At 50.9% G+C, this 59,805-nt stretch overlaps 1 protein-coding gene and 1 non-coding gene across 2 annotated transcripts; both read right to left on the bottom strand.

Moving 5' to 3' along the window:
• Positions 1-21,091: 21,091 nt before the first annotated feature.
• On the bottom strand, positions 21,092-59,259 carry Bcl7a (BAF chromatin remodeling complex subunit BCL7A). Its single transcript, XM_028885851.2, has 7 exons — positions 59,134-59,259; positions 58,608-58,703; positions 51,772-51,853; positions 47,452-47,548; positions 39,369-39,536; positions 26,960-27,084; positions 21,092-23,032 (listed from the first exon to the last, which is right to left on the bottom strand). Exons 2-7 carry the CDS (start codon positions 58,697-58,699, stop codon positions 23,006-23,008), a joined length of 591 nt encoding a protein of 196 aa, XP_028741684.1. The 5' UTR covers positions 58,700-58,703; positions 59,134-59,259; the 3' UTR covers positions 21,092-23,005.
• Positions 43,587-43,757, bottom strand: LOC114704573. The gene has a single exon (XR_003736290.1). It is a non-coding gene; the product is annotated as a U1 spliceosomal RNA (small nuclear RNA).
• Positions 59,260-59,805: the final 546 nt, after the last annotated feature.

Genomic DNA, 59,805 nt, shown 5'->3' with positions numbered 1-59,805 from the left:
ACCGGGAGGAGCATGGCTCACCGAGTCCTCCCCTCCATCCAAACTGGCTCTCCCGGGTTAAGGCAGGTCCCCTGGGCATCGCCGTCGAGTCCTGCTGTGGCCCAGCAGTCTGCCTCCAGGCCCAGCAACTTCAGCTATAAATCAAAATACTGTCGCTATTGTTTTGAAGTTTGGCCCAGAGACCAAATTCCTAAAGGGGAAGTTCTGGGCTTTCTTTACAGCCATTCCTATGCCTCAGAAAGTTGTATCAAACCTAAAAATAGCAATGAGCCAGTCATGGTAACGCATGCGCACGACAGCAGTCCCAGCTGGAGGGAAGCAGAGGCGGGAGGATCAGAAGTTCCCGAAATCCTAGGTTAGCTTGGACTACATGAGACCCTGTCTCAAAAAAAAAAAAAAAAAAAAAAAGTTTTGTTGTTTTTGTTTTGTTTTGTTTTAAATGAAGTCCAGTGAGATGGTTCAGCACATTAAGGCACTTGCTGCCAAGCCTGACCCTAGTTCCAGCTCGGGGACCCACATAATAGAAAAGGACTCCAGCAAACGGTCCTCTGACCTCCATACTGTGGCATCCGTGCCTCCCACAATAAATAAATATTTTTTTTTTTAAAAAAGGCTTTTTTAGACAGGGTCTCTATGTAGGTCCTTTTGTAGACCAGGCTGGCCTCGAACTCAAAGATCCTCCTGCCTCTGCCTCCTGAAAGATTTTTTTTTAAAAAAAAATAAAGAATAAGGCCAGTATCTTAGCACTCAGGAGGATCAATCCAAGTTCAAGAGCAACCTGGTCAATATAGGGCGTTCCATGCCAGCCAGGACTACATATAGAGAGATCTACCTTTTAAAAAAGTGGAAGCTGGGAGATTATAAGAGAGGAGAGGTCCAGGATGTCTTCTGTATATAACAGGGAAGCTACACCCATGAAATCCCCATGACCTAAACAAGACCTACAAAATGGTGACACCAATTGACATACCAACATGGACTGGGAAAATATCACAAGACCTCTCTTCTAAATGAAGAGTTAAGATAATTAATGGCCGCTGAGAGAGAGAGAGAACCAATCTTCTACAGAGAGAAGAAAGAAGGGTTATCCAAATAGTCACCACTAAATACACAGAGCAACACTAAATGGACTCAGCAGGCTATATTTATATATGCATATGTGTGCCTACATGTTTAAAAATAATAATTAAAGAAGAAGGGGTCATATTTCAGAGGGAGTGAGAAGCCAAGAGAGGAGTTGGAGCGGGGAGAGGGTGGGGTGTAAATGATGTAAATGCAGTTCTCATGTGTGATATTATATTTAAAAGTGTAAAAATCGGGCATCATGGTGCCTTTAGTCCCAGCACTTGGGGGGCAGAGACATGTGGATCCATGTGAGTTGAAGGCCAGCCAGGTCTCCAGAGTGAGTTCCAGGACAGCCAAGGCTACAGAGAGAAACCCTGTCTCTAAAAAAGAAAACAAAACAAAAATACCCATGTATCTCACAACCATGTATAATGGGATTCAATGCCCTCTTCTGGCCTGCAGGCATTCATGCAGAGAGAGCTCTCAGATAGATAGATAGATAGATAGATAGATAGATAGATAGATAGATAGATAGACAGACAGATAGACAGAGCTCTCAGATAGATGGATGGATGGATGGATGGATGCGTGCATGCATGCATGCATACATACATACATACATACACACATACAGTAAGAAGCAAACAACCAAAAACCTGAAGACCATAGCTGGGTTATGGCTGGCACAGGTAGCCTCCCCCGCCCCCAGCTACTAGGAACACTGAGGCAAGAGTTCAAGACTGGCCTAGGCACCGGGGACAATGGTGCGTGCCTTTAATTTCAGCACTTGAGAAGCAGAGGCAGACGGGTCTCTTGGAGTTCCAGGCCAGCCCTGTGTACATAGTGAGTTCTAGGTCAGCCAGAGCTACTCAATGAGACCCTGTCTCAATGAATAAATAAATGATTCGATATTTTCTATATTGCCCAGGTCTCTCAGGGTTTCTGGTCCTGTGATAAACACTACGACCAAAAGCAACTTGAAGAAGAAAGGGTTTCTTTCAGCTTACAGTTCCACAGCACAGTCCATCACCGAGGAACATCAGGGTAGGAACTCCAACAGGGCAGGAGTTTTTGCAGAGGCCATAGAGAAGTACTGTTTATGGGCTTGATCTCTCCTGGCTTGCTCAGCCTGCTCTCTTATAGCACCCAGGACCACCCTCCCGGGGTGGCCCCACCCACAGTGAGCTGGACCCTCCCACATCAATCAACAATCAAGAAAATGCACCCCAGGCTTGCACATGGCCAATCTACTGGAGTGTTTTCACAACTGAGGCTCTCTCTTCCACCATGACCTCGCTTGTGTCAAGTTGACATAAAACTAGCCCGCACACCAGGCTACTCGTGAACTCCTGGTCACAGATGAGCCTCCTGCCTCGGCCTTCTTAGCAGGTGGGGACGGGCTATGGCAGCCACGTTAGTTTGCCCGCTTTGTCTTTACATTTCTAAAAATAATTTCATACATCAGTCCACAGGCACCTGTACTCGTGTGCACATACCCACATGTAGACACACACATAATTAAAAATGAGGAGGTGGCCGGGCGGTGGTGGCGCACGCCTTTAATCCCAGCACTCGGGAGGCAGAGGCAGACTGATCTCTGAGTTCGAGGCCAGCCTGGGCTACAGAGTGAGATCCAGGACAGGCACCAAAACTACACAGAGAAACCCTGTCTTGAACAACAAACAAAAAAGAGAGAGAGAGAAAGAGAGAGAGAGAGAGAGAGGATAAAGCTTTAAAGAAGATGTTATCCTAAGGTTGTATGTATAAGTGATGCCACATCGTCACAGGCATTTACAAGCTGCTTTTGGTGAAAAATAAAAAAATAAAAATAAAATAAATAAGAAAGCGTCGACTCTTCATTTTGGTCCAACTAGAAGTATGATGAAAGCCTAGTGTCTCTGCCTCTATTCCATGTCTGCTCCACACTGCAGAGGCACGTTAATCACTAAGGGTTGTCTGCCGACCTCACCTACCTCACCCCTCTTCAAGGCTGAAGACACAAAAATAAGTCATTTTCCTAAAAGGCGGTCACCTTGGGTTCCAGAACAAAGCTTCCGGTGACAGCATCTCCCCCTGTACCCACCCAACCCACTCTAAAACATCCAAGTAGTCCAGGATGGGGAGGCTACACCCGGGAGCAGGTCTTCTTATTGGCCCCCACTGGTGACGGCCGTTGTAACATCCTCTTCAGGCCCCCTAACAGAACCTGACCCCGAGCGGGACTATTTAACTAGGCTGAGCTTTTGCCCGCTGCTCCAGTTATTCTATCTGAAGCTCATATAAGCGCTACAGAGATGGCTCAGCAGTTTAGAGTACTTGGCTTGCGGAGGGCCTGGGTTCGATTCCCAGCACCCACACAGCGGCTCATGGCCACCCCTGACTGCAGTTCCAGGGGATTTGGTGCCTCTTCTGACCCCGCAGGCACCAGGTACGCATTATGCTTCACATACATCCATGTAGGCAAAACATTCATGCACACGAAAATAAATAAATCTAAATTTTTCTTTTTCTTTTTCTTTTTTTTTTTTAAGGCAGGGTTTCTTTGTGTAGCTCTGGCTGTAACCTGGAACTCTGTAAACCAGGCTGGTCTCAAATTCAAAGGTCTGCCTGTCTCTGCCTCCCCAGGGCTGGGGTTAAAGGTGTGCGCCACTACTGCCCAGCCCCCCCCCAAAAAAAAAATTTTTTTTTTAAAGCTCATATTAAGTATTATGAAGACTGGCTTGGGGCCACTGAAGCGCTTCACACTGTGGTCACATGGAGTTAATTTCCTCTCTGCCTCTCACCATTATTCTTCTCTTTAGTTAGCATATTGGGACAGGTGGCAGAGCCCAGCCTGTGGGGGCTGCTAGAGGCCTGCTCTTGCTCTAAGTGCCAGGGATAGCATCCTTTATATCACAGAGTTCTAGAACAATGCCATGTCTAGAGGTGGGAACGTCTTGAACATGTTACAGTTAATTATATAATGGAACGCTGCATTTTTTATATATTTTTATTTTATAATTAACTTGATTTCACGTATCAGCCACAGATTTCCCTGTCCTCTCTCCTCCCACCCCCCCCCAATCCACCCCCCCATTCCCACCTCCTCCAGGGCAAGGTCTCCCCTGGGGAGTCAGTCCAGCCTGGTAGACTCAGCTGAGGCAGGTCCAGTCCCCTCCTCCCTACACCAAGGCTGAGCAAAGTCCCAGCATAGGCCCCAGGCTCCAAAAAGCCAGCCTCTGCACCAAGGACAGGTCCTGGCCCCACTGCCTAGGGGCCTCCCAAACAGTTCAAGCTAATCAACTGTCTCACTTATCCAGAGGGCCTGGTCCAGTTCCATGGGGGCTCCTCAGCCATTGGTTCACAGTTCATGCGTTTCCATTAGTTTGGCTATTTGTCCCTGTGCTTTTTCCAATCATGGTCTCAGTATTTCTCGCTCATATAATCCCTCCTCTCTCTTCGACGATTGGGCTTCCCTCCCGGAGTTCCACCTAGGGCTCGACTGTGGATCTCTGCATCTGCTTCCATCAGACACTGGATGAGAGTTCTATCATGACAGCCAGGGTGTTTGGCCATCTGATCACCAGAGCAGGTCAGTTCAGGCACACTCTCGACCACTGAAGCAAAGGATAACCAGACTGCAACTCACAACTCCAGGGAGGCTACCTAGTAAAGACCTGAGAAAGACACAGGGATCGCCCCACAACAGAGAAATGGATGAGATCTACATGAGCAAACTGGGGGTAGGGTGGGGTAATGGAGGGCAAGGGTCAGGGGAAAGAGAGCTTAGGGGAGTGGGAGGTACCAGCTGGATCAGGAGCAGAGTGGGAGAACAGGGAGGGAGATACCATGATGAATGAAGACCCCAGGGGAATAGGAAGAAGCAGAGTGCTAGAGAGGCCCCCGGAACACTGCATATTAAATGTTATAAAAAGTATAATTACGGATAAGGAATGCTAGTCTTAGCCTCTTCTGTAATCCCAGCACTCTGGAAATGGAGGTGGGAGGGTCAGTCATTCATGGGCAGCCTGAGCTAAATATTGAGTTCTGAACCTGCCTGGGCAACAAGATACCTTGACAAGAGAAGGAAGAGGTGGGGGTGGGGGGCCAGGAGAAAGAAAGAGAGGAGGAAATAAAAACAAAAGGTAAAGACACTTGCCTAACAAGCCGAACTGATTAACTGAGTTTGATCCCTGGACCCCACATAAAGTAGGAGGAAAGAACTGACCTCGAATGTTGCACTCTGACCTCCAAATGTTGCACTCTGACCTCTGAATGCACACTGGAGCATGTGTGCCCACTCTTACATGTGCGCCTGCGCGGAGCCCCGGGTGCTAATAATAAAGTTAAGTATCATTTTTTGTTCTGTTTGCTTGTTTGTAACATAGTCTCACCATGTAGCCCTGACTGGCCTGGAACTCACTATGTAGAGCAGGCTAGCTTTCAACCCACAGAGATCTGCCTGCCTCTGCCTCCCGAGTGCCTAAAAGAAAGAAAAGGAAATGCCAATCTGAAGGAGGTGATTCTTCAAACGCGTTTCCCTCTTCCCAGGTGTGTCAACATGACAACCGAGCTGTCACAAGTCTACCACTTGTCAATTTGATACATGACATGTCACTATTAAGCCCTCACTCTCTGTCTATCCGCCCCCCCCACCCCTCTCTGCTCTGCCCCTGCTTCTCTCCTGGCCAGGTCCAGTCTGCTGGCCATGTTCAGTCTACGACTTTCTCTCCCTGCTTTGGACTCTTCCAGATGCCTCTGGATGTTCGCTCCCTACAACCTTCCGCTCAGCCACACCATGGAGCCATCATGTCGTCACCTTATACGCCACTGTCTGGCAGTCATTCCTGGCATCTCCAGTCCTCTGAGGCAGGTCTCCACTAAAACAGGGGCTTTTCCCTCACCAGTGGTCCCTTCTGGCCTCTGCAGGCTCCAACCATGGTGCCAAGCCTCAGCTGCTCTCCAGGACCCCTTCAGCCTCAGCCTCCATGCTGCCCAAACCGTTATTATCATCTGGGAGACCCCACACATGACCAAGTTCAGCTGCCAGCTTGAGATGCAGCCTTGATCCCTCTGGAGCACACCTTCTGTGCTGTGAACCTGAAGAAATACTTCACAGATCTCATCTCCACGAGGCTGGTCTCTCAGTAACGACAAGCTGATTTTTCAGCCCCAACAAACCAGTATCCATTGTGCCAGTAAAACAAAACAAAAAAAAAAAAAATTCACTCTCACAGGTTCCTGATTAAAAACATCACATAAACAGTTCTGAGAGTGTCTTCGCTTCCCTCTGAAACTTCATAAGCCAGGCCTCTGTTATCCCCAATTCTCTCAACATCATCCAACCTCCCACAATGGCTCACTCACCTCTGAGCACTCAATGACTTTTTCAACCTAAAGCTCCAAAATCGTCCAGCTTCCTCTCACAAAATAGCCCAAGGCATAGAAGCCACATGGTTAGGTCCATCACAGCAGTGCGCCATGCTCTCTGTACCCATTTCTTTCTGGTTTCTCTTGCTGTGATAAAGTACTTAGGGAGGAAAGGGCGTAAAGGTTACTGTCCATCGAGGGACGCCAAGGCACAAACCAGAAGGCAGGAGCTGAAACAGAGCCAATGGAGGAACACTGCTTACTGGCTTGCTTCCCCTGGCTTTTTCCCCCACCCCAGACAGGGTTTCTCTGTGTAGCTTTGGCTATCCTGCAACTAGCTCCGTAGCCCAGGCTGGCCTAGAACTCGCAGCGATCTGCCTGCCGCTGCCTCCCAAGTGCTGGGTTTAAAGGGATGCGCCACTGCCGCCCGGCTCAGCAACCTTTCTGATACAGCCAAGGGCTGCCTGCCTAGGGATGTTACCTTCCTTCCATGTGGGCTGGACCCTCCTACACCAGGTAGCTGTCAAGAAAATGCCCTACAGACTTGCCCGCAGGCCAATCTGATAGGGACAATTCCTTAACTGAGATTCCTGCTTTGTAAGTGTGTGGAGATGACAAGCAAGATTGGATATCACAGGCAGCTTGCTTTCTTAACCCCGGAGCCATTTCCCCAGCCCCTCACTTTTTTTTTTTTTCTTCCAAGATGAGGTTTTGGCTGGAGAGATGGTTCTGCGGTTAAGAGCGTTGGCTGCTCTTCTAAAGGATCTGGGTTCAATTCCCAGCACCTACACAGTGGTTCACAACTGTCTGTCACTCCAGTTCCAGGAGATCTGATAACCTCTTCTGAACTTCACAGGTACCAGTCATATATGTGGTACACAGACATGCAGACAGAACATTCAAACACATAAAATAAATCTTTAAAAAAAAAAGGGGGGGGGAGTATTGTTGGTTGTTTCTGCTCTTTTGAGGGGCCCGCCACCCAGCTCCCAAAGAAATCACACACAGAGGCTTATTCTTAATTATAAATGTCTGGCCTTAGCTTGGTTTGTTGCTAGTCAGCTTTTCTTAAATTATCCCATCTAGCTTTTGCCTTTGGGCTTTTACTTTTTTCTATTTCTGTATACTTTTCATTATTTCTTACTCCGTGGCTTGCTGTGTAGCTGGGTGACTGGGCCCTGGAGTCCTTCTCCTTCTCTCCTCCCAGATTTCTCCTTTTATTTATCCTCTCTGCCTGCCAGCCCCACCTATCCTCTCTCCTGCCTTGTTATGGGCCGTTCAGATCTTTATTAGCCCATCAGGTGTTTTACACAGGCACAGTAACACAGCTTCATAGAGAAAAACAAATGCAACATAAACAGAAGTAACACACCTTAAAATAATACTCCCCATCAGGAGGTCTCATGTAACAGAGGCTGGTCCCGAACTTCTGATCCTCCTCTCTCCAACTCCTGAGTGCTGGGTTTACAGATACCACCTTGTATACCCTTTGCAGTAGCTTTCTAGATTTAATACTGTCGGGTCCAAAGGAAACACCAAATTCCCCCAAAAGACAGAAGGGACAAATGGCCATCTCTGGTGCTTATTAGCATACCAAAGCTCATGCTCGCCTCCGGGTCCCCTCAGTGCCACAAGGACTTGTTACACATTTCACAGTCCATGCCAGCATCCTAGTTCTCACCTCCTCCTCTACCCTAAACTCCCCAGCTCATGGGCTTCCCTCCCCTCAGCTGCTCATTCTCCTTATAACCCTGCTATGCTCTGTCTGTCTCCACCTCATCTCGTCCAGTCATCCTCCTCATCTCTCATTCTTTGTCTCCCTCCCTCCCTCTATGCCTCTCCCTCTCTCTATGTACCCCCTCCTCTCTCTCTGTTTCCCTCTCCCTCTGTTCCTCTTTCTCCCCCCTACCCCACCCCCCTGCCCACCACTCTCTCTGCTCTGCTCCTGCTTTTCTCAAGGCCAGGTCCATTCTCTGGGCCATGTTCAGTCTATTTGTTTCTCGCTCTTTCCAGATGCCTCTGGCTGTTCTCTCTCTTAGATCTACAATAAAAACCTTCCCTTTAACCATACCACGGAGTGGTCATGTTATCTGTCAATTTATATAAGAATGGTGCGGTACAACTTCATTTTCTTTTCTTTTTTTGTTTTTGTGACAGGGTCTCACTATTTAGCCTTGGCTGGCCCAGAACTCACTCTGTAGACCAGGCTGTCTTCAAACACACAGAAATCCACCTGCCTCTACCTCCTGAATGCTGGGATTAAAGGCGTGTGCCACCACACTTGGCCTCTTTTCTTTCATCGATCCTTCTTTTATTTTTGAGATGAGTCTTGCTATGTAGCCCAAGCTGGCCTGGGAACTCACTCTTTTTCTTTTTTCAATGTTTATTTTATTTTATGTGCATTTGTGTTTCACCTGCATATATGTCTGTGTGAGGGTGCCAGTTCCCCTGGAACTGGAGTTACAAACAGATGTAAACTGCCATGTGGCTGCTGGAGATTGAACCTGGGTAATCTGGAAGAGCAGCCAGTGCTCTTAACCACTGAGCCATCTCTCCAGTCCCTGGAACTCACTCCTCACCAGCCTGTCTTCAAACTAGCTTCAAACCCACAGAGATTCCCCAGGCCTATGCACTAATTTACATCACTTTGTAGTCAGACTTTTCTTTGGGCCATCAACCAGCTCCCAAATAAAGACATGGAGACTTGTTATTAATTACAAATGCTCAGCCTTTCTTACTAGCTCTTTTAACTTAACCTGTTTCTGTTCATCTATGTTTTGCCTCGGGGCTTTTTACCTTTCTTTCCTTCTGTATGTCCTACTTTCCTGCTTTCTCCTTCTGCTTCCTCCATATCTATCTGGCCCCTGGTGTCTCCTTTTCTTTCTTCCTCTTTTTTTTTGAGTCTAAATTCCTCCTCCTCCTTACTCTCCCTGTCCAGAAGTTCCGCCTATACCTCCTCCCTTGCTATTGGCTGTTCAGCTTTTTATTAGACCAATCAGGTGCTTTAGGCAGGCAAAGCAACACATCTTTACATACTTAAACAAAAGCAACACATCTTTACATAGTTAAACAAATATTCCACAACGTCGCTTGTAAAGTGATGTGGGGTGTGAATGGAAAGAGGGTGTGGGGATATGGTTCAGTGGTAGAGAGCACTTGCCTAACACACACAAAGTCCTAGGCTCAATCCCCAATACGAATATATAAATACATGCCAACATTTACTCAGCCTGGCATTTATCTGTAATCCTAATACTCAGGAGGTTAAGGATTACCATGTGTTTGTGGCCAGCCTGGGCAACATAGTTACTTCCAAGCCAACTTGGTCTACAGAGACCCTGCTCCTGGCATTGTGGGGGCACCTGCATGCCACCCTAACGCTTGGGAGGCAGAGACAGGAGGATTGGGAATGCAAGGCCATCCTTGGCAAAACGGTGTGTTCCAAGTTCCATGAGATAGTGTTTCAACAACAACAAATGGAAGGGAAGTTGATTTGGACTCATGGTTTGAAGGATTCGGTCCATCATGGCAGGAAGGTGTGGTGGTGGGCACATGAGGAGGGTCACACTGCCTCTGAAGTCAGGAAATAGCAATACCTAGTGTTCATCTTTTCTTTTTTTCTCTTGGCCAGTCTCGATCCTCCGTCTATGAGACGATGCCACCCACATTCAGAATGCTTTTCTCCCCCTCAAACTTCTCCAAACTTCCCTCTCACAGACAGCCAGAGGGGTGTGCTTCTAGAGGTTCCAAATACAGCTAGATGGACAATGAAGACTGACTGTCACACCCGCTTCCCGGTCCTTTGCTTTCTTCTCTCCCTGGTGTCTCCAAGTCCAAGGACCACACGAGAGGAGACTGGCCACCTCCTTCTGAGAATGTCACTTTGTGGCACTTGGGTCTGGCATTCCTCCACTTTGTAAAATTCACCTCTTTGGGCTGGAGAGATGGCTCAGCGGTTAAGAGCACTGGCTGCTCTTCCAAAGGTCCGGAGTTCAATTCCCAGCAACCACATGGTGGTTCACATCCATCTGTAATGAGATCTGGCGCCCTCTTCTGGCCTGCAGGGACACATGCAGGCAGAATACTGTATACATAACAAATAAATAAATCTTTTAAAAAAAAATTCACCTCTTCTTTTCTTTCTTTCTCTTAAGATGTTATTTACTTTTATGTAGGTGTGGGTGTGAGTGCCCTGGCATCTGCATGGAGATTAGGGGACAACTTGGAGTCAGGTCTCTCCTTCCAGCATGTGGGGTCTGGGGAGTGAACTCAGTTTGGTAGATCTGGTTGGCTACAACTGCATTTACTCACTGAACTATCTCGAGGAAACAGCCTGCCTCCTTCCTTCCTTCCTCCCTCCCTCCCTCCCTCCCTCCCTCCCTCCTCTCTCCCTCCCTCCCCTCCTTCGTCCTCTTTCTTTCTTTTTTTTTTTTTTTTTAAGATTTACTTACCTATTTATGTGTCTATGTGTGGGTATGTGCACACGGGTGGATATGTCCACAAAGGCTCTGAAACTGGAGTTGTAGAAGTTTGTGAACTGCCCTGTGGGTGCTGGAAATTGAATCCAGGTCCTCTGCAAGAGCAGCCAGTGCTCTTAATCATCGCTGAGCCATGGCTCCAGCCCTCCCCCACCTTTTATTCTGTTTTTGTTTTAAAATATGCTCTATTTAGCCCTGGCTTCCCTGGAGCTTGCTATGAAGACCATACTGGTCTCGAACTCACAGAGTTGCACCTGCTTCTACCTCTAAAGGGCTGGGATTAAAAGCATGGGCCATTATGCCCAGCCAGTATATGCTCTTAACCACTGAGCTGTCTCTCAGGCCCTTTCTGTGGGTTATTTTTGGTGAATTTTGTGATAAGGTATCGAGTACAGGATCATTATTTTTGTACACAGATTATTTCAGCATCACTTATTCGACGTTCCCAAACACCGCCAACAATATCAGCATTCTCCAGGTTCCTGGTCTCTAGAGGACCTTCTGATCCTGCTTTGTAATTGAGTCACCTGCTGGATGAACCCCCGCAACCTAGCAGCTGGGGCTTCTTACAGTTCTTTGCTGGCAGAGGATTTGTTTTTGGGTCTTTTACGTCTCTCTCTTCCTGAAATCTCCGTAGCAAACCATGAAAGGGCAGGGTTGGCCTTGTGGTCTGGCAGCATCCCTTCGAAAATAAACAAGCGAAGAAACTGAAAGGCAGCCGTTGCCTCTGGGGACCACTCGGAGAAAGAGTTCAGGGCCGGTGCATCCGCTGCGCGTGGCTGGGCAGCCCAGGCCCGAGGCAGGTCGGATACACTAAGCCAAACAGGATCCCCTTCAGTTATCACCTCTGGCCAGAGAGACACTGGCTGGCACCTTTGCAGACAAGCACCCATTCTTAGGGGGATCCAGAAGAATTCTGTGGCAGAGCACCCTCAATATTTGCCTAGCTTACCATGTCCTCATTTTCTGTGTCATCATACAAAACTGGGCGGGGGGGGGGGGTTCGGGGGTTGGGGAGGTGAGAACAAATGTCAGTCCAGTCTTACAGACCGGGAAATAGAAGTGGAGGTGGATGAGGAACTAGATAACCGTGGGGTTGGACTTGTTTATTTCCTTCCGGTTTTATCGAAAATGTGTATCCAGGGCTGGAGAGATGGCTCAGCAGTTAAGAGCACTCGTCTCTCTCACAGGGGACCTGGGTTCTGTTCCCAGCACCCACAAAGCGGCTAACAGGAGCCTGTAACTCCAGTCCCAGGACATCTCAGGCCTCTGCTGCCTCTGCAGGCACCAGGCACGCACACAGCACACATACACAGGAGCAGACAAAACACTCGGACACATAAAATAAAAATCTTTTGAAACAGGTTTTATGTACTGAGGCTGACCTCCAACTTGCTATGTAGCTGAAGATGACTTTGAACTCCTGATTAACCTGCCACCATCTCTCGTGTGCTGGGATTTCAGGTTTACGCTGCCAGCTGGATCTATCCGCCCCAACACCTTCTTTGTTTTTGATAGGCTCTTCCTTCCTTCCTTCCTTCCTTCCTTCCTTAAGATTTATTTATTTATTATGTATACAGTGTTCTGTCTGCATGTATGTCTGCAGGCCAAAAGAGGGCACTGGCTCTCATTGTAGATGTTTGTGAGCCACCCTGTTGCTGGAATTGACTTAGACCTCTAAGAGCATCAGTCTCTTACCTCTGAGCCATCTCTCCGGCCCCTTGTTTTTGTTTTCAAGATGGGGTTTCTCTGTGTAGCCCTGGCTGTCCTGGAACTCACTCTGTAGACCAGGCTGGCCTCAGACTCAGAGATCTGCTTGCCTTGGCCTCCTGAGTGCTGGGATTAAGGCGTGCACCACCACCACCAGCCAGCATGAACCGTTTTCTATCATACGTGTATGAGTGTTTCGTCTGCATGTATGTCTGTGCACCATGTGCGTGACTGGTGTCTGAAGTGAGTATTAAAGTCTTTGGAAGTAAAGTAGTAGATGGTTGTGAGCCACCACGTAGGTGCTAGGAATTGAACTCAGATCCTGTAAGAGTAAAAAGTGCTCTAAACCACCGAGCCATCTCTCCAGCCCCTGGTCTTGAATGCTTAACCATCCTTCTGTCTCCAGTGCCTGAGTGCTGGGATTACAACAACATGCCGCCATGCCCAGCTCTGTACCAACTTTAAACATACGATCCAATGAGAGGTTTGTTTCTGTTTACCTCTTTAAGAACCATAAGACTTTATTAGAGAGTATCTTCATTACAAACTTAAAATCTTGGGAAGCCCTGACCCCATCTAAACCATTCATAAATATGGACACCCTGGCAAGTGTTCCGTTTCAGAAGATCCCACTGAAAACGAGATGATGTCCATAGCCATCAGTCCCACTCCGCAGGGGCTGCCAACCCTTGACCAGCCAGCACAGCAGGGGGATTAGGTAACTGCACCTCTTAGAATTTAAAACTTAATTCTTACATTGAACCAAAAGAATAAGACTATTCCTAGATAACACTTCTGTGTGTGGGAGGGGTGTCCCACACACTCAAGTTCAATGACATTGAATACTTCTGTCCCACTGGCCTTTTAGATTCATGCCTATCTTTCTCTCTCTTTTTAACTCTTTCATGACCAAATTGATTAGAAAATTTCTTTGAAGTAGCACGATACTGAGACGTAGCCAGTAAAATCTAACTGCACCAGGTCATATACGATTGGATTTTCAATGCGCATAGTTAACAGGGGTTCATGAACCCTGACCACAGTGAGTTAGAGTAGAAAGGATTTCAAGTCCTGGCCCATGAAGGGGCCAGGGCAGGCATATCCTAGAAGAATTCACTGGCTGAGGCTGTAGGTTAGTCACTGTGGGTACTAATTTCACTGTGACCCGGAGCCAGGCTTCAGAACAGGTTATAAAGACATCAGCAAGACATTGAAATGACATTAAAAAAAAAAAAGTCCCTAAACACACCAGAGATCTTCACGTGGCTGCAAACCTCAGGCAAATGCTCACAGGAAGCAGGAAGTCCTTGTTTTTGTTTTTCTTGAGACAAGATCTCCTATAGGCCAGGCTGGACTCCAACTTTTGGTGTGGCCGAGGATGACCATGATGAATTCTTGATCCTCCTGCCTCAGCTTTTGCTCATTGCTGGGATTATAGGCACAGCCCACTACTCCAAACTCGTATATTATTATTCTTTCAACTACACAGTGTTTCTACAGGAAAATGTGGTTCTGCCGAAGGGTTAGCAGACTTCTGTAAGGGCCAGGGGGCATTTTCAGTGTTGGAAGTCAGAATCTCAGCTGCAATGGCTGAGCTCCACAATTGTATGGTGGAAGCAGGAAGGGGCAGTATGTAAGTGAATGAGTATGGCTGTGGTCTAATAAAACTTTATTTACAAAACAGGAGGGGAGGGCTGGATTGGGTAGCTCATATCTGTGGCAGACCAGCCGCCACTTTTATGACCCAGGGTACTCTTGAGAAGTGAAAAATACCGATAGAAAGAGATACCTAGACCACGAGAGGAAAGACAGAAACACAGGATAGTCTCGGGAGGGCCTGGCTCCACACCCACCAGCCCAGAACTTTATTCAAAAGTGCTTTTTGTAACAATGTTAAGGGGCGGGGCAAAAAGACCTCCCCCTGCTAGATACAACCAAATGTAGACCCTTCCAAACACCTTGTACTCAGGCCCGGGTCCAATCATCCTCTTTATACAGACCTGCTGGATAAAGCCACTAGGAAAGCTTAAATGGGCTCCAACACATACCTAGTAGATGACAGGCCAGGTTCCACTGTCTCCTCACTGAGCCCTATAGGAGCCCATTCAGTTATGTCCCTGGCCTCGGTTTCCCTTGCTGTATAGTGGAGCAGCTGATTCTCTCTCTCTCTCTCTCTTTTTTTTTTTTTTGGTTTTTCGAGACAGGGTTTCTCTGTGTAGCCTTGGCTATCCTGGAACTTGCTTTGTAGACCAGGCTGGCCTCGAACTCACAGAGATCCTCCTGCCTCTGCCTCCCGAGTGCTGGGATTAAAGGCGTGTGCCACCACCACCCGGCCTGATTCTCTACCCTACACTGTCACATCAAGGCTGCAAAGAGGTCAGATGAGCTCATCGCTGAGGGAGTCCTAAGGGAGAAGTGAGCAGGGTGAGGGCCTCTTGAGGTCCCGTGATGCAAAGCAGATTGTTATTTCCTCCAAGGTCTGGGGAGAGAAAGGCTTGTCTTCCAGCCAAATCACACCCCTGGGTACCAGTATTCCAGGGGGTGTCCCAGAGGGAGGCAGCACCCAAGGTCTGTCACCACCCACTCACCTTGCTTCCGGAGGCCCTTTTCAGTGAGCAAAATGAAGAACAGCAGGAGACAGCAGAAGAACGCGTCTGCAGTGGGCTGTTCTACAGAGGAGGATTTCCGAGGGCTTGCTTTCCTGAGCCCAGTGCTTAGGGCTGTGCTGTTATCTGACCGAAGTCCTCTCTTTGTACTCTTTCCTCAGCCCCTGAACCTCTTCTTGCTTCCTGGACGCTCCACTTATCCCACAGGGGCTGGCTCAGGGTGGGGCACACTGGTTGGGCAAGTCCACTGTCAGCCATCCTCCAAGGTGTCCTCTGACCTCCAGACGGGCTATGACACAGGAACTCCCCCGCCCCCCAAACAAATATAGTTGTTGTTGTTTTTTTGAGATTTTTTTTTTTTTTCCGAGACAGGGTTTCTCTTGTGTAGCTTTGCGCCTTTCCTGGAACTCATTTGGCAGCCCAGGCTGGCCTCGAACTCACAGAGATCCGTCTGCCTCTGCCTCCCGAGTGCTGGGATTAAAGGCGTGCGCCACCACCGCCAGTGTTTTTTTTTTTTTTTTTTTTTTTTTTTTTTTTTTTTTTAAACTAGCAGCAGGCACTATTATTCTCCCCATTTTACTAATGGGAGAACTTAAGAGACTTGCCTGGGGGAGATCGCACAGCGCCGGAGCGCTGAAGAGTCTCGAAGAGGCTGTATATATGGTCCAGACTAGGACCATACTATTCTGTTTATTTTCTTGTTCCCAGCTGTGAAACTTCCAAGTCCCTGTCCCACGGGAGCTCTAAAAGGGGGATGATTCACAGCAGGGGCAGACATCCCCTCCATGGTCTCGGCTTGCAGACTTAGCAACGAGGACTCGAAGGTCAAGACTGGAGTCATCCAACAGACACACTGAGCCCAGGGATGGAGGCCGAGTTCTCACCCGGGAACTGGCCTAACCCTTCCAGGGCATTTATTGGCTCACAGAACCAACAGGTTGGAGAGAGGCAACCGGGGCCCCTTCCCAAACGCCGCGCCCACGAAACTCAACCTCACCGTCTCCCAACAACTTGAGGTTGGCTTTAGTCACATTTAACAACCCGTGCCCTGGCTCCAGAAGCCATCTTCTCACCAGGGCTGACTCTCATTGGACCTCTTTAGGTCATGCATTCATCCCTCGACCAATAGCTGTAGTCTAGAGGAGGGATTATGTCAACTGGACAGCCCGGGCAAACCATTAGAAAGGCAGTGATGAAGGGCGCTCCCTGGTGGAGGCAGGGAGAAATGCAACTGGACAAAGGCGTTGTCGACTGTGGTGAGCCTTGGAAGTTAAACTTGGCTTTGTAGGATCTGCAACCTACCTTCAAATCTACCATGACACTGTTGGCTTACCATGGACTTCAGCTTTTTTTTTTTTTCTCTTAGTTTGCCTTCTTCGGCCCACTGACTCCTCCCTGTTACTATTTGGCTGACCTGGAAATAGCCCCTCTTAACAATGCTTGGCCGATTGTCCCAGTTCCTTTCTCCCCTGCCTCCACCTCTGGCGCAGCCTTTTTCAGTCCATGCTGTTCACTGGCAACACCGTCCCTAGTCAAGCAGAAGCCTTGGCTCAGAAACCACCAGCCACACTCCTTCCAGTCAATAGTGAGTGTCTCAGCTGCCCCCACCTGGGGTTCCTCCATTCTCCCAGAAGCTTCCCCATCCCTGCCTTCAGAACACACACACACACACACACACACACACACACACACACACACACACACCCTTGACCCAGGCTGGGCATCTTTCTTAGGACTCTGGCTCGCTTTTCTGCCGAGTGTGAGTCATAACTGCCCAGGGTCCTGCCCACAGATGGTGCCGGCCCCCAAAAATGCCGGTTCCCCGCATGACTTATCCTCGATGAGGAGAGACATCAGAGAAAGCAGCCCCACGAAGTCAGGAGACGGGCCAGAGCCATGGAGAAAGTGAGACAGAACAGAGGTGGGACCGGAGGGTAGAGACATGGGTGGGAGAGAGAGCAAGAGTCTCGGAGAGTGAAGTGAGCACGGGAAGAGATGTGGATCCAGGGAGAGCCAGCGGGCCAGGGACAGGGCTGTGCCAGCGAATTCAGCTTTTTCTTCCCCGTTAAGTAAACAAGTTCCCTGGGATCTGTGTTTTGCACAGCCCAACTTTCCCTAGCGGGAGTTGATTTAGCTGAGCGACCAGTTCTGGAAAAACCCGGGTACATGATGAAGAGGACCTGGAGCTCAGAAGGACAGGCAGCCAGCGACAAGGAGAAAACGTTTATCCTCCCGGACCTCCTGGACAAACTTCCTACGCTCACCACCTGGGACCAGAGCCAAGCTGCAGCGGGAAGAAGTTGAGATTGCGCAGGCAGGAAAACGTCCACGAGGGACTGCTGAGAAGCGGCCAGATGGTTCTGGTTTGGGCCTGACCACTAGTGACTAGATGCCCAGTTACAGTCAAGACGAGGCTACAATCCAATTGTGTCCACCCTATAATCCAATTGAGTCCCTCCGATAGGCCAGAGCCTCCTACAGTGGAGAAAGCGGCCGTAATCTCCATGATGGAACACAGATCTGGGGGGGGGGGGATTTCTTTCCTTTCTTTCCTTTCTTTTCTTTTTTTTTGAGCTGGGCATGGTGGTACATACCTATGTACATACCTTATAACCCTCACACTTCAGAGGCTGAGACAGGAGGATCATGACTTCTAAGCCAATTTAGGCTATGTATATCAAGACCCTGCTTTAAAACAAAACCAAGAAATTCAGGGTGTGGGGCACCCTTGTGATAAAATCAGGGAGAGCAGTGGAAGGCCAGTCCTGGTTGGAGAGTGAACCTTTGTCTTAAAAAACCTAAAGCAAAACAAAATGAACCCGCAAACAAAAACGCAAAAACCAAAGAGAGGGACCCCCCCAAAAAAAACCCAGCACATCTGTGATGCTGAAGATTCAGTCTTTTTGTTTTGTTTTTTGAGAGAGTCTTTAGCTCAGGCTGACTCAAACACAAGGTGTAGCTGAGGAGGACCATCAATTTCTGATCCTCCTGCCTCTGGAATTACAGGGATGCGCCACTCCTGTTCATGTGGTACTGAGAATCAAACCTAGGGCTTCAAGCACGTTAGGCAAGCACTCTACCAATCAAGCTATATTTCCGACCCTTTAATTTTATTTTTATTACACTTATTGTGTGCACGTGAGCAGACGTGCATGTGCCAGGGTGGATGTGTGAGAGTCAGAGGACAACTTGTGGTAGTCAGTTTCTTCCTTCCACCATGTGGGGGCCTGGGAATCAAACTCAGCCCACTAGGCTTGGTGATATGGGTCTTTACCCTCTAAGTCAGAGGTTCTCAATGTGTGGGTCATGACCTCCTTGGGGGCGATCGAATGACCCACTTCGACCAGACGATTTACATTATGACTCACAACAGTAGCAAAATGACAGTTATGAAGTAGCAATGAAAACAATTTTGTTTGGAAGACAGGGTTTTTCTGTGTAGCCCTGTCTGTTTGTCTGTCTTGGAACTCACTCTGTAGACCAGACTGGCCTCGAACTCACAGAGATCCACCTGCCTCTGCCTCCTGAGTGCTGGGATTAAAGGCGTGTGCCGCCGCCACCACCACCATCAACTCCCATATAACAACGAAGATCATTTTATGGCTGCGGGGAGTCACTCCAACATGAGGAACTGTATTAAAGGGTCACAGCGTTAGGAAGGTTGAGACCCACTGGACTAAGCCATTTTACCAGCCCTACCTGCTTCCACCAACCTTTTAAATATTGACTGATTTAGATATTTTTAGATTTCTGTGTATGTTTTGTCTGCAAATGTATACATGCATCACATGCATGACTGGGACCTGAAGAAGCCGGGAGAGTGTGGTGGATCCCCAGGAACTGGAGTCACGGACCGCTGTGAGCTGCTAGGTGGGTGTAAGGAACAGAGCCATGGTCCTGTACAAGGCTGCTAACTCTTGAGCTAGCTCTCCAGCCCCTTTAAAGGTGGAGTCCAAGCTGGCTCAACCTTTGAGCCTTCCTCCTCGTCCTCTTCAGCATTTGCCTCCCAGAATTGCTACCATGACAGAATCTGTTCTTTCTCCTTGGGTGTCATGGGTCCCAGGCTCCTCTGGAACTTTGCTCTGTAACTAGGACAACCTTGAGCCTCCCAATCCTGCTGCCCACCTTCCCAGTGCTGGGAATTTAGACATGTACCCCCAGGCTGTTTTCCATGGCGCTGAGGACTGGACCCAGGAGACGGGCTCTTGCTATGGAGCCCTGGCTAGCTTGTTATTTGCGAAGGAGTCCAGGCCTTGAACTCTCAGCAATCCTCCTGCCTCAGCCTGCCAAGTGCTGGGATTATAGGTCTGCACCACAATGCTGGGCTCCCAGGGATAGCTTTTGGGGTCCAGTTCTATCTACCTGGCTGCATAAACGGGACCAGGCACAACCTTGCTGTTCACTCTGGTACACAGTGATCGACAACGTCCACCCACCAAAAGGAGTGTCTAGTGGCTGGCCTGGCTCCACCTGGTGTTTTTTGTTTGTTTTTGTTTTTTGAGACAGGGTTTCTCTGTGTAGTTTTTGCGCCTGTCCTGGAACTCGCTCTGTAGACCAGGCTGGCCTCGAACTCACAGAGATCCGCCTGGCTCTGCCTCCCGAGTGCTGGGACTAAAGGCGTGGGCCACCCCACCGGCCCCACCTGGTGTTTAATAACGGCAGCCATCCTAACTCTGGCCAGCAGCAGAATCTCCTACAAGGAACTTTCCAGGCTTGTGCAGAAGAAGCCGGGGAGGGCATGCTCTTTATCCGCCTGATTTTTTTCTTTATTACAATGGGTGAAGCCACCAAACTCATGATCTGAATTTTTTTTTTTTTATTTTCTGAAATGAAACCATTGTACATTGTACAAACAATACCTACTGATGGAATAAATAAGTGAAAAATTATACTGCTGTACAACACACCAAAAAAAAATTGTAAGAGGAAAAAAAAAGGTAACAGTGAAAAAACAAAACAAAACAAAACAAAAGGTCTTTATATCTCTAACCAGGTCCTCGGCAATAATTAACATTCCAAACCATGACACCGTCTGACGATGGGCAGTCACCACCCTCTAAGGATCGGTCAATAGCCTTCCGGGTTGGGGGTGTTAAGTGCCAGCACTTTGTGGAATGTGTAGCCGCCATTTCCCCACCTTTTCGTTTCGGGGGAAGTTTGCCCTGGGAGCCCTTTAGGCCATGGGGCCTGATGTCCACGGAAGGCATTTGCTTGGGATCCCCAGTCCCTGGCTCGGCCAGATGAAAGGTCTTAGATTCTGCGGTGGGGATGAGGGCGAGGGGTTCAGGGACGGGGACCAGCGGCTCGGGGAGAGGACCGCGGCGGGGAAGGAAGCACATTGGATTTTGCAGTCTGCCCGCTCCTCCGCGTGGAAGGCTTTCCTGGCCAGCGTGGAGTGCAGGGCCGCTGGCTCTTTGCCTGGCGTGGCCGTTGGGGGGGGGGCATTCGGACGGTCCCCATCAACGGTCCATTCCTACCTTCAGGCACTTCAGAGAAAAACTAATGACAGCCTCGGTACCGTGGACCTCACGTTTGTCTTCATCCTCAACTGCAACGTCAACTCCTCTTGACTGTCCAGAGAGGCTGCGGTGGGCTGAAGAGATGCAGGTGGGCCTGGCCGCCCTGCTGGCTCCGTGGATGCATGTGTTGGGTTCTCCTTCAGCTGGTTATACTGGAACCTCTCGTTTCCCAGAAAAAGAAATCAATGTCCAAATTCATCTCTCACCAAAATGGAGTTTTGCTGCAAAGAAAAAATGTCGCCCTAACTCTAGAATCTGGAGGTAAAGCCGCCTTGACCTTGAGATATGTTGGAGGTTGTGTATCTGGTTGCTTTTCAGCAAAGACGCAGAACACAGTTCTTCATAGAACTGACCGCCTGAGGGGCAAAATTGCTAAGTACAAGAATTTTTTTTTTTTAAGACAGAAACATTTTAGCGTCGCTAACTTCAACATTAAGATTCTCAAAGTTTTTTTTTTTTCCTTCCCTTATTTCAGGAGATATTTTTTTGCATGAGGTATTTAAACTCCAGGAACATTTTGATTCTTCGTGAAGTATATAGGAACTACGACAGCTCCCTTGAGAACAGAAAAAGAAGTGAGAGCTCTCCCCTCAGAGACAAACTCTCAGAAAATGGAGCCTGGCAGACACTTTTCCTGGTGGTCGGGAGAAAGATCCACACGTCGAAAGGTTGGTACCTGAATATGCACCAATGAGCAAACAAAACAAAAACAAAAACAAAAAACACCCCGCGCCCCCCCCCCCAAACACACAACTCGTAGGGAGTCAGAGCTCCAGTGCAGTAAGTAAGAAAGCATAGGGAAGCTTTAAGGTCTGAGGATTCCGTGGAGGAAATTAAGAGCAAACCAGGCCTCAGAACTGAACGGCCGCCGCCGCCGCCTGGCAGTTCGTCCAAGGGGTGTCTCCACTGAGTGAGAGAAAGCTGTCTCGGTGCAATCGAGGGCAGGGGGAGGGGGAGCCGCCGTGGCCCCTTTCTGGGGGTGTGTGCAAATCTCCCCAGTTCCTCGGCGGTGGCGGCGGCGCCTTGCTTCTGGCCTTTGAGGCCCAATCGTTAAGGTCCGCTCCCCAGTGGAGGCCGACAGACAGCACGAGCTGGGAACGAGACTCCATCCACCTGTCGCCTCTGAGAGTCAGAACACCACACGCCAGGTGCATCTTGCCTGGGGCTTGGGGTGTCGGGGGGGGTGTGTGGGGGGGCACGGGGAACACAAAGGGCAGCAGGTTTCCGTGGATTTGAAATCCAAGCAATGTCCCGTGGGAGAGAGTTCAGCACCAGCTAGTCCTGCTGCTCCCAACCTTCCCAGCCCTGTACCATCCTAAGGAGACAAGTCATGGTGTCCACGGAGGGCCTGGAGAAGGCAGTGCCTGTGGTAGCTAGAGGGGGAGAGAGAGGGTGGAAGTGCCAGAAGAATCTAAAGGCTTTGCATGTCCATCTGGGCTACTGTGGCTTGCAAACCCCTAGTCTCCACGGCTCCAGGAGGTGAGGGCATGTCCTGAACCAAGGAGGCCAGCCCTTGGGAAACGGGGCTGACACGTAGAGCCCCAGGGGCCCTGGAAGTTGGGGCTGACTCCACGTAGGGCACAGGGTGTGCCCAGCCACTGCCCACCTGAACCGGGAGCCACTGAAAGGTGCCTGATCTCCCGCCCCTCTACCCTGCCTGCTCTGAAGCAGTCTCGGGTGCAGGGAGAGGGAGAGAGAGACAGTCAGTTAAGGGGGCGGGCAGCAGCCTTCACGAAAGGGACGGGCACTTTTTGCCAGGAGAAATGCAGAAACCAGGAAGCATGCCAGAGATAACCTCTAGGGTACAAGGCACAAAAAAAGAAAGCAGAATGAATTGGTGGAAGAGTGAAAAAAGCCCCTATGAAAAGCAAATTCCTGATTGGTACCACCCTCAAATAGCTTATATCATTAAATAGAGAAGTGGGGGTGGGGGTGGGGGGGATACAGCAGCAACACAAATGTAATCTTGGCTTCCGAGACAGTGTGCAGACACACTCCTGAGCTGTCGACCCGCCTCCCCAGGGACAGTCGCTCGAGGGTTTCCGCTTCACAGCAGAGTTTGTCAGTGTCTGAGAAGTTCCGCCGTTCTGGGGTTTTTCTTGGATTTGCACTTAGTAAACTTGAAACGTTAGTTCTGTTCGCCCCCGAGAGGAATCGCTTGGGCGACGTTCTAGGATTAAGCCTGCGGAGGTACCTGCCATGAAACATGGACCAAAGGGTTCCACTGGGCGTCTACATCTCTTCAGAGTTCTGTTGAGAGCATTCCAGCTTCATCTTTTTAGAGGGGCGGCACTCCTTCCAAATCCTTCGGGGGAAGAAGAGAGGCGGCTGAGGTCAGTCTAAGTTGGGACGCAGGAGGGAACTCAGAACTACGCAGTTCTGACTGAACCCACGAGCACAATGTGGGCGGAGGGGAGGTTCCAGACACATGGCGAACTTCAAATCCCAATGCCTTGGAGAGCGCGTGAAGCCCACCTCCTCAGTTACCGCTGTCCCTCTGACGCCCCCGACACATGCTGTTCCCCCTGTACTTTTAGCATCTGGCCTTTGACTCCATACAGCCGAGACCGAGTTTCCCTTGGGATTAGTCTCCCTGTCTGTGATTAATTGTGGACGTAAGTCCCCGAGCGTAAGGTTCAGTTCGGCAACCGTACCTCTACCTCTCAGATGGTTTCCTGAAAACCCCAGAGCTACTCTGCCGGGCAGACTGTTACTCCTCAGGCTACAGGCACCCGGCTTGGTGTACATGCTCAGCATTTCTTGAATGGCCACATGGGGATTATCCTGGGGAAAGTGGTCTCTTCTCATCACTGAATTCCCAAGAAGTCTTATGACTACCCAAAAGTTCATTCATTCACCAACAATCCCATCTGGTCTCTCGGAGCTCAATCATCGCCTGAGACCAAACTCCAGACAGTATCCACGCGAACTGCGCCTTTGAGGTGTCTTCCGGTTACCGCAGGCATGGGATCAAGCCTGTGCCTGGACGGCAGCTCCCTACAGCCCCCTTTCCATCCAGCCCACCCCTCCCCGCTTCATTAGCGGGATCTACCTCCTGTACCCGTTTGTCTGTCCATCTCTCTGAGCCGCCACCCACTTGCTTCTCTGGGGCCTCTTCACAGGGTCATCCAGTATCAGCTGAGCCTGCTCCTTAGACCGTAAACCTCTGTGGGAACAAAGGCTCCCAACATTTGCCCACTGACTTTTAAACCCAAGCTCGACCTCTTTCCGGGGCTGGGGAGGCTAGGTGACCGGTTCCAGTGGCCCCTTCCTCTCCCCTGGACATTCTTGTCCTGGACCACCAGGCTCTAGCTACTCAGTGTTCTTTATTTTCAAGACAGGGTTTCTCTGTGTAGTTTTGGTGCCTGTCCTAGAACTTGCTCTGTAGCCCAGGCTGGCCTCGAACTCAGAGATCCGCCTGGCTCTGCCTCCCGAGTGCTGGAATTAAAGGGGTGTGCCACCACCCCCTGGCCAGCCCCTACCCAGTGTTCTTTGCTCTTCTGTTCCTCGACTTGGTCCTGTCTTGAAGCCTGTCCTCTTCCTGGGCTCACGGGTCGCAAACCTCAGGCACAGGACTCTCCTTCTCAATCTAAAGAGGCTCCAAGTCACCCAACTCATGCTTCTTCACACCAACCTATGCCATCTCTCAAGACAGAGACTTAGTCTCCTCTGTCTGTCTATCAAACGTCTCTGCCTGAGCCGCCCTGGTCCCTGGAATAGGGCTCGGTCGGTCGGTCGGGGTAGCATGCGCTGTGCTGTTAACTGTGTTAACTGTGACGAAGAGGCGCCAGCTCACAACTAAAGAGAAGGCTGAGTGAGCTCTCTCTGAGGACTCTGGACAGGACTTGGCATGACGGGAGCCAGCTCGCTTCCTCACTGGTCTTTGGAATTTAATGTTTTACTACATTCATTCGTTTTTTTTAATTTTCTGTGTAGCCCTGGCTGGCCTCGAACTCAGAGATCCTCCTGCCTCTGTCTCCCAAGGGGCACGCCACCACCCCTCGGCAACATTCCTTCTTTATACATAGTGTGTGTATGCATGTGCGTGTAACACAACCTATGTGCAGAGGTCAGAGGGCAGCTTGAGGGGGCCATTTTTCTCTTTCCACTGTGTGTCCTATATGGTGATATTTTATTTGTACTGAAATGTAATTTAATTTTATGTTAATAAAGTTGCCCTGGGTCAGAGCTATTAGAGCCATAGCAAGAGCGTGATGGTTAGAGAGCTAGGTAGATTTCTGTGTTCAGAACAGCCAGTATGAGACATATGCTTTAAGACTGAGGCGTACTTACAGCAGTGATGAGCATCATTGGTGGTTACAACCAATGAGAAGCAGAACAGAAAACATTTAAACACAGACAAACAGAAGTAGCTCTCTCTCGGGAGTTAGGAGCACTGCAGAGTAAATTTATCTCTGACTCTGACCTCTCGGCTTTCTCTCTTTTACATTGCTCTGTTTTTTTATTTTAAAAAGACGATGGATACATCTACAGTCCTAGATTTCAAACTCAGGCCTTCAGGCCGGGTGCATGTGCCTTGATCATGCCATCTGCTGCCCTCCACGCCCGCCCCTTCTTCAGACAGCCCTAGTGGCTGGGAATCAATATCTAGACTAGACTGGCTTACGCTCACAGCCATCAGCCTGCTTCTGCCTCCGAGTGCTGGACTAGAGCGTGCGTTTGCTTTTTAAAGGGAGACACAGACGTAAGAGGAGGAAGCGGGCAAGTGTGCTCTCCCTGGGCTGCTGGTTCCCGTCCGAAGGAGCAGCTCTCAGTCATGCTGAGTATCTGGGAGGAGGTGTGTTAGCTTGGGCTGTTCCACATCAAGACAGAGCAGAGGCAAGTCTCGGGCTCTCAGGGGAACGAGGAGGAAGAACACAGGAGGAAGACATCTGAGACTCAGGCCAGCGAAAAGAGGTCCTCCCGACCCCAGAGGGAGCACAATATGAACTTTTTTTTTCTTTTTCCTTTTTTACGCAGGGACATGCTAGGCTCATGCTCCTCTTGAACCTACCATCTTTTTTTTTTTTTTTTTTTTTTGGAGCTGAGGACCAAACCCAGGGCCCTACCACTGAGCTAAATCCCCAACCCCGAACCTACTATCTTTTTAAGATTTTATTTTTAAAAGTTTATGTACTTTTATTTTATGCATGTGAATGTATGTATGTAAGTGCACCATGTACCTCTGTCAGGTCCTCCAGAACTGGAGTTAGAAGATGGTTGTGAGCTCCTACGTAGGTGGTGGGAATCGAACCTGGGTCCTCTGCAAGCAATAAGTGCTCTTAACCACTGAGCCATCTCTCCAGCCCAACACATCAACACACCACCGTGGCCCTGGCAGATGGCATCTGTGTGTCTACACTGAGCTCTGGCTGCGTATCTTACCCACATTTTCTCATCTAATCTCCACTGATAGCTTGACAGATTGAGTCTCAGCAAGGCAGACACCCAGGTGCTAAGTGCTACAACTGTGGATAGCACCCGAGGCCTCACACAGGATCAGCAGGTGTTCCAGCCCCAGCCCCCTCCCCGCAACATCCTGTTATACTTGAGGCAACCTCCTCTCCAGATCTAAAGCCCTCCTGGCACCTCTTCATCAAGGTTAGCACAGTACCTCCTAAAGATCTGGTCCTATTCAGGGGCAGACCAGACAGAGATGAATGCACTCTCATTAAGTCTCCCAGGCTGGCTCTGAACTTGTGATCCTCTTGCCTCAATGTCCCAAGTAGCTGGGATTACTGGCTTGCACCTCCATACCCAGCGAACTGGAGCTGGATTTGAACCTGGGCTAGGCTCCGTCATATCTGCCTCCTGCCCCTGGGCCTTGTGTTTACACTGAACAATCCAAGAAAGATGTTGGTACTCAGTTACAACACAGAATGGGGGGGCCTGCGCAGGCGGCTGGATCAGATGCAAAATGCCAAAGAACAGTCTGGCCTGCAGGTTTCTGAGGTCCAGTCTTCCTTAACTTTAAAGAACGTGGGGCCACTGGGATGATGGACCCGCATAATGCCATCACCAAGCTGAGACGAGGATGACTGTGTGCATCCTCTACCCCAGAGGTTTCTTGAAGCAGACACACATCCCTCCCATCCCGGTGACCCCAGGTGACAGTGGCTAACACGTCCAGCTGCTGTTGAATGGACACACAGTGTTCCAGATGAAGCAGCATGATTTTCAACAGACCATAGAGGACTCCAGCCCCACCCCACCGAGGCCCGGCTGCAGGTACCTGAGAGACTGCGGAAGCTTCTGCAGCCGCCAACCCCGACTCTGCAGATGGCTGCCGGTCCGCTTTTTCTGAGCTGTTCATTGAGTTTTCCATCGAGGACTGTGAATTCTGCTCGTCAGAGGCATCTGAGCAGAGAGCAAGACGACAGAGGCTGTTTTCAGACACACGAGAAGCAGGCACCAGATGGGCCAAGTGCTAAAAATACCCGGATCTGGGTAGTTTTGTGCCCGGGGGGCTTCCAGAGCTAGATGGGCTAAAGCTTGGGAAGTTTCTCACTTATCTGCCAGCAAGGCGGTTACAAATAGCCAGGCCACCGGTGGACTCTGTGGGTCTCCAAGCCTCCTTCCAAGCAGACCTACGCTGCCTGGAGGAAGAGGGTTATTTTCTACACAATGCTGCCAGCGTCTGGCGCCCTCTGCCGGGCACCAGGCACCATAGCAATCATGGCTGTCTCCTGGCTCAGGCTAGCATTCTCCTGACATCATGGGGCGCTGACTCTTGGCACACACTTCTCTTTCCTTCTTTTAAATAAGTCTTTCCAAGAGTTATTTTTCTTTTATGTGGATGGGTTTTGTGCCTGCAAACATGTCTGTGCACCACATGTGTACCGCCCGCTGCCCGCGGAGGCCAGGGAAGAACATCTGATCCCCTGGAACTGGAGTTACAGATGGTTCTGAGCCGCCAAGGGGGCGCTGGGAACCAGGCCGGGGTCCTCTGCAAGGGCAGCCAGTGCTCTTAACCACCGCGCCAGCTCTCCAGCCTCTAATCTTCAACAAAGAAGACACAAAAACCCCACCTTTGCTTAGTGTTTAGGCTTGCACGCCACAGTGAGCACGTGGAGGTCAGAGGACAACCTGATGGGGTCAGATCTCCCTTACCAGATGAGTTCTGCTGACTGAACTCGGGTCGGCAGGCTTGGTGACAAGCCTCTTTACCTGCTGAGCCATCCTGCCGGCCCCCTGGGCCAGCCGCAGACTCTATTCGTAGTTAAGAATAACCTTGACTTCTGGTCCTATGGACCCCACCTCCTGAGTGCTGGGATCCACAAGTGTGCACTGCCATGGCTGCTGTATTTGGTGTCAAGGATCAAACCCAGTGTTTTAAGAGTGCTTGGCCCCCTCTTCTCCTCTTCCTCTTCTCCACGCACGTGTCTCTCCCACAGGCCTGCACTCTCTATCCCTGTATCTCTAATAAACTCTTATAAGCGGATTCTGTCGTGTTTCGTGACACTTCCTTGCAGGGTAAGAACACAACGCAGCTAAATAACTAACATTTTGGTGCCGAAATCGAGCGGGCGCTCCCGGGTGCTCTGTGCCTGGAAACCCGCGAACCGGGGAATCTGCTCCGTACGCAACAGACCGCTCTCCATTCGCCTGAATCGCATCCAAATTGCATCCAACACCGCTTTCTTCGATTGGTGAGTCCCCCCCATTTTTCGGCCAGCGTAAACGGTTTCCTGAACCTGTGAGAACGACCGTTGATTGTCCGGCGCCTCACACGTGTTCTTGAGACCGGGGAACCCCCGAACACGGTCTTCATTGGCTACAGTCGGCCCCTATCGCAGGCCTAACTTTTCTAGCCGTCTCCCACGTCTGCAGCCTGGGATATTTCTCGAGTTAGGGCCACCACCGTTGGTGCGTTCTGGGAGCCACGTGAGGTCGGCACGTCCATCTCCTTGACGAAGGGGTAAACGCTGTCTGGATTCCCGGGGAATCCTTTCCTCACCGTGGAGGGGGCCCCTGCTTCTGTGGCTGACGAGTCAAGGAGCAGCCTGCGCCCGGTATCCGCCCTTGGCTTGGGACGCCTGGGCCTTGGCTCCGGATCACGTTTATTTTTTATTTTTCTGCCTCCGCTGCAGACATGGGAAACAAGGCTTCCAACCCTGTTAGTCCTTCCTCTCCGTTAGGCTGTCTTGTTGAAGCTTTAAAACCTCTCAGTTTAATGCCTTATGTAAAGATTTCTAAGCTAACTTGTTTATGTTCAAAAAAGTGGCCAAAGTATGCTTTAAAAATAAAAAAGAGCCGCCGAGCGGCTCCTTAGATCCCGATATTTCACGGGAGCTATCCAATCACTGTCGGCGTTCAGGCAAATGGAAAGAGTTGCTTTCTTCTTTCTCAACGCTAAACTGTCTCTTCTCATTTCCTTCTCTCCTGCTCATATGCTCCTAGCTATACATAAACCAGAGGATTCTCTGACTCCGGAATCTCTGACTCTAGATCTTGCTAAGGAACCAATAATTAAAATTCATGTTCCATTCTCTCTCTCTAACAGAACTCTCTCAGATACAAAGTAAGCTGGGTTCTTATACGTCTAATTCTGCTTCCTTTATTAAACAATTTCAATATATAACTCAATTTTATAGTCTTACCTTTCATGATATATATATATATATATATATATTATATATATATATATACATGATACTTTCTAATAATTTACTCCGGAGGAACTCAGGCGGGTATGGGAGCAGGCTAGGATTCACGCAGACGAAATTCATCAAACTAACCTTTCACACTCCCCAGGAGCCGAAGCGGTTCCTGATCGAGAGCCACACTGGGACTACAACACCCAGAGTGGCTGTCTAGCCAGAGATAAGTTTATTACCTGTCTCCTGACAGGCCTCCATAAGGCTGCCCTAAAACCAGTAAATAGTTCAGGATAAATACGAAAATCTGTCTCTTGTTCCCCAGACCTACCTGACTAAAACTTAAGCATCTGGAGAGCGAGGCTCCTGACCCCACAGGCAAAAGAGTCACCTGTGGCATTTAAGGTGTGCCAGGAAGAGATAAAAGCCCGAAAACAAAATTGCCAAGTGCTGGCACTCGCTGACTCCCTAAAGCTGTTGGGTCCCTGTTTTAAATGAGGAAAAGGCCACGGGCTACCGAATGCCCTGCCAGGCCATCAACAGCCTTGTTAAAAGTGCCGCCTAGAAAGACAGAGTCAGCTGACTGCCCCAGGCACCAAGATGCATGGGTACATCAAGCTAAGACCTCCAACAGACCTAGGCTTGGCTACAGACATGACAGGGAACCCAGAACGCAGCAGGGAAGCGATCCGTTTCTTTCCTTCTGGACACCAGAGCCATTGACTCAGTCCTGGGAGTCTTGGGATGCCACCTCTCCTTTATTGTCGGGTACAGGGGACAGCCTTATCTACCTCAGCAGACACCGCCATTTAATTGTATTTTCAGAGCATCCCTCTCACACATACATTCTTAGTGGTGCTAAGTTGCCCTGTACCTTTAATGGGAAGGATCTCCTAGCTAAGGTAGGAGCGTCCATTTCTTTTCACTCCACACATTTGCCTCCTCCCAGACACGCCAGCAGCTCTCTTACTTCTTCTCCTAGCCACTAACTCTACAGACTCCAAATATGCTTTTCATATCCTCCTGTCTGTCCCACACTGCTATTTGGAGGGAGCGTGGACTTCTCACAGCAAAAGGAGGATCCGTGTCTAACTCAGGCCATATAATGGCCATGCTGGAGGCTTCCCACCTCCCCAGGGCTATAGCTCGATCTTACCCATATGCCCACCATCAGGAAAGTTAAATATCTCCTCAGACCAGTTCTAACACCAGGTCTTTTTTCCAAGCCTCCAACTGTTCCAGATAGACTGTTAACTCCTCTTTTATGTCACTTAAGGTCTATTCTATGGAGCTATTCGGACTGTTCACTGCCTCAGCCGTGTGACAATCCTTGCCCATCTCCAATACATATTGGGGATCAGGTTCTTCTCTTTCCTCCAGGCCAGCGCCCTTTACCTCTTTCCCTTAAGTGGCAGGGACCCTTCAAGGTAATTCTTGTAACCCCCACAGCTGCTAAACTCGAGGGCTTTCCTCACTGGGTCCACCTGTCCCACCTAAAACCTTTTATCTCACCTCCATCCCAGAAAATCTCTCTTCATATACAGTGAAACAAACAGGGCCTTTCATTCTCAAGCTCCAGAGGACATCAGGATCCACTGCCTTGTCACCAATTCCAGAGGAATAAGCTCTCTCTATGTCAACAGTATCTTGTTAAATGGGAGGTTCCCCAGCACCAGTACGATGGACAGCGCAGAACCAGGAGACGGCAGAACGTCGTTCCAGGATCTCCACCATCATCCCCGGACTTCACAAGATACCCCTCACCCCCGCAAGAGCCAACCAACGCCCACTATTCAGCTGGAAGCAGTCTTTGAGAGAAACGTCGCCCCCGTACCCAGTCCACCACAATTTTTTCTTTTTTAAAAAATAAAAGAGTCGGGAATGAAGGGTTCACAACACGCCTCCCCCCCACCCCAACGGTCGCATTTACCAGGCGGACACTTCCACCTAGCCAATTCCGGTCAGGCCGGACACCTCCGCCTAGCAAGTTCTGGCCAAGGCATCTCGCGTGACCAGAATCCGTGACGTTACATGGCTACGTAAGCGTCCAACGTGACCATGTGATCTACGCACATGCGTGGAGTAGTGACGTGACCTGGCCACGCCCCCAGCCGGTTTTTAAAGCGGAGCGCCATATTCCTGGCCCTCTTCTCCTCTTCCTCTTCTCCACGCACGTGTCTCTCCCACAGGCCTGCACTCTCTATCCCTGTATCTCTAATAAACTCTTATAAGCGGAAAAAAAAAAAAGAGTGCTTGGCCAAGTGAGTACCCTACCAACTGAACTAGATCCCTAGTCCCAAACTTCGCTTAATCATGAGTGAGGGTGTTTCTCTGGTGATCAAAGCAGTGACTAACCACCGAGAAAACAAAAACAAAAGTTAAAATTAAGCCGGGCGGTGGTGGCGCACACTTTAAATCCCAGCACTCGGGAGGCAGAGGCAGGTGGATCTCTGTGAGTTCGAGGCCAGCCTGGTCTACAGAGCGAGATCTAAGACAGGCACCAAAAACTACACAGAGAAACTGTCCCATCTCCCCACCCCCCAAGAAAAAAGAGTTAAAAATCAACTGTGCCAGGCGGTGGTGGCGCACACCTCTAGATTCTGGGACACAAGGAAGGAGGCACCACAAAATCCCACCTGAGCCGCTCACACATGGCCCCAGTGACAAGTCACCCTGACTTTATTTATTTAAATTTTATTTTTAATCACTGAGGGGGGTATGTGCGTCTCAGTGAGGGAGTCCACGGAGGCCACAGGTGGTGGATTCCCGGGAACCAGAGCTACAGGAAGCTGTAAGCTGCCCAACATGAGTGCTGGGAATCTAACTCAGATCACTCTTAGCTGCTGAGCCATCTCTCCAGCCCTCACCCCGCTTTTAAGCCTCCTCCTCCTTCCTCCCGAGTGCTGGGATTAAAGGCGTGCGCCACCACCATCTAGCCGCACTCTGATTTTAAAAGGCCTACTATAGTCATGTTGAAGAATGCTAAGTAACCATGGCTTACTTTCTGAGGCAGAGGAACAATAAAGAGCAAAATCCAAGCATGAACTGAAAAAGCACATAAGTAATGTGGGCACATGGCCAGCAGCTGCCTAGAGCCCGAGCCAGGTGGGGGTGCAGACGGCTCGAATGCACAACCCCAAGTAGAAGGCAGGTCCCTGCCTGCTACTATCCAGACCAGCAGCCCGTCTTTACATGGCTGGTCAGAGTTCCTGTGCAGGGCTTTCTAATGGCCACAGGGTGGGGCTCCACCGGCAACCCAGAAGCAAAGGGGCTCAGTTCAGAGACGGATTTAAACTCAAACACTGCCTTTGCCCCCGGTGAATCAGGGGACTCTGTCCAAGACCCCTGCCTCCCCTATAAAAACAAGGTTGACAATGGCCACCCTGTCCAGTGGCTGTGCGGATTATCTGTGACGGCATGGACAGATCCCAAACTGGCCAGTCCTGGAGGCACAAGCTGTAAACCTAGCATGTGGAAGGCCGAGGCGGGGCGATCAAGAATTCAAGGCCAATCTAGGCCACACAGAGACAACCTGTCTCAAAAACAACACTGACCCCTCCTGCGAATTAACCCTAGGTGGGGTAACTGGTGGACTCTCTGGGACACAGACTCAAACTCTCTGTAAACCTGAAAGGTCTTTCACATTTTAGTATTGTCTATTTACCTGTTTATTATATATGCTGGCCTAGAACTCACTGTATCACTCAGGCTGGCTTCAACTGTGACAATATCTCCCTTGGTCTCCTGAATGCTGTGACTACTACACCCTGAATGCCTGGCTTAGATTCACATTGAAAACTCTTCATGTTAATGGCAGTTCCTCAAAAACTTAAACAGATGACCCTGTGGTGGTATTGTGTTCCCCAAAATATTGTGTACTCTAATAAATTTATTTGGGGTCAGAGAACAGACAGCCACTAGATACAAAGGCTAGAAAATGGTGGCACTCACACCTTTAATCCTAGCATTCCAGAGATAGAAATCCCTCTGGATCTCTGAGTTCAAGGCCACATTGGAAATAGCCAAGCATGGTGACACACGCCTTTAATCCCAGAAAGCCAGCCTTTAATCCCAGGGAGTGGTGGTAGAAAGCAGAAAGATATATAAGGCGTGAGGACCAGAAACTAGAAGCATTTGGCTGGTTAAGCTTCAGGCTTTCGAGCAGCAGTTCAGCTGAGACCCATTCCAGATGAGGACTCAGAGGCCTCCAGTCTGAGGAGACAAGATCAGCTGAGGATCCGGCGAGGTGAGATAGCTGTGGCTTGTTCTGTCTCTCTGACCTTCCAGTATTCACCCCAATAACTGGCCTCGGGTTTGATTTTATTAATAAGAACCTTTAAGAATCCTGCTACATGACCCACAAATTTTTATTTCCAAAAGAACTGAAAAGCAGAGCCTCAAAGAGTCTTGACTATGAACGCCACGGTGGCACTGTTCACAACGGTGAATACAACGGAGGGGGCAGCCACATTGACAAACAAAACATGGTCTTCCTACAGCAGACTATTACCCAGTCATAAAAAAGGAACAAAGGAAGGCCAGGAGGGACAGCTCAGGGGGGGAAAAGTACTAGCCTAAAAACCCAGATTTGTTCCCAGAACTCATGTCAAAATCAGGACGCAGTGGCACACATCTGTAATACCAGGTCTCCCATGGCTACAGAGAGATGGGAGGTGGAGACAGGGGGCTGGCTCAGAAGGTCCAGGGCCAGCCCAGCTAGCCTGGATTACACAGCACAGCCGCCGAAACAAGAGACCCTGCCTCGATAGGGTGAAAGGCAAGACACATGCTGTTCTTTATGTAAAATGTCCGCGCACGCACGTGTGCACTCATGCAGGTGGCGGATTGGTCATTATAAGGGATTGGTGAATGCAGTATGTGCAGTTTCTTTGTGGACTGAGGAAAATGGTCTGGAACGAGACAGAGATGACAGACTATTCTAGACACTGGTGAACTGGTTCTCACTTAGAAATGGCTCAGTTCCATCTTTTTTGTGGAGGGATGGGGTCCTGGGTGTTGAGCTCAGGCTGTCTCATAGACGAAGCGTGATGTCTACACCTGAGCTTTACCAGCACCAAAGCGGTTCATTTCATGTGACTTTCCTTCTTTCTTTTTGGAGACAGGTTTTACAACAAAGCTATGAAGCACAGGCTGGCCTCAAATCTGTGATCTTCCTGCTGCAGTCTCTCAAGTCCTGGGATTACATGTGGGTACCACCAGGTCTGGGGCACGAATTTCAAGTTACTAAGTAGGAGAAGTTGGGGACTGGGGAGATGGCTCAGGGGTTAAAAGCACCTGCTGCTCTTGCAGAGGACCTGGCTTTGGTTCCCAGCACCCACGTGGTGGCTCACAATCATTGGTAATGTCAGTTCTAGGGTATCTGACACCCTCTTCTGATCTTTGAGGGTTTCGGGCACACACGTGGTACAAATACATACCCACAGGCAAAACACTTACACACATAAAATAACTTTTTTTTTAAAGGGAAAAGTTAGAGGGCCAGGCATGGTGGGACACTTTTAATCCTAGCACCCAGGAGGTAGAGGCAGGAAGTAGAGAACTCATCTGTGTGAGTTCTAGGCTAGCCCAGGCTACATAGTGAGACCCCACTCAAAAATAAAAGGGGGTGGGGTGGGGAGAAAGAAGCAAATAAAGACAAGTTGGGCATGGCAGTGCATATTTGTAACCTCAGCACTTGGGAGGTGGAAGTCAGGAGTTCAAAACCAGTCTTGGCTGTTACATGATACTCTGCTTGGAAAGAAGAAAGAAGAAAAAAAAAAAAAAAAAAACAACAAAAAAAAAAAACCCTCTACGTTCATTTTGTATTCTATTTCATGATCTATTTGTTTGCTTTAACAAAACACATCTGTAACTGACCTACAAAGTCGGCCTTACCGGTGGCTTTGCCTCTGTGGCCGGTTTGTTTTCTGCATGCATCGGGCTCTGCAGATGGAGGGGAGGGGGGGTTAACACTCCCCAGGCAGGCAGGCAGGCAGTCACAGGCGATCTGGAGATCCCCACTGCCTGATTGCTGGCAGAGACATGCCTGGGCTCGAGGCCTCCTTGAGAGCCAGGCCTGAGGGCTCCGAGGGAGCCAATGGTGCGGCTTGCAGCAAGCCAGGACTCAGGACAGCAGCCTGTTCTCTGAGCGTCCTGGTGCCTCTGGAGCTCACCCAGGGGAAATTATTTTCCCGAGGCCTAAATTTAGTCCAGGGAGCTTGGACATGATGTCATTCCCTGAGCTTACCCAGCAGTAAACAAGTTCAAAGCAAGGTCAACAGCTAGTGGCCAATCCACCCTGTCCCAGTTTACCCATCTGTGGGGAGGTCACATGGGTCCTGGGTTTATTATGCCCTGAGCATGGGGAGCTGGGGCAGGTGGGTACAAGCCCAGTGGCCTGGGGTGACTGGAAGAGGATCCTGGTATGATTCCCACCTGGGCCTATAGAGCCTTTGGTGCAGTTGGGGTGTCGGGGTATCAAAGACAGCAGTCACACAAGTGTTACCCCAAGTATAACTCTTACAGCTGAGCTCAACTGGCCCATTAGGGGAAAGGGGACCCAGATTCAAGTGGGAAATAAGGCTGTAGCCGGAGAGCAGGACACGGATGACACCAACAAGGATCCAGATACAACCACACTCGCCCTAGTAACCTCAGAACTACCCACCCCCACACACAGAGATGGGGGGGAGGGGCTCTCCACAGCTCCCCAACTCCTGCCTCCACCCCAGAATTGTGCTGAGCATTTTGCTGATATCCCCACATCCTTCATTCCTTGCTACACCCTGATAAGGGAAAACACTTTTATTGGTCTCATTTTAGAAACCAGAAAACAGGTAGGTAGGTTCAGGGGAGTCGGTGTTGCCCGTCCAAGGCCACTCTGTAGTAAACAGCAGCTGGGCTGTGGCTATGGCCCAGCCCAGCCCCTCCACCTTCTGCCTCAAGCGTTATCTAACCAGCAAGAGGCTGGGAAGCCCAGTGGGTTAGCCCTGACTACAAGGGCCCTCAAGGGGAAATGAGAGGTCATGCTCACAGACGTAAATGACAGAGGGCTTTAGCAAAGCCACTAGGGCAATAAGGAAACTCTGTGTGTGTGTGTGTGTGTGTGTGTGTGTGTGTTGTCTGTGTGTGTGTGTCTGTGTGTGTGTGTGTGTGTGTTGTGTGTCTGTGTGTGTGTGTGTGTCTGTGTGTGTGTCTGTGTGTGTGTCTGTGTGTGTGTGTCTGTGTGTGTCTGTGTGTTGTTGTGCTGTGTGTGTGTTGTCTGTTTGTGTGTGTGTGTGTGTGTGTGTGTGTGTGTGGTAGGGGTGGACCCAGGGCCTCATGCATGCCAGGCGGCACTCTGTTTCTGCCTCATGGGGTGGAGGAATGCAACCACAGGAAATCTGGGGTAGAAGAGACTCGACTTCCGCCTACACCCTAATATCTAAATCACTTCCCGTGAGCTGGCTAGTTTTATGTCAACTTGACACAAGCTAGTCATTTGGGGAAAGGCACCTTCACTGAGAAAATGCCCCATCAGAGTGGCCTGTGGACAAGCTGTAGGGCATTTTCTTGATGGATGGGAAGCCCAGCTCACTGTGGGCGGTGCCACCTCTTGGCTGGTGGTCCTGGGTGCTATAAAAAGGCAGGCTGCGCAAGCCAGCGGGCAGCTCTCCTTCCTGGCCTCTGGTTCAGTTTCTGTCTCCAGGTTCCTGCCCCGAATTCCTTTGACGACAGACTGTGATATGGAACTATAAGCTGAAATAAACTCTTTCCTTCCTAAGTTGCTTTGGTTATGGTATTTTATCATAGCAATAGAAACCTAACCAAAGCCGGGCGGTGGTGGTGGTGGTGGTGGTGGTGGTGGGGGGGGGTGGTGGTGGTGCACGCCTTTAATCCCAGCATTCAGGAGGCAGAGGCAGGCGGATCTCTGTGAGTTTCGAGGCCAGCCTGAGCTACAGAGTGAGTTCCAGGACAGGCACCAAAACTACACAGAGAAACCCTGTCTCGAAAAAAAACAAGAAAAAAAAAGAAAAAGAAAGAAAAAGAAACACAACCAAGACTCTCTGTATCCTGACCTGCACAACCACTTCCGCCCTACCCAAGGCCAACCTCCCGCATGAACACTCCCCCCACATGCTCAAAAAAGGGCGGCCACACTGAATCTGAGACCCTTGAGCCTCGCTGGACTTCCCTACCTGCCCTCAGACCACCCTGCCGGCCCTCTTGCTCTTTGGGGTTCCTCTAGCTGAAGTCTGGACTGCACACGCCCCAGTTCACCCCAACGGTCGTCAGACAGGCCCTCTAAACTCCAGTCTCCAGTGCCCCTCAGCACTCCCCGGGGTCAGTCAGTCACACCAACATCCCACAGCTCCCTCAAGTTGCCTCATTCTGGGACTTGGTCTCCCTGACTAGAAGAGCTGCCCTCCGGGAACATCAGCTCATCCCTGAAGCCTGGGTCCGATGGCACCACCACCAAGAAGCCCTCCGGGGCCTCCACACTCCCTTTCTTTACTATGACCATGACCTCAAAAGTCCCCTGGCCTAGGGGCCAGACAGCTCCATGGATGATGAGTCAAATGGAAAGAAATGTGAACATTAAATAAACAAATCTTTTTTTCAAAGTCTTAGGCACTTCTCCAGATTGACCTTGAACTCAGTGTGTGGCCAAGGATGACTTTGAAGTTCTTTCTGGTCCTCACGCCTCCATCTTCCCAGTGCTAGGATTACAGGATTACACCACACTCAGCTTACACAGTACTAGGAATAGAACCCAAGGCTTCCTGCATGCTAGGCAAGCGCTCTACCAACTGAGCTATATCCCCAACTCCCCATCTTGTGTGTGTGTGTGTGTGTGTGTGTGTGTGTGTGTGTGTGTGTGTGTGAGAGAGAGAGAGAGAGAGAGAGAGAGAGAGAGAGACTGGGGATTAAACCTAGGGTACTTGCATGCCTGGTAAGAGCTCCACCATTGACCTCTATCTTTAGCCTTTTATCTATTTATTTGTGTTTATTTTGTGTATGAGTATTTCACTACATACATGCAGTGCCCTTGGAGCTAGAAGAGGGCATTGGATTGTATCCCCTAGAACTGGAGTTACAGACAGGCATGAGCTACCATGTGGGTGCTGGGAATGGAACCTGGGTCCTCGGTAAGAGCAACCAATACTCGTAAAATACCGAGCCATCCCTCCAGCCCAGCAACCAATACTCTTAACTGCTGAGCCCACCTCTCCAAACTTCCTCGTTTTGTTCTATGCTGGCCCCAGACTTGCTCTGTAGCTCAGGCTGGCCTCACACTGGTCACATTGTGCCAGCCTTCACTGGGCTGGGATGAAAGCTCTGTACCACCCACAACCAGTTATTAGCTCTTGTACCAGACCAGCTCCTCCGCTCCACTCTGTCCTAGCTACCACTCTCCCTCACACAGACAACGGCTGCCGTCTCACAAAGGTGTGGCCACCTCCACCCTAAGCAACACTTTTCCTGTTTTTTTTATTTTTATTTATTTTTTTTATTTTTCGAGCAGGGTTTCTCTGTGTAGTTTGGTGCCTTTCCTGGATTTGCTCCTGTGGACCAGGCTGGCCTCGAACTCACAGAGATCCACCTGCCTCTGCCTCCCGAGTGCTGGGATTAAAGGCGTGCGCCACCACGCCGGCTTCTCGTTCTTTAGGTCTTTCAACCCATGGCTCTTGTCTCGCTGCTCATAAAAAGCAAGGGGACAGTGGTCTTATGAGCTCACCACATTTGGAGGCCAGCCTCCTCTCTGACTCTATCTTGGTTTTCCAACCCCTCACTTCTTCTCTGCCATCTCCACCCCGACACACACACACACACACACACACACCAGTGATTTTTTTTTTTTTTTTAAAGCATGATCTGCAGACCAGGCTAGCCCCAAACTCCTCCTGATCCTCCTGCCTCTACCTCCCAAGTGCTAGGATCACAGGCACGTACTACAGGCTCAGTTTCTGCGGTGTTGGGGACGGAACCCAGCCCAGTTGGCTCGTCTGGCTGCAGCCCGCTGAGCAGCCGCCCCTCTGTGCCCCATTCCCGGACGGCAAGTACCTTCAGTTCCAGGGTGCTCTTTCCGGTCGGCCTGCGCCTCGTCGGCCTTGGCTTCGGGGCCGTCACTGGGCACAGGTGCGTTGGGCTCGGGGGCAGGGCTGGAGTTGCTGCTGTTCTCCTGTTTGATGGGAGAGGCGTCCGCTATGGAGCTCTGGTTGCTGTTATCGTCTGCACAGGAACAGAGCACAGGCTGACATGCTATGGCTGCCGAGGAGAGGGGAGCGGGAGCGTGCGGCGCGCGCGTGCGTTTGCGTGCAAGCTTGTGTTTGCGTGCGAGCTTGCGTGCGTGCGTGCGTCTGGGGCTCAGCTTTGCTATGCCTCACTGCCTTTAGCCTCCTAAGCCTGTGAGGCCAGGGAGTCTCACAGAGCGAGCCTGATTGCCCCCTCCCAACACCTCCCCCACAGCCCCTGGCTAACTAAGGAGGTTCCCGGTGTCTGGAGCGTGCCGGACAGAGATGGTGGCAGATTGGAAAGAGCCAGAGGCTGGACGGACCGGACAAAACACTGAGTGCTCCTCGCCTTGACAGGCCCACAGCGGCTCAGGAAGGCACACAGTCGCTTTAGCTGCTTGAAGATCAAGCCAGTCAACATTTCAGCACGGAAGGAAGGGGCTATTGACTCTCCCGAGGGAGAGTCTGTTTTCTCTGAGGGTGTCGCTCTTGGTAGGCTGACCATGCTCCAGTGGACGGGGCCACACACCCACGGATATATGAGCAGCACAAATGAGACTCAGTAAGTTATCAAAAAACCGAGGGCACACAGGACTAGAGAGACGGCTCAGCAGAACACGGGCTGCTCTTGCAGAGGATGCAGGCTTGGCTGCCAGCATCCACGGGGTGGCTCATAAATATCCATAACTCCAGCTCCAGGGGCTCTGACCCTCTACTGGCCTCCATACGTGAAATAAAAATATATAAATCTTTTTTCTTTAGACGTGGTCTCACTGTGTAGCCCTGGCTGTCCTGGAACTTGCTATGTAAATCAGGCGGCCCTCAAACTCAGAGATCTGCCTGGCTCTGCCTACCAAACGCTGGGATTAAAGGTGTGCGCCACAATGCCCAGATAAAATAATTAATCTTGCTAGGTGTAGTGCACACCTTAGATCCCAGCACTTAGGAGGTACTGGCAGGTGGATCTCTGTGAGTTTGAGACCAGGCTGGTCTACAGAGCGAGAGCCAGGACAGCAAAGGCTACAGAGAGAAACACTATCTTGAAAAAAACAAAAAGAATTTCTTTTTTTTTTTTTAAAAAAAAAAATATGGGAACAGGGGCTAGAGAGATGGCTCAGCGGTTAACAGCACTGGCTGCTCTTCCAGAGAACCTGAGTTCAATTCCCAGCAACCACATGGCAGCTCACAACTGTCTGTAACTCCAGTTCCAGGGGATCTGACACCTTCACACCAATGCACATAAAGTTAAACAGATTATTTAAAAAATAAATAATGAATAAATAAATAAAGAAACAGGGAAGACAGGAAGATGGGAGGGGATGGAGTGGGTCTGGGAGGTCTTATGGGGTGAATATGATCAAAATACATTGTATACATATATCAAATTCGCAAAGAAAAATATTGAATTATAAAAAAAAAATTTGGCATCCGTGAGGCTTAATTCTGGGTGGAGAAAACCAGGTATTTTGTGTATCAAGCCATGAAGTAGTATTACAACATTCCACCTCATTTCCTGAAGCTCCAGGCTGGATTCCTGTTGATGCAAAATAACAAGGAGAGCCAGGCAGGGGGGCATGTGCCTTGGTTCTGGCACAGGGTAGGCAGAGGCAGGTGATCTCTATGAGTTCAGGTCAGACAGGCAGGGGCTATGGAGCGGTAGCAAGAGCACCAGAAATTAACCACTGCTTTATTTAATAATTTCCGATGTGTATGTGTGTGCCTGCGGGTAATTCTGTGCACCATCCCACACAAGTGCTTGTGGAAGGCAGAAAAGTTCCCCTTAAACGGGCTGACAGGAGGCTTCAATGTGGTGTTGGAAACAAAACCTAGGTCCTTTACAAGTGCTTTTAGCCACTCACCCATCTCTCCAACCCCGGGAATCATTTTTATAAGACATATTTTAAAGATTGCCTTGTTTTCTGAGACAGGGTGTCTCTGTGTAACAGCCCTGGCTGTCCTGGATCTCACTCTATAGACCAGGCTGGCCTCAAACTCAGAGATCCACCTGCCTCTGCCTCCTGAGAGCTGGGATTAAAGGCGTGTGACACCACCGCCGCACAGCCCTTATCTGAATTATGTGGCAGGTTTGTGTTTGTGCATGTGGGTGTGTACACATGGGTGGAGGTGCGCGCTGAAGGTTTTGGATCCCCTGGAGCTGGAGTTAGTTTTATAAACCCCTGACTAGTGCTGGGAATTGAACCTGGGTCCTCTGGAAGAGCATCAAGTGCTCTTAACCACTTGAGCCATCTCTCTAGCCTCACCCACAAAATCCTTTTAATTTATGTGGATGGATGTTTTGCTTACATGCATGTCTGCATCACATGCATGGCCCGGCACCTGCAGGTGCCAGAAGAGGGCATAGGCTCTCTTGGGTTTGGCATTACAGATGATGATTGTGAACCACCATTCAGGTGCTGGGAATTGAACTTGGGTTATCCAGGAGCAACCAATAAATACTCTTTACCACTGAGCCATTTCCCCAGCTCCCACTCTAACCCCACCAATAACTTTTAAAGAGCATTGCTTTATGGCCAGACATGGTAGCACATGCCTTTCATCCTGGCACTCAAGGCAGAGGCAGAAGGCTCTCTTGAGTTCCAGGCCAGCCAAGGCTGCCTGCCTAGTCAGATCCTGTCCCCCAAGCAAACAAAAAGTGTTTATGCACTTATTTATTTATTTATTTATTTATTTTTCAAGACAGGGTTTCTCTGTGTTGTTTTGGTGCCTGTCCTGGATCTCTCTCTGTAGACCAGGCTGTCCTCGAACTCACAGAGATCCACCTGGCTCTGCCTCCAAGTTGCTGGGATTAAAGGCGTGCACGACTGCCGCCACCCAGCCTGCACTTATTTATTTTGGTGTGTAATACATTTTGTGTGCAGGGGTACATGCCTGTGTGGAAGTCAGAGAACAGTCGGCATTTACAGATTTTCCCAGAATCTGACCTTGGGTCTTCAGGCTTTCCCTGAAAGTGCTTTTACACACTAAGCTATTTCCCTGGCCCAGAAATCAGTTTGAAAAGAGGACTGGTATATATATGCTCATGGTAAAATACTTTCCTACCTTCCCAACGCCCTGGGCCCTGTCCCCATCATGCAGGGACCAAAAAGCCCTAACAAAGAAAGGAAGGAGAACTGGGGAAGAATACTAAAGATTAAAGAAATGTAAGAGACCTAGCCAGTAAGTACGACGTGTGCCAATTAATTGAATCTAATTTGGAACGCGCCAGCTATAACACATTTTGGAACAATTGGGGAATTTGCATATGGTCTGGATTCTTAAAGTTATTAAGGGATTATTGTTAATTTTGTTAGGAGAGATAATGGCACGCTGGGTCTGGGTTAATGTCACCCTTTGGCAACGTATGCTGAAATGGGTAGGTACAGATTAAACATGGCTAGGTGGGGAAACGTACTTTAGCCCAAACTGGAGACAATTGTCAGGACTCCACAGACTTCATACCCAAGAGACATGTGTCTTTTATGCAAATTAAAAGTCAATCACAAACAAAACATTAAAAAAACACGCGGCAAATATGGCCTAGTGTTCATAAAAACCGAAGCAGGGAGTCGATGGGGCTTATCGCACCGTGTTTTTTTCTTTTTTTTCTTTCTTTTTTTGTTTTGTTTTTTGAGACAGGGTTTCTCTGCCTAGTTTTGGTGTCTGTCCTGGATCTTGCTCTGTAGCCCAGGCTGGCCTTGAACTCACAGAGATCCGCCTGGCTCTGCCTCCCGAGTGCTGGGATTAAAGGCGTGAGCCACCACTGCCCGGTCACACAGTGTTTTCTCTACAGTGAGACCGATGAAGAGATGAGAGGTAATGGGGCAGTGGTATTAATGGTTAAGGTGGAGACAGACCTGGGATCCAGGGTATACCTCCCCTTGTCCTGACCCCCCTTTCATGGGTAGAGTCATTTTATTTGATTTTTAATTTGTATAGGGAGGGGTTGGGAATTTAGCTCAGTGGTAGAGCGCTTGCCTAGCAAGCACAAGGCCCTGGGTTCGGTCCTCAGCTCTGGAAAAAAAAAACAAAAAACACAAAATAATTTTTATAGGGAAAAGCATAAATGCATCCCCAACTCCCACAAATTACACAGTTGAGTTTCCCACATTGGGGAGAATCACAGGGGTCATGTGTGAATCAGCAAATCCCAAGTGTAATGGAGGAACCTCGCCCTTGGAAACCACCTTCCGGGCCTTGACCTCCTCTGCCAGGTAAGTATGATACAGTCATTTTAGACCAAAGATACCCAAGTGGTGATCTTATAGAAACACTCTATCACATGACAGCTCATGCTTATAATCCTAGTACTCAGGAGCAGAGCCAGGAGGATTACTGAAAATTTGAGATCCTGCTCTACACAGTGAGTTCAGGCCAGCAAAGACTTCAAATTGACTGTCTCATCTGGGTGGTGGTGGCGTACGCCTTTGATCCCAGCACTCGGGAGGCAGAGCCAGGTGGATCTCTGTGAGTTTGAGGTCAGCCTGGTCTACAGAGTGAGTTCCAGGAAAGGTGCAAAACTACACAGAGAGACCCTGTCTCAAAAACAACAACAACAAAAACCAAAAAACAAATTGACAGTCTCAAACAAGATAAAGAGCACTATAATCTGAGGTGGTCTTTATGGGCAGTGCTGTGTGTAGGGTCTTGTAAAAGGGAGGATGGCAGAGGCACTCCAAGATCTCCGGGTACCTACTATGTGTCATGCTCTGAGAAAGAGCATTTACAATTATCCCATTATGTTCTGAAAACAAGGCCTTGCCATGTGGTCCAGGCTAGCCCTAAAATCGTAGTCTCGAGCAATCCTCTGGCTTCAGTTTCCAGGGAGTTGGGGACTACAGGTGTGCTACCATGCCCAGACACTGCATTCACTCAACAACCCACTCATGGGCACCTACCTACCTACCTACCTACCTGATATTGCTACCAAAATTCCTACAGATGGGAGAATTGACCCCTCAGATCTATCTGCTGTTTCTCTGGTTTTTATTTAAGACACAGTCTCATGTAGCTCATGCTGGCCTCAGGAGACACCGAGGATGACCTTGAACTCCGGTCCTCCTCCCTCTCTCCCCAGGGCTGGGATTACAGATGTGTGCCTCCCATCCGATGTGGACCAACTCTCAACTCCTAGTCTCTCTTTTACCTCCCCCTGGAGAAGCACCAGGCAGTCACAGAGCCCCGCTGATCTCACGTAACTGTACTCTGGAATGCTAGTTACATAAAAGCATTCTCTTGTGAACTCTTGACTTGAAATATGTGTTCTCCTCATTTACCTGCAAGAAAGTCCTGGGTCAAGACCCAAACGTGATGGAAATTCTGTTAATAATGACCTTGAGCATTAATGTCCAACTAGGCAGATGTTGGGGCCCGGGGCCTGGGAACCGTGGTCCACAGCTGACATGGCCAAATGTGTAGACTACAGACACCAGTGTGGGTGACCTCCACAGCTCCTGCTGTGCCCCTTCCCCAGCCTTCTGGAAACATTCTTGCCAGGCCCACATCTGTCCCCAAGCCTTCACGCTTGGCCACCCCTGCCTTGGTCTTGGTTGTTCGTGAGTTAAAATGAAAATGATGGGGAGCGGGTGGATGTGCTCCCTATGTCCAGGAGCTGGCTCTTTCCCCATCGGTCCAGGCAGCAAGTCTAGATTCTGCCCACAAAGGCTCTCACATGTCAACTCTAGCATTGGAAGTTACCAGCTTGCTAATGGGGTGAGTTGACACACACACACCTCTCCCCCGACCCCAGCCATAGTTTCTTCATCTGTGAGATGAGCCTTGTTGTTACCAGACGCTTGGCACATTGTGATGGCTTCATAAATGGTAGCTGTTAACATGCCAAGGCTCTTCAGAGATTGTCTCCTCTAATCCCCACAAGGACTTCATGTAGCAGGCATTGCCACCAAATTCTACGGGTTAAAACCATCCAGAAGGCTAGAGGTTACATCACTAACTCAACACGACACAGTTAGGGGAGGTCATGGAAAAGTCAGAGAGAGGCTGCTTCTGAACGGCAGGGAACCAACCGGGCCATATTCCACATCTCACCCTGAGCTTGGTATTTACGATGACCTTGAACTTCTGAGATTACAGACCTGTACCCCCATACCCAGTTTACACAGTACTAGGGATAGGACCCAGAGCTCTGTGCCAGTCAGGTGACCTGAGTTCAATCCTCGGGACCCACGGGGTGGAAGGGAAGATAGGACTCCCCCATGCTGTCCTCTGACTTCCACATGTGTGCCATGGCATGTGCACATATAATAAATACATGTATGGGGTGTGGTGGCACATGGTGTTAACCCCAATACTCAGGAGGTAGAGGTAGTTAGACGTGTGAGTTTCAAGCCAGTCTGCTCTACACAATGAGTTCCAGGCCAGCCAGGGCTACACAACAGTGAGACATTGTTCTCCAAAACAAAAAACAAAATGAAACAAACAATAAATAAACAAACTAAGGAGAGAGAGAGAGAGACAAGGAGGGAGAGAGAGAGACAAGGAGGGAGGGAGAGAGAGAGACAAGGAGGGAGGGAGAGAGGGAGTGGAGAGAAGAAAGGGGGGGAGGGGAGGGAAGTACGGTAGATTCTGGAAGGGTGGGGCCAGCCTGGAGACAGGATGGGGTGGCCAGGGGGGCTAGAGCGTCCATGTCTCCCCTAAGGGATGATCGCTGTTCCTGCCGCAGCCAGCAACACCTGACTTCTCAAACAACAGCAGTAAAGCAGGTTTTGTGATTCACAAATATCAAACGCTGCTATATGGTTTGAATCTTAAATGTCCCCAAAGGCCCATGTGTTAAAGGCTAAATCCTCAGCTTGGTGCAGTTGGGAGGCAGCAGAAACTTTAAGCAGTGGAGCCTAGGGAGAGGTCTTCTAGCCACTGAAGGCCCCCTTGGTTTTGAGATACGGTTTCACTCTATAGCCCAGGCTGGCCTAGAATTCACTATGTAGGCCAGGTTGTGATCTTCCTGTCTCTACCTCCTGAAGACTGGGACTACAGGCACGCATCTCCAAGGAAGCCTGCTCTGCTTCCTCTACCTCGCTGCTCCCACCACGGTGTGCTAGCCCACCGGAGGCCCCAAAACAACAGCATCAACTGAACAGACTCAGCCTCTGATGCCATAAGCCCAAGCAAATCCTTCCTCTTTCAAACTGCAGCATCTCAAGCATTTTGTTATAGTGACAGAAACCGAATCATCTCCCACCAAAACTTCAGGTTGGAACGTCTACGGTGGCTCTCCTCGTAGAGAGGCCTGTCGGGACAGACGGAGCACATCCTGTGCTTTTGAACAGGCTGGCTAGGAGGCGTGCGCATTTTATGGACATTTCACGGAGCCATAGGACTGTGATTTGAGCCTTTCCTTTCGATAAGGTGAGAGAGAGAGACAGACAGACAAGGTGAAAACAGGAGACTGGCTACATCACAGCCCCAGCCTCACCGTGATGGATAGGACGAACACACATCACAACTTCTAAAATCAGACAGCCAATCAGGAAGTTAGGTTGTCAAGAGAGGGCAGTGCCCGGGTTCCTACGGTGACCACGAACTACTCAGAAACCCATTCTGGAGTTTCCCAAGAGCAAAGCAAAAATGGAGAGTGGGAAATACAGTCGTGGTTCTGGCACATCACATGCCCCCTCCCAAATCTTCCTGGGTGGGCAGGGCTGCCAGGGGCGGCTGTGAGACTGTGCCCCTGGGTGAGGAAAGGGTGTGATTTCTATGTTTCTGTTTTGTTTCTTGGCTAGGTATGCCAGGGAAAGAAATGTCTCCTCTGAAGAGCTCCTCCTTGGCACGGAGGCCTGGCAGTCTTGCCCAGCCCTCCTACCCTTTGCCTGGAATGTGAACAAACCAGCCAGAGGAACACACAACTCAGGGCTTCCTGAGTCCCGGGCGGGGAGGCCGGCTGCGGTGGGGCTCACCGTGCATGTCCATCATCCCTGGTGACGAGCTGTCCTCCGGAGTAGTCACCTCGGAGCTACACTTCTCATCCTTGCCTTTCTTCTTATTCTTGTTTTTCTAGTGGAGAAACAAGGAGCAGAAACCCAGTCAGTCAATCATGTACGTGTGTGCGTGTGTGTGTGTATGAGTGGCATGAATATTTAATTCCATCCGTCAGAACCCCCAAGCCTTGGCAGGTTGTCTTGGCCTGCATCTGAATGAGGACCACAAGGTGTTCTGTGCCCACCTTGGCATCAAAGCGTCTCACCAAGGGAAGAAGGATTCTGAGACATCGTCTCACCTGTCTGTGGGGCAGTCAGTCGCCTGCAGGCAGGCCAACACCCTGGCTAGTGGGAACTTCTTCTTCAGGAGGGAGAAACTATGGGCAAGGTCGTGGTCACTGTCATGCTAGCCAGGGCAGGTATGGTCATGGCAAAGACATGGGTCACGCTTGAGCCCCTTGGGGGCTGACTTTCTCAAAGCGTTGGGAAGGATGGAAAAACTCAAAGAGGCAGTGAGGAATGGAGAAGATGCTTTTGGGGTGCTGGGGACCAACCCCAGAGCCTCATACATACCAGAGGAGTGCTCTGAGGGTGAGGCACACCCGCAGATCTCAAGGAAACAGAATCATTTTGGTTTCTATGAGCGATAGTAAAACACTCCTAAAATAAATCACAGACGGTCTGATGGTTCAATGCAACAATTACAGAGACTAAGGCGGCTCTCTCTGGATTTTAATCAGAAAGATCTGTGAGGCATGAACACGTTAAACTATCTCAACATTCCCAAGACAAAGAGGGGCAGAGCATGCAGCTGCCAGCACTGTTGGGGTGTGTCGAGGGGACTGCCCCTATGTGCACACTAGTGAGCATGGGCACTCTGGAAGGATAAAAGTAGGTGTACTGTTACCTACAGGGGGGTAGACCCAAGAGGGGGTGTGTGTGTATACAGGTGGCAGATTTAGGAAGAGGTATGCGGCAAAATTCATATTTAAATAGGTCTGGAGAGATGGCTCAGCTGTTCAGGACACTGGCTGCTCCTGCAGGGGACCCAAGTTCAGTTCCCAGCACCCATATAGTGGCTCACAACCATCTCTAACTCTAGTTCCAGGAGATCCAATGCCCTCTTCTGGTCTCTGAGGGAACTGCATGCAGGGGGTGTGCATACATGCATGCAGACAAAACATTCAAACACAGTTACAAAATAAGCCATTTTCTTTGAAAGTAACATTTAAAGAAACTACAAATGAACAGAGGCAGAGCATACATATGATTACTGGTGGCATGGGGAGTAACTGCTAACGGGTACTGATGAAAATGGTAAATAGAATTACTAATGTTTTGTTTGTTTGTTTGTTTGTTTTTCAAGACAGGGTTTCTCTGTGTAGCTTTGGAGTCTGTCCTGGAACTCACTCTGTAGCCCAGGCTGGCCTCGGAACTCACAGAGATCCACCTGCCTCTGCCTCCCGAGTGCTGGGATTAAAGGCAAGCGCCACCAATGGCCCGCAAGAATTACTGATTTTTACATTATATTTATTTTACTTGTATGTGTGTGCAGGGGGTGGGGTCGGGGAGGTTGCCCAGTGCATAGGCAAAGGTCAGAGGCAACTTTCCAGAACTGGTTCTCTCAGTCTACCATGGGACTTCCAGGGATCGAACTCAGGTTGTCAGGCATGGTGGCAAGGGCCTTTACTACTGGGCCATTATAGACACTTCCAATCCCAGCATCGTGGGGTTTGAAGGACACAGAGACTCATACGCTAGGCAAACATTTTACCATGGAGCTGCACCCTCAAAGCAGAATTCACCCTTTCAAAGAATGTGCTTTCGCCTGCAATCCTAGCATGACTGAGACAGGGGAGAGTGAATTCGAGACCAGCCTGGGCTGTATAGCAAGACCCTGCCTCAAAAAATATAAAACAAAATGAAACAATGAGCACGCACTCCAGAGTTAGCAGGGCCATAGTCATGCAAACTCCTCGGCTAGAATTCTGGAACAGGAGCCCGTGAGAGGGCTCAGCAGTAAAGGCACTGGCTGTCAAGCCCGAAGCCCTAAGCTGCACCCCTGGAACCCACATGGCAGAGAGAACGGAGCCCCACAGATTATCTCCTCACTTCCACTCACATGCCACGGTACACGCATGCATGACCACACACACACACACACACACACACACACCAAAACAAATAAAAAGAAAGTAACATCTGAATTTTGACAACTGTTCTGCTTATCAGAAAGAACGAAAACTTCAAAAATATTGTTTATTAAAAAAAAAGATGGTATAACTGTGTCCTAATTGAGGCTTTTCTTTTCTTTTCCTGTTTTTATTTTTTGAGACAGGAGTTCTCTGTTTAACCCTGGCTGTCCTGGATCTCGCTCTGTAGACCAGTCTGGCCTGGAACTCACAGAGATCCCCCTGCCTCTGCCTTCCAAGTGCCGGGATTAAAGATGTGCGACACCACTGCCCAGCTCCTAATTGAGTATTTTCTAAAACCATAAAGCTGACCCCACCCCACCCCACGCAGATTCCTGGCTGTCTGGAGATTCTAACGTAGCTGTCTGGGGTAGGGCCCAGAAATCTGCATCTTACCCAGATGCTCAGCCCCAGAGAAAGAGGGGTTGGTTAGGCAGCAGCCAGCTGTCACGGCTCAGAGGTGAAAGGGATTCGCATTTCTGGAACCCTGGGCTAGGCCAGGGATTCTCCAGGCAACACAGTGCACTCTGGGTACAGAAACCACAGGCTAGGGCCAGGGCGGTGGTGGCGCACACCTTTAATTCCAGCACTCGGGAGGCAGAGCAGGCGGATCTCTGTGAGTTCGAGGCCAGCCTGGGCTACCAAGTGAGTTCCAGGAAAAGGCGCAAAGCTACACAGAGAAACCCTGTCTCGAAAAACCAAAAAAAAAAAAAAAAAAAAAAAGAAAAAAGAAAGAAACCACAAGCTAGGTATGAGGCACGGCTCCCCTACACAGGGAAGAGGGCAGGAGGCCCCATGGTGAGGTGACGCATCCAGCCTCACAGGTTAGCCAGGGCTTGTCTGACTCCATCGATAGCCAGTGCGCTTTGCCCAGCCGGGAGCTGTCCCATCCCTTCCCACATATGACACGCTCCCCTTGATCATACGCCACTTGGCCCCTCCCTGGTGTCTGCTGCGTGCTAGTCTATAATTATCTTCCCCCAACGAGATCAGAAATTCCTTGAGAGCAGGGACCACGTCTCCTCAGACACTGCCAGCATTTCTACATCACCTAATGATGTGCAAGGCCCAGGCAGGGGCCCGGAGCCAGGAACTGCCTCCGAGGACTAGGGACACCCTGCTCTTTGTCCAGTTACAAGTGGACCGGGCCAAGCCTTGGTCCCTTATGGTAAGAGGGGTCTTGGTGGTTTCAGAAGAAACCCTGGTCAAAATGAGAAGGGTTGCCAGTTACCTAAGTTCCCAGCCTGGTATTAATCGTGTGTGTGTGTGTGTGTGTGTGTGTGTGTGTCCCCATCTGTGTCCGTCTGTCCGTTCCTGTGCACCCCCCCCCACCTCCCCCTCTCCCCGAGAGCTCAAGGAGCAGGTTATTTATTGAAGATGGATCAGAGAGGCAAGTCCCTTAGAAGGGAAGCTTAGCCTCCGTCTTTACCGAGGAAGCTGCTGCCCCAAAATAAAACTTATCAACCATGTCCATGTTGCTCTCAGAAGCAGCTGGGGCCAAGCTCTTGTCTTCTCAGAGGAGGGTACCAAGGATGGGTAACCTGGGCAGGGGCAGGCATGGAAAAGACCAGTAGTACAAAGGCCTTTAGGCGGGAAGTGGGTTGGTTGCGCGTAAGCATCCTTCTCCAGGACACAGCATGGTCACCACCATCAGTACCGTCCATCTGTCTCGCTTAACCTTGGTGTGAGGCATGAGCGCAGGGTCTGCCAGATGGATGGGTGTTCAGAAATGGGGCCACAGTGAAGGCGGAGGCTTGGTATACCTGGGTACCACACCGCCTGTTCCTACACATAGTGCCCAGGGCTCTAGGGGGAGTGAGCCCCGTATAAAAGTGTGTCTCCACTGACCAACTGTGGGACTCTTAATACAGAGGACAACTTTCTAGGGACATTCCCCTGTCACTGAGGGCCAGGTTCTAGGGTAGGACTGTAGGGGGCTGATGACCCAGGCCCAGTGGGCTTTCTAGGCCTAGGCTAGGCTCTGTGCCTTCCAAGTAGTCTGGTTTCAGGTCCCCAGGCCACGGACAGAACCCGACATCCTCTCTTCCCTGCACTGTAGAGGCCACCCTGGGTAGGGGATGAAGACATGACAACCCTGTGTACTTACGTCGTCAACTTTCGGCTCCGTCACAGGGACCCACTTGTAGATCCGTAGGGAGGTGTCGCCAACAGTCACCCATTTCTTCTCCCTGCGGGAAATGAGGAAGAGCCCATAACCGGGGGGCTTTGGACAGGACTGCTTATGGGTGGAGGGTGGCAGAGGTCACAGCTACAAAGAGATGTCTGCGTCGCCCAGGGGCCAGGACAGCAAGCTTTGATCACACAGATATGGCTGGACTCCCAGCTCCGTCCTTGATGGCTGGGGCCCAGGGGAATGCCCTCGGCTTTGTGTAAGCCTCATCCGGCCTACCCTCCTGGAACCCGGGAAGCAAGCCTCAGCCCTGGCCTTCCGGCCGCTTCCCTTCACAACAGCACAGGGGCATAGAGGAGGGGTGGGGTGGGCATAGAGAGGTGAGCCTGGCCTTGTGGGGACGGATCCTTTCGGCTGAGGCTCCACGTGGACCCCTGATCACCTGGGTTCTAAATTCCCACAGGACAGAACCCAAGGGCCCCGCTGAGAGGGGCGGGGATACCGATGAGAAAATTACAGGCTGCAAGAAGGGAAAGGAATGACCGGCTTCATCAGGGATAATAATGACGCCCTCTCCAAGCCACTACCATCATCTAGACTATTACTGTTAGACAGTGTCACCTCTTAATATTCAGAGGCCCTGTGCCTGGGCAGGGGGGAGGCACAACTTGGGGAGAGTCACCAGAGGCAGAGGTGGAGTTTAAACCCCAACGGTCTGGGGTCCAGCTTGGCCATCTCAGGGAGGCAGCCTGAAGTTTCTTCGAGTGCAGAAAGGATCCCAGCTGATTTGAGGGACCCACGGTGAGACAAGAGATCAGAGGAAGAGGCGCGGCTGTAGTCTCAATGACAACAGTCCCGCTGCTACCGAGGCAATGTGAGGACCTTGGCTTCTCCACCCAGACCTTACCTATGGTCTTCCTCTCACAGGCTACTGGGACACACGCGTCCACTACTGAGGCTCTGGGGAGCTGTCGGGGAGGGGTGCTAACCAAACCCTACACCTCCATCCACAAACTCTGGCCCGCCAGGTCTCCAAGTTCCTGTCAGCTGTGGCCTGGCTGTCACCGTTCGAGGAGACCATTTCGGGTTGCTCCCAACGTGTGCTAAGCACCACACCCACCTACCCTGATGTTTACACGGTGTCACCTTCCCACTCGACAGATCAAGGAAGCGAGACTTGAGGAGGTGAACTCATAACCCCACGGTGAGAATCCAAACCCTCGGCAGCACCGGCACCGGACTTTCCAGAGCATCTGTCAGGCCCCGCCCAGGCTCCTTTTGGCAGGGGAAGCACGAAGTGAAGACAGAGGTCTCCTTCCACCTCTCTCCTGCCTCCTGGAGGCAGAGCACACGAGCCACAGACCCATCCATCCTTAACTCTTAGGAGTACTCGGGAGGTACCTGGAGGGATAGAGCCCTTCCCAGGAACAACCTCACTGACAAGTAGAGATACAAGCCTGATGGCCACTGTGTATGTACTAGAGGCCAAGCTCTAGGGCCCCTCTCCTCCTTTCTCTGAGATTACCAAAAGGTAGGAACCCATCTTACGGATGAGGAAACAAGCATTCCGGGAACTTTGACCATGGTCATGGTCGCCACAGACAAAACATGGTAAAATAAAAGTGAATATAGGTTTTGATGCCAGAGTCCACCTTCCGCTATTCTGCTGCCCATGGGCAGGAACAGTCCATTCTAGAGACCACCTGGGGACAGAAGTTTCTAGAATCAGAAGGCCAAAGTCACACCCCATGAGTACTCACAAGCCCTTGACGAGCTTCCTTGGTCTGAGTCTTAGTAAATCAACCAATTCAAAGTTGGAGAGGGTTAATTTAATTTAATTTTTTTTTTTTAAATAATTAACTTGTAACACAAAGGCCATAGTTCAGGTTGGAAAGTACGCCAGAGTTCTGGACCTCCCAAGATGACAGGAACCAGGGTGAACGTCTGAAGTTAGCAGTGCATTATAGGCCACCAGCTGCACACTGGGTCCTTCTTCCCGAGCCGAGGACCTCTTCACGGGAATGCCGAGGTCACCCCAGAGAGAAAACAGTTCGTAGACTATTGCTAGGTGTGGAAAGTGAGGGGGCTTTGGGACAGAGGCAAGAGTTATGAACTTGACCTTGGGAGCTGGGCATGATGGTGTACAGTTTTAGCAACCTTAAAATCCCGGCACTTGGGAGGCAGAGGCAAGATGACTGCTAACTCTAGGTCCCAGGCGGCTCTAAACTACATGGTGAGAATAATAATAATAATAATAATAGGGGCTGGTGAGCTGGCTCGGTAGGTCACAGGGAAAGGTACCTGATGATCTGAGTTAGATCTCAGAACCGACCCGACGTGGTGGGAGGAGATGACTTACGCCCACAAGCTGTCTGTCCTCTGACCTCCCCAAGAGGTGCATCATAGCATCTGTGAGTGCTCTCCTCTCCCTTATGTGCGAGCACAGAGAAAAATAAATAAAATATAAAAGAATTAAAAAAAAAAAAAAAAAAACAACCAAAACCCCAGCACTCTGGAGGCAAGTTCCAGGACAACCAGGACTACACAGAGAAACCCCATCTGTGGGGGGGGGGGGGGGGGGGAGACGGGCAATAACAACAACAAACCAAAAGTAGATGCTGACCTTGGGATTGACCTTTGACCTCTGACCTGGGACTTAGCCCTTGGCCTCCTGGGAAGCGGGACAGAGGTCTCACAGAGGCGCTGACTGGCTCAGGGGAGCAGCTGAGGTCTCCTGTAAGCGCCCTATGCCCATCAATGGGGGAACACACAGCTGGCTGCTCCCAGGAGGAGGGAACAGGACAGTTCCCGTTATCTTACAGGGCAGGAAACAAATGACCCACAGGCCTGTCTTATTGGACCTTCCTAGGACTTTTCAAAAGCTGACTCCATTGCCAACGTAGAAGAAAGAACGAAAGAAAGAGGGAGCCATAAAAACCAGATTCTTGGCCACTCTCAAAACATGATCTGGGGCCCACATGGCCCTGGACGCCACAGCTTGCTCCAGATGACACACACTGGCTCCCTCCCGGCCCCAACCTCTCACCACCTGGAGGCATTCCCACGGACCACCAGGCTGCCGCTCAACCTAGCCACCAAACTAACTCCGTCCGCACAGAGCCCGAGTCCTCTCGCCTCCATGGCCCCCGGAACCGGCTTCCCTCCAGTCTACCAGAATCATGTTCCTGAGACAAAGGGATGCAAGGAAGCCCCAGATGTGGGAACAGAGCTCCAAAGTTCTTCCCCAGCTCAGGCTCTTATATAAACGACAAGAGTCCATTTTCAGATTCTCAAGGCCAAGGGGAATTTCCAGGGTTCTCCTGGATCCAGGTCCAGTGTGCTCCAGGCGTCCCTGCTGACTCCAAAGAGCTCTAAATCCATCTTTGGACATTCACTACAGGGCCAGTCTTTGTCACCTTGGGGGACTTGTCCTCATCCTAATCAGGAGGGTCGGCGTGTCCCTCAGTTGGCCTCTCTCAGGGATGGGTGGAAAGCCTCCACCAAACTGGCCACTGTCTTTATGGCACATTGCTAAGGGGCCCCTTGAACCAAGAGCAGAAAGGCTACTACGCAGCTCTGACCCCGCTTCGTCTTTTCCACTCATATTCGGGGCCTTCTAAGTCTGGCCCAGTTTCCCAAAAAGGGACCAACCATTTTGTTCTCCTACAGCCATCTTCTGGCCACCTCACACCCCACCAACCTGCTCTGCTGGGACCACCAGGCAGAAAGGAGACGAGAAATAGCTTCCAACTGTGGCTAGGGAGGCCCCAGCTCACACAGGCTTCTTCTGCAGGGCAAAGGAAGGGAAAGGCTGGCCAAGAGGGTATGAGGAGAAATACCACCGTAGGCTTTCGGACTGACTAGAATGCCAGGCACCTCAGCTCCCCTCTGGATAAAATACAGAATGACTCACTGATTTTGAATTTTTCAGATAAATGGATAACTTACGATATGTGTCGGTATGTGTATTTCATGGAATATACTTAACACAAAGGTGTGAGTGTGTGTGTGTGTGTGTGTGTGTGTGTGTGTGTACAGCCCGAAGACAAAACCCAGAGCCTTGCGCATATTAAGTTCAAATTCTACCGCTAAAGCATTAATCTCAGCAGAAAATTGCATTTATTTTTTTTATTTTTTATTTTTTTTAGAGAGAAGCTTGAATGTAGCCCAGGCTAGCCTTGAATTCACTAGGTAGCTGAGGCTGGCCTTGAACTCCTGATTCTCCTGCCTCTACCTCACAAGTGCTGAGATTATAGGCATGCACCACCACCACCACCATACCCGGGAGAAAGGTTTATTTTTAAAAATCATTTCGCTATTTATCTGAAATTCAAATTTAGTTGGGTGCTGTGTATTTTCATTTGCTAATTCTGGCAACCCCACGTCTCAGCCAGTGGTGAAATGCATGGTTGGTGGCCACAGTTAATAAACAGCCCCAAAGCCTTCAGGGTGGATTGCAAGACTGTTCTAGAGACAGGGAAAGACCAGACTCTGCACCTCAAGGAAGCCCCCTCCATTTCTGTTTAAAACGGGGAGTGAAGCAAAACCAAAATTTCTACAAAGTCCACCTCACATAAGGACATTTACAAGGGTTCCTGTGTACTCCGGTGACTCCTCCTGACTGGTCAGTCAGTCCTCAACAGTTTGAGAAGGCCAGGGGGCACTGAATCCCCGGGGTTGCCAGGGTGAGAGAAGTGAGTTTCTTATTCTGCTCAAGGTCACAGCAAGGAACTAAAGTAGAAACTTAACCAGGAGAGGTCTTTGGAGGTCGCGATGTGCTGATTTTCCCCAAAAACACAGGGAAGAAGGCAGCCACATCCCCCACTCCAATCCCAGGCTTGGCAGGCTGTGAACCGGCCAGGATGGAAGCCTCCAGGCCTGCTGCTCTGGGGCCCGCAGGGTGGAAAGCCCCATCCCTCCATCTGCCCGCCCTGCGGAGCAGCTGGCAGACTCAGCCGCAGCTGTCACAGCTCCAGGACCAGAAAGGCAGCTTACACCAGGCCCTTTCTACCCTCCAGGCGGGTGACAGACAGAAGGGACTCACGCCCTCACATCGGTTCTTTCTTTGCACCGGGACTGAGGCAGGGGAGGGGGGCCACCCCAGCCTTCCCTGGAGAGTCCCACAGGAGAGAGGGTACCGTGTGTTTTCCTCTGCGTTTTGGCCCGCAGCTGTTTCTGCCATTTTTTAAATGGCTCCAGTTGGGCACTGGGCGCCTTGCTCAGCAGGGGAGCTCCCGGCACCCAGGACTTGGATCTCAACTTTGGAAAGCCTCCCCTTCTCACGGTTGTGAAAATTCTTTGTCCCATTGGAGCCAAACCCAGCCCACGGCGGGCATCCGGCCATCCGCAGACAGCCCTTTCCATAGGAGGCCCGGGAGCACGTGGACTTTATTGATTTTTCTCCTTGCCTTTTTTTTTTGTTGTTGTTGTTGGGTTTCACTCTGAAAGGACAGCTAACTTGTGACACCACCAGACCTGAGACAAGCCCCCGAGTAGTGTTAAAAAAAAAAGACAACAACCACCGAGACGTTACTCAAGAAACGACACCCCCAAAAGAAACAGCCTGCAGTGGGGCCTGGCCAGTTCCTATAAAGGACAGGACCAGCCCGCCGCCGCTGACACTTGGGGACACCCTCGCGGCTGCTCGTCTCTCTCTCGGACCCCCATGCAGCCGTGAGAAAAAAAAAAAAAAACACCATAATAAAGTTGAAATCGGGGAGCAGGGAGTTTTCAACAAGTCTGACCCAACCCGGTGGTGGACTGACTACTGGCGCCTCAGGCCTGGCCTCTGGGGCCGCCTCGGAGTCAGATCCCGACGAGGCCCGTGAACATGTTCCATCCTACTAATGACAACGAGGCCACGCCGGGCACGATCTAATTTGAGCTTGAAAAACACGCACGGCCCACACCGAATCTCGCGGTCCCCTCCTCCTCCCCCGGTGCAGAGAACAAAAACAACGGTCGCTCGCTCCTCTCCGCAAAACAAACACCAGCTCCGGCTTGGAGACGGCAGACACGGCCCAGGACTTGGCTTCTGGCAGCCAACATCGCGTGTCCCCCACCCCCAGCTCCGGGTACCGCGCGGAGCGGGTGGGAGCCATGGGCGCCCCGCTTCCCGGCCGCGCCGCCGCCTTCCCAGCGCTCGCCCCCATCTTCCTTCCTCGCCCGGAGCCCTCGCTCCAGGCTGCCCAAAGCGCTAAATTTAAACGGCTCGCGCTCTGCAAACTCCGCAGACTCGAGGGCGCCGAGGCCTGGGGAGGCGGGGAGCTGCGGACGGGTCGGGGCGTGGGGTGTGTGTGTTGCAAAGAGGGGGGGGGGGTTGGACACCGGCGCCGCGTCGCCCCGGGAGGAGACCGCGGCCCGCTCCGCGCTGCACAATGGAGCTCGCGCTCTGCCCGCCGCCGCCGCCGCCGCCGCCGCCGCGCCGGCATCACGGCCCCGGCGCGCGGGAAGCCGCTTTCATGTGACTTGCACAAAAAAACGAAATGGCTTCTGGGGCCGGCTGCGAACCCCCCTCTCCCGAGCTCGGAGCTCCGGGTGGCAGCCGCCGTCGCCTTCGCCGCCGCTGCCACCACCGCCGCCGCCACCGCCGCCGCCGCGCCAGGTGGGCGACCCCGCGCCAAGCACACCTGGGCAGCGGACGCAGCCCCGCGGGGCGCAGGTGACCCGGGCCGCGCCGTCCTCGCCAACTCCGGGCCCGGGGTCGCTGCGCCCCGCGGCTGCTGGCCGCTGGGGTCCCGGCTTGCCGGCGGCCGCGACGCGGTGCCCGCGAGCCGGGGCGAGCGAGCGAGCGAGCCGGCGCCTCGGCTTACCATTTGCGCACTTTCTCGATAGCCGCCATGACCCTCTTGATATCATCTTTGGCCCGGCTCCTGGTCTCGGCTCGAACCGACCTGCCCGACATGGTTCTGGCGGGGAGGGAGAGAGAGAGAGAGGAGAGAGAGAGAGAGAGAGAGAGGCTGGGGGAGCGCGCCCGCCGGGTCCTGCTCGCCACACTCGCCCGCTCTCTCACTCGCGCACAGACACACACTCACACACATACGCGCACACACAAAGCCTGGTGCCGCCGCGCGCCCGGGGCCCAGTGCGCAAGCGCCGGGCGGCAGCTGCACACAGAGCGAGGGGGAGCGGCGCGGCCGGCAGGAGTGCGGCCTCCGGGCGCCGACGCCCTCCCCGGGGGAGCCTCGGGGACCTCGCCCGGGGGAGTTGGGGGGGAGGGGAACGATCAGGGGGGTGACCCCGACCTCCCAGCACGCGGGACTGGCCCGCGCGCCGACTCCCCGACTCGGAGGCCGCAGGTGCGGTGGGGACCCCTCCCCCCCCCACCAAGACACACACCCTGGGGATGGCAGACTGGAGGCCGTGGGTGCCCCTGGCCTGGCTGGGGGTGGCCGCGGGCGCGATCGCGCAAGTTTCTGGTCGGGCGCTTGACTTCTCAGAGTTGGAGGCGGCGGTTCCGGACTCGTGATCTTGGAAAGAGTTGAGGCGCCGGGCTCTGGCCAGCTAGCTAGCTGCCTCGTTGAAATGTGCGAGCTAAGACGTCTGCCTCAACCGTGCTTTAACTAGGGTCCTAGTTGAAGGTGCCCGAGCCCGGTGGCAATTGGCATTGCCGCAAGGCTTCCCTTCCCTCGGAGATAAGTTGCCCCAGGCACGGATAGACCTCCCGGGGGTATGTCGGAGGACCACAAATTAATCTGAAACGGCTCCGGGTGGGAGCGCAGGGTCCTGACCGGGAGCAGCAGGTAAACTGGACTGGTCCAGCCCAGAAAGACTTTTCGAGAGGCTGTCGCCCCCGATCCCAGGACAGAGCTGGGTGGCAGAATCTACCGCCGTCAACCGGGATAGGGACAGGTGGGTGTGCAGCTGCGGCTAAACCCGGCTGGACCAGAGCGAATGCTTGCCCAGGTGGATGCTGGGAAAAGAGATGACCTAATGTGGGCAAGCTTAGTGCCTGGAGAGGAACGAGCCCAACACCCAGTCATTTCACAGATGGGGAAACTGAGTCAAGGA

This window comes from Peromyscus leucopus, chromosome 23 (genome assembly GCF_004664715.2).
Source record: "Peromyscus leucopus breed LL Stock chromosome 23, UCI_PerLeu_2.1, whole genome shotgun sequence".
NCBI classification, from domain to species: Eukaryota; Metazoa; Chordata; class Mammalia; order Rodentia; family Cricetidae; genus Peromyscus; species Peromyscus leucopus.
Note: the sequence above shows the minus strand (reverse complement) of the source record. Positions and strands in the feature narration are given on the sequence as shown.

Bases quoted from the DNA above. Each gene is read 5' to 3' on its own strand.
- Bcl7a (XM_028885851.2), bottom strand. From the start codon at position 58,699: ATGTCGGGCAGGTCGGTTCGAGCCGAGACCAGGAGCCGGGCCAAAGAT. The intron at 27,085-39,368 runs GTACTTGCCGTC...CTCTCTGCTCAG, and splicing joins AGAGCACCCTGGAACTGAAG to ATGCCTCTGACGAGCAGAAT. The intron at 23,033-26,959 runs GTACCTGCAGCC...CTTCCCCCGAAG, and splicing joins AAGCTTCCGCAGTCTCTCAG to GATTTGGAAGGAGTGCCGCC.